General features: G+C 36.9%; 2 protein-coding genes across 3 annotated transcripts; both read right to left on the bottom strand.

Annotated features, from left to right (window-relative positions):
* Positions 1 to 21,263: 21,263 nt before the first annotated feature.
* Positions 21,264 to 41,400, bottom strand: LOC306866645 (beta-1,4 N-acetylgalactosaminyltransferase 2; the record flags this gene model as incomplete). 2 transcript variants are annotated; one of them, XM_079411912.1, is made up of 11 exons in its annotated part: positions 41,095 to 41,400; positions 39,729 to 39,788; positions 39,507 to 39,644; positions 39,307 to 39,413; positions 38,688 to 38,725; positions 37,943 to 38,123; positions 37,030 to 37,116; positions 36,163 to 36,344; positions 35,939 to 36,082; positions 32,010 to 32,235; positions 21,264 to 21,787 (listed from the first exon to the last, which is right to left on the bottom strand). In XM_079411912.1, the coding sequence occupies exons 1-11, from the start codon at positions 41,205 to 41,207 to the stop codon at positions 21,606 to 21,608; spliced, it is 1,458 nt and encodes a 485-aa protein (XP_079268038.1). In that variant the 5' UTR covers positions 41,208 to 41,400. The 2 variants fall into 2 exon arrangements, with proteins under 2 accessions (XP_079268038.1, XP_079268039.1); XM_079411913.1 differs by lacking the exon at positions 21,264 to 21,787 and adding an exon at positions 31,460 to 31,641 and having other exon boundaries at positions 41,095 to 41,362.
* Positions 41,401 to 48,819: 7,419 nt separating this feature from the next.
* Positions 48,820 to 54,500, bottom strand: nansb (N-acetylneuraminic acid synthase b). The gene is made up of 6 exons (XM_079412108.1): positions 54,267 to 54,500; positions 51,414 to 51,629; positions 51,201 to 51,300; positions 50,579 to 50,733; positions 49,524 to 49,790; positions 48,820 to 49,448 (listed from the first exon to the last, which is right to left on the bottom strand). Exons 1-6 carry the CDS (start codon positions 54,396 to 54,398, stop codon positions 49,260 to 49,262), a joined length of 1,059 nt encoding a protein of 352 aa, XP_079268234.1. The 5' UTR covers positions 54,399 to 54,500; the 3' UTR covers positions 48,820 to 49,259.
* Between the last annotated feature and the right edge of the window lie 17,589 nt (positions 54,501 to 72,089).

Raw genomic sequence — 72,089 nt, forward strand, 5'->3', positions numbered from 1 at the left:
CGATGACAAACATTGTGGAGAGAGAAAGCGTTCAACAATAAATCAAAGATGGATGTGTCCTACATTTATCAGGCCTGGAAACCATAGGATGCATTTAGTAGAAGAGGAAAGGATGGATTGAGTAAGTTCTTATCTGAGTGATTTATGAGTTTAAGAATGGAAGGGTGAATCGTTTAGGTTATGTAGGTCAATGTGAGAGCAATACTCGAGAGCTGCGGATCCTCCTCATGACGGACCGTTCTGCTGATCGTCAAGACTTCAGCCTGTCAGTCAAACTGCTGACATCGCATCAGTCACTGTAGAAACAGCAGCAGCAGCACAATGGCAGACTGACTGCTGGGACAAACACACCACAACAGACGTCCTGACAACTCACTCCAACTGTGCTTAACAAAATGAATGGATAACTACAACAATAATAATAATATTATTAATAACAACAACAATAATAATAATAATAAAAATTATAATAAATATTATTATTATTAATCATATGTTCACGTTCTGTTTATTTCTAAAGCACATTTAGTAACAGCTGCCGGCCGACCAAAATGCTGTACAATAATTACAATATACATAAACAAGCAAGAGACAGACCAATAATCACTTAGGGACAAAAAAACAAAAAAAACAGGATACAATTACATGTTAAAAGCCGAGACAAACAAATGAGTTTTGAGTGCAGATTTAAACTCAGATAAAGTGGAAGCTATTTTAATTTGGGTCGGGAGATTATTCCACAGAGTGGGGCCAGCCACTTCAAAGCCTTGTTTTCAAGCGGGTTCTAGGAATCTGAAGGAGGAATTTGTTTCCTGATCTAAATCCTCGCTTAGGAGTGTACGGGTGGAGTAAATCCATCAGATAAGATGGTGCTAGATTCAATTCTATACTGAACAGGCAGCCAATGTAGAGATCTCAGAAGGGGTGACACATGAATCTAGCTGAACGACTTGTAAGCGGGAAATTTGAATCTTCAAAACACCATAATATAGAGAGTTGCAATAATCCAGCTGAGATGTAATAAAGGCATGGATAGCAGGCTTTAGAAAGAAAGGTTTTAATTTGAGAGACAATTACAGAGCTGATTTGTTTATCAAATTTCAAGCCGTTGTCGATTTCCACACCCAGATTTAGCACTTGGGATGAAATAGCAAAATTGAAGAATGAAAGATTAAGTATGTTTTGTGCTCTAGTTTCAGAGGGGCCAAAGACAACAACTTCTGATTTATCTGAATTTAGGAAAAGGACATTTTTTGAGATCCATGATTTGACGTCATCCAGACAAGCTGATAAACTATTAAGAACATGCTTTTTTCCCGTGGTCACAGGCAGATAGATATATTGGTTAATTTGTTGGTTTTATTTTATATTTATTTTCTTTCATCAAAATATCACTGCTATATTATCAAAAAGGTGCATTTTAAACTATTTTACATAATTGCCCAAAGTGCTGTGTTAATTAATATGAAAAAGCTATATATATATAGATAGATTCCATATGTTTCTTTATAAAAAATACATTAAAATGTATAAATAAATGTATGAACGAATGAATAAATGTATAAATACGTTGTCAAACATGTTTCTTGGGAGGAAATACTGTTTTAATTAGTAATGCTGTTTTATGTTTATTAAGGTGCATAAAAGCAGAATAAATTAATTATTGTGTAAACAATGAAAAAGAAAAAAACCCACTTCTAAACATTTTAATACTCATACACATTACAGTAACATTAAAATAAATTAAAATAGCAATAGTAAGCTGGCTATTCAAATATTTTACAATATAAACTCGATAGATTTTTATAGCTGCTTTTTTTGGTGTCACAGCTCATAATTGAGCTGTTGCTGACATCTAGCGGTGGTTATATTTACTGCACCAGCGTGACACTTACGTAGCCGTGATGTCAACTACGTTTCTCCTACGTCATTACGTTCCCATGATGCACTGCGAAAGTTGGTTGAAAATATATATATTTTTAAATGCTATTTTTGCTTATTTACATATTTTTTAAACACATAGCCAGACTGATATGCATACTCATGTCTTCTTCGCTTTTTGATCGGTCAGCTCGTGGTGAGCGTCGTTTGGTCACCGTCTCTGTAAAGCGAGGCGTGTTTGTAGTAATACTGTTAGTAATACACATAGTCTTTATCCTTGCGCAGTGGCAGTATCGTAGCCTATGAGGTTTATCCGAGGCGCGATTATTGCTAATTGAAAACTTTACCCAATACCCCGCTATGACGACTTGAAATATAGTCGGCATTGGCAATTTTTGATGGTCTTTACGGAGACTGGTATACATGTTAAAATAAGATTGAGATGAATTTATAATTTAAGGACTGCATTACAGCAGATTATGTTTTATAAAATATGAAGCTCGCTTGAGAACAGTTTTCTGTTTAGTGAAGGTTTCTCTTTTCATGTATATATCTAATATTGTTTTGTTTGTTTTTCGAATATAATTAAAATAGACAGGTCCTAGGTTTAATTAATAATATTATTTAATTCATATCTGTGTGTTTGCACAAAAAAAAAAAGGTAGACAGTCTATTTTTCAATATCCATCTTTTATTAAATAAAATAAAGAATAAACTGCAAAACCAGCGGCTGTAGTTCAGGACATTAATATGACCACTAGATGATCACCCCGTAAATAGTCCATAAATGATACGCACGCGCACGCGCACGCACACACGCACACGCACGCACGCTATAAAAATGATAACAAAAGATCAAAACAACCACTCCCTCATCAAAGCAATCCGCCAATCTCTCTTACATTAACTCTTTATTTTTCGTTATATTCCTATAACTTAGTTTTCTTACCATTGTGAAACTAATCAAATCTCCTAAAAGCCTGTTACACGTTTCCATACAACTGCATTACTGAATTACGTCAAATAATACATTTTATTGTTTTATTAAAAGTTGGCTAGATCAAAGCAGAGATGGCCCTACCTTTTGTACACTGAATAAATAAATCAATAAATATTCTATTGAATTATTTGGGTGCACTGCACTTCAATCCTCCCTGAATCTTTATACTAAAACCTTTAAACATGAATCACTTCTGTGGCACTGAGCCTGCAATAAATGTATTGTACTACAACACACAGTGGCATTACATAAAATAATTTTGCTAATTAGCTATAATACGATTTTCAGATAATAAATAAATAAACAGAATAAATAAGTATTCTCATATTTTCATTTAAAGTTTGCCATAACTGTTAGGCCTATTTAGATATAAGCTGTATGTACACTAATATAATTGTAATATGTTCTCTAAAATGGTAAGCTACTGAGGGCAGGTGATGTTAACCCAGCCTCTCCTGAGAGAAATCCCAGAGCAAAACTGGGAGGGTGTTTGATTACTCTGTCCATTAGACATTTATGTATATACTTTTAGGTAATAAATAGCATTTGTCTTGATTTTGGTATGCAATTATTACAAAATGATACAGCAAAACAACATGAAAATCACCACAGCGGTACTTGGAGAGATGTAAAAAAGAATCTGGTGGAGTTTGCAGAAAACTATTTGATTTTATATTTTTATGATTTTTTAAATGTGTCTATATAGCAATGTAAATAGCATTTGTCATGAATAGGGTATGCAATTATTAAAAAAAAATATATACAGTAAAACATGAAAATCACTACAGTTTTACTTGGGGAGATGCATAACAAAAATCTGGTGGAGTTTGCAGAAAACTATTTGATTTTATATTTTTATGAATTTTTTAAATATTTAATACAGTGAGGTAACTAAATGGCATTTGTCTTGACTTTGGTATGCAATTATTAAAAAATGATACAGCAAAACAACATGAAAATCACCACAGTGGTACTTGGAGAGATGCAGAACAAGAATCTGGTGGAGTTTGGAGAAAACTATTTGATTTGATCTTTTTATGAATTTTTTTAATATGTCTATATAGCAATGTAAATAGCATTTGTCATGAATTTGGTATGCAATTATTAAAAAATGAAATAGTAAAACACCATGAAAATCATCACAGTGGTACTTGGGGAGATGTAGAATCTGGTGGAGTTTGCAGGTGCGTCTAATGAGGAGATGGCGAGTCAGGATCAGCAATTTTATCCTTTAATTAGCAAATAATCCAAATAATCTCCTTACTATTTTCCCCGGACACATTCATGGTAATTGCGTTTGCTGGGGCTTTGCGGCAAGCTTTAACAGTGTTGCCAATTTGGGGATTTTGTCGCCAAATTTAGCTACTTTCTCATTGTTGCTGTGACTTTTGATTTTTTATTATTCTGCTCTATACTGAATTTGAAGTGAGAGGTAGGGAGGAGTGGCTTCATTGCATCAGATATATGTCCCTTTGCTCACAGCTGATTGGTCCAGTTTGGGTTTGCAATATCTAACCCAGAATAAAACCGGCTCCAGTGCAGGGTAGCCATGTAGCTTGAGTTACCATGGTGACAAAACCCCCAAAACCAACCCACCTTCTTGAGCCCAAAAACTCAGAGTTTGTTCAAACTGAATGTGAACTTGCTTGGGTAAAACCCGAAACCAGCTTCATGCTACAGGCCACAGGTGCAGCAGAGAAGCAAAACTACTGTTCAGGATTTCAAGCACAGGTCAGTTGTAAATAGGCAACTGTATTTTAGTCCTTGTTTACTTAAGCAGCAGCATCCCACTCATCACTCAAAATACTGTAGCCTATACTAAAGGACATCATTATCTATTGTAAAGTTGCAGGAGTAATTTAGCAGACAATTAATCATATCGTTTTATAATAGGTTTAGAGGGAGCTAGGGCAGACAACGCTTATGAAAATTAACGTTGGTTTTCCTATAAATCCAAAGGTTACTCCTGTTAACCACAAATTAATCATGGTTTTACTACACTAACCATAGTTTAACCATGAAATGTGGAGTAAAAATAAATACATCTCATGTTCGCCACCCCTGATTTATAGCATTAAAAGGAACATTTTCAGACAGTAAGATTTTTTGTATATTGTTGAAATTATAAATGAAAGAGTGAAATGTTATATATGAAAGTTTAGATCCTTTATTGCATTTATTTCTGAAAAACAAAGGGCCAATTGATCAATTTTAGTATGAAATGATCTAATTCTTAGAAAACATTACAAAGCCATACAGAAACGGTACACAGACAGTAAATTAACTGAACTTACCTCTGTATTTCTGACCTAACTATAGTTCATACATTTTCCATGAGGCGTTAAAATAAGTATATAAAACTTTGCATGCACACACACACAGACACATAAATATATAACTTTTATAATGATAAAGAGATTGTTGAGGCCTTTTTGTCAACAAAAAAATGTAGGCGGCTACTTGATTTACAGAATAACGCTAACGTTAACCCGCACAGCGACAGATCAGATATCACATTAACCGTGAAATCAGTGCTCTTACCAGCTTATTAAAAATAGAGGTAAATAATCATATTAATTTACCTTATAATCCTGCTTGCTGGGAGTTGCTTGACTGTCTGACTACGAGACGAGTGAAGAATCCAGAAAGAATAAACAAACCGGTTGGTTCAAAATAACCCAACCCAGGTGTTCACTGGTGAAAGAACCCCTTGCAGTCCTTTTGACCCAACATGAACAACCCAACTGTGTGTTTACAGTACATCAAACAACCCAGAATTATGACCCAGCACAATTAACCCAACAATGTGTTTACAGAAATAACCCAGCAATTCTGGTGGATAAAGGGCCCCACAAGTGGTAAAGCCCAGGGGCCCCTAACAGTGTTAATGCGGCCCTGCTCATGGCCACGAGATCAGTTTGTTGAGGTAACGACATCCTTATGTCATGACTTCGAAATGTTATACTCTAAAAAACGCTGGGTTATTTTTTCAACCCAAATGCTGGGTTGAGACCGCTGGGTAAAGACTAGGGTTGTTTTAACCCAATTTTGGGTTGAAAATTGGTCTTGATCGTAACCCAGAGGCGCTGGGTTGGGAACGCGGACGTGAAAGAGCACACACGCCAACATCGGACGACACCAGTACGAGAAGCTGCCATTTTCTCCGCCTGAAAGAAGCGAGAAGCGAGTGAAAGACTTTATGGTAAGTAAAGATTAAAAATGTAAAGTCATAATTTATTTTTGTTTGTGTCCGGGAGTATTTTGAGGTTTCATGGAAGGCGGAAATAGTCCGAAAAGAGCTTATATTGAAAAATACGCGTACGTGGTTTTCGCATCTTTTCGTCTTAACGGCCTCTTTTACTGAACGGAAGAGGTACTTTTAATATAACATCTGTGAGTATCTTATGTCATATTTACAGAGGTGTAAAGTACTTGAGTAGTTTTACTTGATTACTGTACTTAAGTATTATTTTTGGGGAATTGTACTTTACTTGAGTAAAATTAATAATGAATACTTTTACATTTGCTTAATTACATTTTTAAAGAAAAAAAAAAGTACTTTTTGCTCCTTACAATTTTTGGAGATCACTTTATTTTATTTTCCCTTGCTACTAACAAACCAATTGAATTGCGCTGATGCCCAGTTTAATTTAAATGTAATTTATTCTGCCAGTGAGAATTGTTTTACCTTTCCATGAAATTGGCCAGACATGTTCATTGGTCGTTTGGAAGTGACCTGGACCTGAGAGAAATTAAAACAGTCAATCAGTGGAAAAAAATGGAGGATGAAAGAGATTCAGCTGCGAACACAGTCCAAAATCAGCCACAGGATCAAGAGCACCCATGGCCGTACCTTAGCGAATTATTTTCTTGTAGTGGTATTAGTAAGGATTCATACAAGATGAAATGTATACTTTGTCTCCCACTCAACAAGGAAATATCGTCGTTCAAAAGTTCGCCATCAAACTTAAGGAAGCATATTGAGGTAAGTATTACACCCACCAACCCGCCAAATGTGGGTAAAAATCTGCTGTGGCGGGTAACACTGTCAAATCACTAGCCAATTTGGCGGGTTACTTTTTGTAAGTTATGTTCACTCATTAACGTCTTGGGGAAGTTCATGCAAGCCAAATACAGGGTGCACGCATACACGACTATGTGATGAAGACTGGTTAGACTAACTTAGTGCGCGTGCGCATTTAGAGTGCGTTCTTTCACTGGATTCAGTCTATTAATATGCATTAGGAATGATCACAATTCAAGGGGGCAGAAAATGTATATAGTTATATCAATTCATTAGGTTAATCAATATCACACGAAGAGTGCCGCTTAAAAAATCAGCATGGTTACAAATGTGAAGTGACATTCAGCCAAGTATGGTGACCCATACTCGGAATTCGTGCTCTGCATTTAACCCATCCATAGTGCACACACACAGCAGTGAACACACACACCGTGAACACACACCCGGAGCAGTGGGCAGCCATTTTATGCTGCAGCGCCCGGGGAGCAGTTGGGGGTTCGGTGCCTTGCTCAAGGGCACCTCAGTCGTGGTATTGAGGGTGGAGAGAGTGCTGGACATTCACTCCCCCCACCTACAATTCCTGCTGGCCGGGGACTCGAACCCGCAACCTTTGGATTACAAGTCCGACTCTCTAACCATTAGGCCTCTCTAACTATCTAACTATCAAGAGACTTAGGTTTTAGACACCATATTGCCTGTTTTTGCGCAATGAATCACTTATTAATAGTGACTTGATGCCACCTACTGGCGGTTTCAATTTCACATTTACATTTTTGTAAATAATTTCAAATATCAGTATTCAACATTTCATGTTTAAAATATTAAAACATTTATGCATTTCTAACTGCAAGTTAAAGCATTCCATGTCACTCTAAGCTGCATTATCATGTGAAAAAACATCTAAATGCCACTTCAGATGCAACTTCTGCAAAGATTAATTGATACTGATTTCATTTGTGTAGTAGTAGCCTATGTTATTATTATTATTATTAAAATAATTGACTGATTAAATGTAAGAATTTGACTCAAAAGATTATGTGCACTTTTAGAAAAAAAAGTGTCTTTATAAAAAGGTAAAAATGCCCATAAAAGATAAATAAATTTAAAATTATTGGAAAAGATTAATTTCTATCACTGCTTCTGTTACGGAGCCGAAGAGACATGAGGCAAGCGGATCCATTTGTAGAGCTTTAGTAAAAGGCGTCGTCATCAAACAGACATGGGTCAAACAGGTATATAAATGGCAAGACAAAGAGTAGTACTAGGGCAAGCTTTGATCGGTGAACAATATCCAACAGGGGCAAGGCAAGAGAGATAATCCAGGTAACACGGGTAGGTATCAAACACGAGAAAACTAACAAGGCAAGCCTATAACAACTGAGACGGCTCTGTAAAGTAGCTATCGCTACAATATATGCTAAACAATACTCTGCAGAGAGGAAGAGGAAGTCCATGGTTTATGTAGGGTGTGTGATCAGTGCAATCAGCTGTGTGTGTCGTCAGTGCAATGATGGATGATGGGAATTGTAGTATGAGGTGGCGTGCAAGTTAGTGTAGTGCAAGCGTCCCTGTGGTGAGTGAGTGACCTGTGGTGGTGAATTAACGGAAGTTCGTAGGTCATATTCATGACAGCTGTGAACTGACCACACAGAATATGAAAGATATCAAAAACTTTAGGAGCCAGCTGTCCACAACAGTCCTTAAGATACCAGCACAATAACACACTCAGCAAAATATCTAATTATTTTTATCGATAAAATCCCAGAAAATGTTGTTTTTTCTCATCAATATTGCACACCCTTAGTACTGACACAAAAGGATTTGCAACGGTCGCTTTGTCACTTCCAGTGTAGACAGCCTCAAGCTGTTTTTTTTTCCAAGTTTTGACCTTGACTGGCAAGTCGCTTGTGTGTAGTAGGCTTATTTTCGCTAATGCATGATAATTACATGATATAAGGCTTACGTAATAAAATGTTAGGAAAACATTTGTAATTGTTTGTAAACTATTTGCTATGGTAATTGTCTGCAATCTGTGGCAGTTGTTGAGGGTTTCAGTTAAATTATGAAGAGGGTATAAATTATGAGGGTTTCAATTTTGGCGCCTATAGCTGTATTGCTTTGAATCATCATTATTGTCCCGCGCTCTCATTGTGGTTGAATTCACGCACAAGAACAGATATCCATGAACTGATCGACCAAGCGAGACAATGTGTTTCTGCTACAAGATCTGGATTACCAAAAATCACGCTGTATTGTCAAAACTAATGTAACTAAATCATTACAAATGATTATCGAATCAATCCACCCTTGTCATGTCAGCCTTAAAGTCCTGTGTTTTTGTCAATATAAACGGAAAAATTTAAATTAATGTTCAATAGTTACTAAATGCTACTGTATTTCTAAAATCAAGTATTTAACATTATAAAATGTGCAATTGGCTGCAAATGGCTCCATTTTATTAATGCTGTAATCAGAGAGTGCATAAATGTAAATAAGTTACATTTACATTGCATACCAATATAAAGACATGGTTTTCTTATTTGATGTTTTTACAGAGAATGCACCCAAATTATCTCAAAAACTACTCTAAATTGACAGCACAGAAGAGAAAGATCGGGACCTCCAACCATGCTTCCAGCAGTAAGCAACTGAAAGTTGTTTTCCCAGTCAAACATGTGTCTCCAGTCACTGTGAACAAAGCTACATTGAGGTACATCATTCAAGGACTTCATCCTTTCAGCATTGTTGATCTGCCATCATTTAAAGAGCTGATTAGTACACTGCAGTTCTGTTGTTACAAGGCCTACTTTATGCTCCAAGATAGCTAAAGCTGCTCTGATCATGAATCCGAAAGTGACTGCTGCCATGAGTGAAGTTGAATGGATTGCAACCACAGTGGATTGTTGGCCTGCACGTAGGAAGAATTGGTGTAACTGCTCACTGGATAAACCCTGAAAGTCTTGAAAGACATTCCGCTGCACTTGCCTGCAAAAGAAAAGTTTCTACCTGTTTCTACCAAAACATCAAAAGTGTGCCTGCCACATACTTAAACTAGTCTCAAGCACTGATGCCCAAAAAGCTCTCAAATGAGCACTTCAAGAAACTCTACAGATCTGTCTTTGGCAAGTGCCAAGCTTTATGGAATAAAAGCAGCTGATCGGCTCTAGCAGCTGAAGCTGTTGAAGCAGTAAGCAGGCTTGAGCTTTTAAGGCCAAACCAAACGCGGTGGAATTCAACTTTCATGGCGGTTGACAGAATCCTTCAAACTTGCAAAGAAGCAGGAGAAGGCACACTTAGGAATATATGCCCCTTTCTCGAGGTTCCAATGTAAGTGTTTTTCCACTCTATTTATGTAAACAACTTTGATTTGTGGTTGTTGTATACCTTGATCATGCTGATTTCTCCTGTAGGTTTAATCCAGCAGAAATGCTGTTCTTGACAGAGTGGGCCAACACGATGCGTCCAGTTGCAAAAGTACTGAACATCTTGCAAGTGGAAACAAGTACACAGCTGGGGTGGCTGCTGTCTAGTGTCCATCAGTTAAGCTTAAAACTTCAGCGACTCCACCATTAGGTAAATTAATGCAAGCAACAAACTTGAAGGAAAAAATTCTAATCTGGGCATCTTTTGAACCATACCAATATGACCGAACAGACTTTTTTTTTTTTTTTGGTACTTCCATCTAAAAGCCTTATCTAGTGTTAGTGAGGCCAGCATGGCGTGCTCACCCTGTGGTCTGTGTGGGTCCTAACGCCCCGGTATAGTGACGGGGACACTATGCTGCCAAAAAGCACCGTCTTTCGGATGAGACGTTAAACCGAGGTCCTGACTCTCTGTGGTCACTAAAAGTCCCATGGCACTTCTCGTAAAGAGTAGGGGTGTAACCCCGGTGTCCTGGCCAAATTCACTCTACTGGCCCTTGTCTATCATAGCCTCCTATTAATCCCCATCCGCTTGATTGGCTCTATGACTCCTATGACTCTCTCTCCTCTACACCTGTAGCTGGTGTGTGGTGAGCGCACTGTTGTCGTTGTAATTTGGCTGCCGTCACATCATCCAAGTGTATGCTGCACACTGGTGGTGGTTGAGGAGAGACCTCCCCACATGATTGTAAAGCGCTTTGGGCGTACAGCAATACACAAAGCGTTATATAAATGCTTCATTCAGTCATCTGAAAATGGTTCTTGCTGTTACAAGTGCACCTTTTATGAATATTATGAGCCGTTCTTGGGCTGTAATCTCAATATGAATATATTGATGTATAGTATACATGCAGCAGGTTGTTGTTGTCCCTCAGTGTTTCTTGAAACAAAACTCGCATATCTTATGTGGCTTGGAAATGCTGTTAGAATTCATGCTAAAATAAGGGATTTGCATGGTTTTAGACATTTAGATGTAGATGACTGCATGTAAATGTAGTTAATGACAAAACCCATAAAATTCCCAGAACCCTCAACCAAACCTTTCTCTGTGTCTCCCCACTTTGCTTGTAGGCCTGGACTACATCAGACTGCATTTGGAGCCTTTGGACCACAATAAGGAATTGCCCAACAGTTTATCTGATGAAGATATTTTTTTTTTTTTGCTGCTTTGAAGCCGACAACACATGAAGCCAGCAAACAGCTGGATGGATATCTGGCCTGTGTTTCAGACACCAGGGAGTCTCTGCTCACGTTCCCTGCTATTTGCTGCCTCTCTATCAAGACTAATACACCTCTTCCTTCCCCTGTGAGAGGCTCTTCAGCACTGCAGGATTGCTTTTAAGCCCTAAAAGAGCTAGGCTTGACTCTCACAATTTTGAAAATCAGCTTCTGCTTAAGTTAAATCAGAGGTTTTACAACTTTGAGTAGCATGTTGCATAATGGCATTAGGCGTATCTTGTAGTTTGATGGGTAAATACAAAGTTCTAAAGCAGGATAAAACGTTTGTATGTGGTTTATTCACTTTGTGTTGTGAGAGATTAAAGGCTTAAACAAGAATATCTAGTTTTTATTCTTGCTGTTACTTTTACTCTTTTAATACTCAAGTACAATTTTAATGTGGTACTTTTTTACTTTTACTCTAGGATGTTTCTGGACAGATACTTTAACTTTTAATTGAGTAAAATTTTCACTCACTACTTTTACTTTCACTTGAGTAACATTGAGTACTTTTTACACCTCTGCATATTTACGTAAGATTTTACATTATCTGCACTTTTTGAGGTGTTAATAGACGGTTATTAAAATATTTACGTGTTAATTTATCTTATTTTTCACGGTTAAACTGAAGGTAGTTTCCTAAAGGAAACGGTGTTATGTAATAAAGACTAGCATAATTATTTTGAGGCTGATGAAGTGATAATTGTTAAAAGTAATGTTTTGCATGTAATATTTCAGACTTGTTGAGCTTGTATCTTAATGCCAGCGCACACAGAAGCCTGCGTGTGTGAGGCGATTTTCTCAGCCTCTTCAGAAGAGAGGGAAATACTCTTCATAATTTAACTAATTTCATAATTCCATGTTATTTATTTTTTTACTAAGACTAAAAGAATGTTTGTTTTTGTAGATGTTGAAAGCCAGAGACATAAGATAACTTAATTATTTTGAGATTTGTGAGTTATTTTTGGAAAATAAATGTTTCTGTTTTCTCTTGCCTGTTTACTTTACATTTTGATGCAACAGCATGATTACGTGTTCATATTTTATGTAAACATTGATGTCTGTGTTTTTCATTGCAGGACTCAAATCAGCTTTGGAGTTGTCTGATTTGGAGAGTCATCATTCTTGGTCTTCCTTTCTTAAAGGAATCGTTCACACAAAAAATCATTTATTTGTCCTCATGTCATTCCAGACCTATAAGACTTTTATTTAGAACACAAATGAACATATTTTTTATTTCTCATAATTTTGTTAATCCATTGAGAGTCTAGATCAGGGCTGTCCAAACTCGGTCCTGGAGGGCCGGTGTCCTGCAGAGTTTAGCTCCAACTTGCCTCAACACACCTGAACGGAAGTTTCTAGTATGCCTAGTAAGAGCTAGGTTTAATAACCCTAACCCTAACCCTTTAATAAAAAAAAAGAAGACATTTTAAGTTTCTAATTATAACACCGCCACAGTAATTCAAATAACTAACAAATTATACAGCAAGCAAGAAAAGAACATTTATATTATCAAATAATAATCACTGAGTCTAGCGATAAATGAAACACAGTCAATTCATTTCTCCCCCCAATCTTCCTCTTAAATTTCCTAATTTCAGAGCAGTCAGGTGTTCTGTCATGTTCATTTATATGCGACATGTGCATATATTGTTCTTCCTAAAGCTCACTTGAATTTGATCCAGATCACAAAGACACATATAGGGCCTGTTTCCCGATGAGAAAACAATCACCTGAAAACAATGCTGAATGCATTTCAACAGAAATTGAGAGAACTCGTGCTCAAAAACAGGACGAAATGTGTCACGCATTGGTGATATAAACTCTGTGAGCACAAAGGAGATCAAAGAAAAGTCTTTCAATAAGATAAATCCATGAGAACAGGCACAGAAACCAACTTAACAGATGAAAATAGACCAAGACTAAGTAGAACTGAGGGTTTATAAACATGAACCAAACAAAGGGAACTAATGAGATAATTAAGACACCAGGTGAACAGAATAACTAATTAGACTGGGGAGAACTAAGGCTACGTCCACACGAAGACGGGTTTCTCCGTATCCAATCTTTTTTTTTGCCTCAAATTCCGTAAACACGGAGTCGTCTCAGGAAATATCTGCGTCCACACGGAATCACTGAAACCGACTGAAAACGATGTAGTACACATGCCAGACCAATATGTGGCGCTGTAATTCTGCCACAGAGATACACAAAAAAACAGAGAAGAAGACTTGGACCATGTGCGTAAACCTTGCGCGCTGAATACAAACTAACACACAAAGCAGAAGATTTTGCTTTAATAAAACTAATGAGCTCAGTAGGTTCTGCAGCACGAACACAGGCACGTAGTCTGACATTGTTGTTGTTGTTGTTGTCGCTGTTATGTGACGTAGCGGTGTCTGATTAGGGGCGAGACGTGGTCTGATGACATCATCGTATACGGATTCGCCGTCCACACGAAAACATGAAAACGCCGTTTTCAAATTTATCCACCCTGGGACCCGGTTTCAAAAATGATCGGTTTCACGCTTCGAAAACGCCGGTTTCGTGTGGACGGAACGCCTATACTGTAAAAAATTTATGCGTATACAGAGAAACCTGTCTTCGTGTGGACGGGGCCTAAGTCAGCGGGGAAACACAAACACCCCGTTTCACAGACCAGGCTTAAGCTAGTCCCAGACTAAAATGCATGTTTGAGCTGTCTCAGCTGAAAATATCATGCTCTGATATATCTCAAAATATGTCAGTGTCATTTTTCTGTGTCAAGATGCACACCTTAATGTTTTCTTCTAAGGCATTTTTGTAAAAGTTGCTTAAATATCTTAATTTAACTAAGGCCAAGTCCTGGCTTAAGCTAAACCCCGTTTGTGAAACTGGGGCAGAGACAACCACAGATATGTAACAAAATGCAAATGAACTCTTTTTATGCAAACCTCTGAAGCATAGGAAAATATGAAGTGGGCAACCAAGGTTGCCTACAGAAAGGCATTTTACACGTAAGGCATAGGCCTATAAGGTGTGTTGTGTATTTTATCATTTTTACTGTTGCAAACTGGTGTATTATCATTTTATTTTCATTTATTGTCATAATCCTGAACACATTGTTTAATAGCACAAATAGGTTTACCGTCTACTGCACTTTGTTATTTTTCTAGCAATTATCCTGTAGCGGCTAATGAATCAGAAGTCACACATTCACAGACAATAGCTTACTTACGCGGTGCATACTAATGTGGATACATAAGCTGATGACTTTCTGTACAAGACTATAAATGAATATATAGTTTTCTCATAAAAATAAAAATGACGAGGGATCACGTGACCCTTCGACGGCGATGCAGGCTTGAATCTTTCGCTCTGCTCACTTTGCCATATTTTGTATGATCCTGTCAGTAAAATTTGAACCACTCTGCATTGGACCTGTCATGAGTGCTAAGGCAGACAAAGGGGATCGGAAAAGAGAGATTGAGCAATCGCCAATGAAGAAAAAATTCAGAGATTCCGCCATCTCCAGAGAAGACCTCGACGAGGCTATTGCTAGCCGCATCGAACTAGCATTTAAAGAGCAAAAAAACACGTTGAATTCGGTTGTGAATTTGACAGTAAGAGAGGCGATGGACTCTGTGCTGATTCCAGCATTACGCGAACTGCGTGAAGACAAACAAGCGACCAACAAGTCTGTTAAAGAGCTAAGAGAGGAGTTTGAGACCATAACTACCGCAGCGAAGCAGACACGTGACCGCGTAGATTCTGTTCAAGCAGCTGCACGTGAGGATAGGAGGACAGTCACGGGCTTAAGAAATCAGCTGGAGCGACTCACCGAGAAGGTGACGGATATGGAGGACAGGTGCAGGAGGAACAACGTACGACTGGTGGGGCTGCCAGAGGGGGCTGAGGGATCCGACGCGGCTGGTTTCCTCAGAGTTAATATTTGTAAGTGGATTCCTTCCTTGAAGGGCCGTGACATTGAGATCGACCGGGCACATCGCGTATATGACGGAGGGAGGGTCTCCGATCGGCCGCGCACCCTCATCTTCCGTGTACTGAGATGGCATGACAGATCAGATATCCTGAAGGGTGCTCGAAAGGCTTATCCGGTGAAATGCGCACAGAACAATGTCACACTGCTATTTTTTCCCGACTTTAGTCCAGCTACAGTGATCAGGAGAAAGGCATTTGGTCCGGTTTTGAAGAAGATGACAGCGCTTGGTCTCCAGCCCTTCCTCATCTATCCGGCCGTAATCAAACTACGGCACAAGGGGGAACATAAAAGCTTCGATTCCCCTCAAAAAGCGGAGGATTTTATTAGCTCCCTGTCCCAGCAGAAGACGTATGCCGCGGCTCTGCGCGGGGGAACGGCGGCCGCTGTTTCTCCAGCCCGGCGGGAGGAGTTTGATGGTCGGGATGAACATGGTCCCAGCTGCTCAGGAGCTGATGATGGCAGAACAGACATGGACGCTGACTAAATTTGGTTTTTGCTTTTTTCTTCTCTCCACTCTACTACTGAGATATTGTTCCTAACTTCCTATATATTCGGTACAACGATCTCATTGCTGGCAAGATTGACAACCCTTTTTTCTTTTTGGAGGGGACTAATGGAGAGTTGGTTTAATTTAAAATATTTTTTTCTCGCAGTACGAGCTTTTTGGGAGACATGTCCTGCGTTGGAGTGGATCGGTCACGAACCATCACTATTTGTTGTTGCTCAGTCAGACCTATGTTCTCGGTAATGTGCGGTCTGAGTTGTTCCTTTTTTAAGGTTGTCGGTTGTTCATGTTTTTATGTGGTTTTTACTTTTTACAACAGACATTTATACTTTAATTTATTTTACCTTATTTCTAAAGGGATTTTTCATCTAGGAGGTTTGGTATCTAAAATACACGTCAACGTTTACACGCTATATATTCAATGCATACTCTAAATATTTTATCACTAAATGTGAATGGGTTAAATTCTGCTGTTAAACGAACTCGTGTGTTAGAATATTTACATCGTAAATCTATTTCCTGTGCCCTAATTCAAGAGACACATTTAAAGCAATCCGACGTGGCACGTTTCCAGAATAAGTATTACAAATTAGCAGCTTTTTCCTGCGCTCAAAATAAAACTAAGGGGGTGCTTATTCTTGTTAACCGGAAGTTAAATTTAACAATTGAACACCTTGGTAGTGATGAGAAGGGTAGATTTGTTTTTATCCGATGCAAAATATATAATAATAGGTTAGCCTTGGTCTCTATTTATGGTCCGAATGAGGCAGACAGTGCATTCCTTTCACAGATCTCCAAAACTCTGCTTGAGCAGATTGATTGCCCTCTAGTGGTGGGTGGGGATTTTAATGCTGTCATAAATCCCGCTTTAGATAAATCTCAATCTGATACAACAGGCAATCCATCCTCTAAATTACTGAATAAATTTATCACTGAGCTTAATGTAATCGATCTTTGGAGAATTCAGAATACTAAATCTAAGGACTTCATTTTTTTCTCTAATAGACACAAGACTTTCTCTAGGATAGACTACATATTTCTCAGCCCATCTTTAATTTCGTCTGATTCCTCCATCTCTATATTACCAATTTTATTATCTGATCACTCTGCTGTGTTATGCAGTGTTCCTCTTTCCGATGTTAAAGCCAAGTCCCCCAGATGGCGCTTTAATGTATCATTATTAAGTAATCAGACTTTCATTACTTCTTTAAAAGAATATATTAAGGAGTTTCTTGAAATTAATATGCCCTCTGGTGTGGATCCTCAAAAACTGTGGGAGATGACTAAGTGCGCTATACGAGGTTTCTGTATATCTTTCTCTTCTACTCTTGCCAAAGCGAAAACCCGCCAGTTTGCACAATTAGAAAATAAAATCCAACCTAGAAAAACAAAATTTTCCGGAGCAACAGGCTACACAGTTGTCCTCTTTAAAAGAAGAATATGATTTGCTTTCACAATCAAAGGCGGAATTTATTTTACATAGGACTAGGCAAAAATATTATTTTGAATCGGAGAGACCTAGTCATTTATTGGCTCTTAGGTTGAGAGAATGCGAGTCTAAGGCATATATTAGCGCAATAAAATCATCAGATGATCAGGTCACTACAAACCCTGTGGCAATTAATGAAATATTTAAAGGTTTCTACACAAATCTATATAAAGCCAAAACAGATTTTGATGAATCAATCTGTAAGCAGTATTTAGATAAATTGGAACTGCCTCGGATCTCACAGATGGATAAAGAATCTTTGGAGGCCCCATTAAGTTTGGAGGAACTCCATGTCTCTTTAAAAAGCCTTCAGAAGGGCAAATCCCCGGGCCTAGATGGTCTCCCCCCGGAATTATATTTAGAAATTTGGGATTTGGTAGGGACACTTATGCTTAATTCATTTAATTTTGCAATTGAACATGGGGTATTTCATAGAGATCAAAAAACATCACTGATTTCATTACTTCTTAAAAAAGGGAAAGATCCATTAGATTGTTCCAACTACAGACCAATTTTGCTTATCTCATGTGATCTAAAAATTTATGCTAAAGTTTTTGTTTCCCGTATGGAGAAGGTAATTCATAGTCTGATCAAGGAGGACCAAACTGGTTTCATCAAGGGGCGTAATGCATCTGATAATATGCGTCGACTCCTTCATATTCTTGACTTTGCAGACTCCCACCCAACCCCTTGTGCAGTCTTTTCACTTGATGCAGAAAAAGCCTTTGACAGGCTAGAGTGGAATTATATGTGGGCAGTTTTGCAATGTTTCGGCTTCGGTGAACACTTCATTTCTATGATTAAGACATTATACCACTCACCTGCAGCATCAGTCATAACTGGTAATGTTATTTCCCCCCCATTCCCTTTACAGCGGGGAACGAGGCAGGGTTGTCCGCTTTCCCCCTTATTGTTTTGTCTATCTCTTGAACCCTTAGCACAAGCCATCAGGAAGTCTGAAGTATCGATTAAGATTCATGATCATAATCATAGTATTTCGTTATACGCTGATGATATTATTCTATATTTAGACCACTTTGATGTTTCAGTCCCTAATATAATTAAGGAATTTGATAATTTTAGTATCTTATCAGGATATAAAATAAATTGGAGCAAATCTGCTTTAATGCCAATTAACAATATTAAAGTTAATTATTCTATTCCCTCATTCATCCCTATTAAGGACTCTTTCACCTATCTGGGCGTTACCATATATAAAAACATTCATAAGATTGCCAGGGACAATTTTAATAATATTTTAGTTAAGGTCAAGAATGACATTCAAAGATGGAAGAATCTTAACGTTTCCCTCCAAGGAAGAATCTCCACTGTTAAGATGAATTTGCTACCTCGATTGAAATTTTTTTTCTCTATGCTACCGCTTTCTCCCCCTCCAGGTTACTTTAAGGAGATTAACTCCATAATCACAAAATTTATCTGGAATGATAAATGCCCCAGAATTAAACTTACCACATTACAACATCCTAATAGTGCAGGAGGACTGGCTGTACCAAATTTTGTACTGTATTATTGGTCGTTCCAGCTTAAGGCTCTTCATACTTGGGTTGATCCTCAATCTACAGTTTCTTGGAGAGTGATTGAAGCTGACAAGGTTAAACCAAATAGACTCCAAGATATTTTATTTACTGGCACAGGGAAAAAAGGGGATAATTATAAATTTGGTCCGGTTGTGGCCAATTCTATTAAAATCTGGAAAACGGTTGAACGTCGGATTGGAGGACCCTTCAAATTTTGTAATAGTACACCTTTATGGCACAATTTTAATTTTGTATGCGGAAATCGCCCATTTGTCCAACCCTCTTGGTCTTCTTTAGGTGTAAACACCTGCGGTGATATATATGATAACCAGGGCCTATGTTCATTTCAGACGTTAAGAACTAAATTTTGTCTTCCAGTATCTGCATATTTTGTCTTTCTTCAATTACGTTCCGCTCTCAAAGTGTATGGCGTTCCTTGGTCTTCTCCCGTTTCCTCTCATCCTATGCGGGACTGGATTGCACCATCTGCTGGTCGGCCATCTGCTTCTTTAATATATCACAAGATTCTTGATTGCATTATAAAACCTCTTTCTATTAAAACTATTTGGAATAGGGAATTATCTGACCTTAATTTATCTGTCGACTGGGAGAGGGTGTGGTCTAATCTCAGTTTAACATCTAAAAATCTGGCGCATCGTCTTATTCACTTCAAAGTCATTCATAGAGCATACATAACTCCTTACAAAAGATTCAAAATGAAACTACAATCAAATTTCAACTGCCATATATGTAATACTACATCATCAGGTACTTTTCTGCATATGTTTTGGGAATTTCCTATTACTAGCAGTCTATGGACACATGTAAACCTGGTTTTATCATCCTTACTGAAAATTGATTGGTCAGTTAACCCAAGTTTGTGTCTTAATGATGATTCTGGTCTTTGTATAAGTTTGATGCAAAAGAGAATGTTGTTTGCTGGTTTTACAGCTGCGAAGAAGACAATAATACAGAACTGGTTTACACCGCATATGTGTGGGAAAACATATTGGATCCGTAGCCTCTTGCAAATAGTCTCTTGTGAATGTACAACAGCACGAATCAATGGAGCCAAGCCTTCTACCATTGATGCTTGGCAGTGCTTTCTCTTTGAAATATGTGACTGTATGGAGGAGTGACTTCTGTGGGTTTCTTTTTTTCTTTCCTTCCTTTTCTCCCTCCTTTTGACTGGACTTTGAGATGTTGAGTATGTGTCTGTTGTTTTATTTTATTTTATTATTTTATTTTATTTTATTAATATATTGTTTTTTTATGTTGTGTTATGTATGAAAAATAAAAAAAATGTTGATAACAAAAAATAAAAAAAATGACAACAGAGCATTGACTATTTATTGGCACATCAATGTAGTTTATAAAAGTGACAACAGTGATCAAGTAAACTGAAATGCAAAGATGAAGGATTGATGAATGGTGATGCAATGGTGATGTTGCTGGCCACTTGATTTTAAACAACAAAATACAAATCTGACACATATATATTTGTTATGTAAACATTAAGAGAAAATTCCATTTTACAATTTTGCAAACATTCTGGGAACATTACTTTAGAATGTTCTAAAAACAAATAATATCTGAAAATGCTAAATTATGAAAGCAACCAAAATCCCAGCATAACCTGTTTACTAAACTGTAAATCTGTTGAGTTTAATAAAACTTATGTAACAGCAACCTTAATTCAGCTTTAACATTTAGCATTGTCCCTTTCCTTTTTTTCGATGCTCAATTATAAACCCCTCCCCCCCGCACTATGAATTACATAAAAAGAAAAATAAATGAAACACTTTCATTTTCACACAACTTACCCTGAAATCATAACCCATTAAGTGAAGTGGATATTGAAGGAAAAGACCGAATCAAAACCATTCAACATACTTGTGCACTCCTTCAATAGTGTTTAAAAACATCCCAGGATGCATGAAGTTGGTTGAGTCAAAGTTCACAGTGAATAAGACCTGGAATCTAGACAAAGAACAGGCTCAGATTTAAGCTTAGTTAACATGTTTTGGCCACTATATAATTCTCATTCTTCCATTTGTGTTCTTTTATAGTTTTACTGACTTTGTTTCCATCAGGGACTCACAAATGAAAAATGTAATTGTGACTTTTTAGGTATCTTGCAATTCTGAGTTTATATCTTGCATTTCTGGGTGTCTTTCACAATTCTCATTATTATTATTTTTTTTGGGTAGGGTCAGAATTGTGAGATATAACAGATATATAACTTGCAATTGCAAAAAAACGTCATAATTTTTACAAAAAGTAAAAAAAAATTCTGTGGAAAAAAAAAAGAGTGAGAAATAAACTCAGAATTCTGATGAAAAGAAGGTTACATAGATTTAAACTCATAAGTCTGAAAAAATTCAGCATTGTTAAAAGTAGCAATTTTGTTTTCAATGGCTAAAACTTGTTCAAAAACAAGGTTTCATATGAATGAGTAGATCCAAACTTTTGACTTGTAAAGCCCCCCCAAAAAATCCAATTATAAACAAGGTGTGAGGAATGACATATTTCACCTGAAATGCTCCTTAATATTTGATGCATTTCAGATGGTTCTTGAAGAAATGGTGGGCCATTTTCGCCTTTGAATCACTTTTGGGAGGATGCCTGTAGAAACTGTACTTGTTCGTGGAACCGTGTTTTTGGTGACCAATTCTGAGACCTTTGCAGGTGACAACTAAGAAATCTCCAAGCCCATCAACAAAGAACTCTGTGCATAGTTGGAAAAAACACAATGAAGACAAACTGATCTTCATGTTGATGAAACGTTTATTAACACAGTTGGCTTGTCTATGGATTGTTCATCATGGATCATAAATGAGCCACATTCACATTTCCCCATTTGTCAAAAACTATTGTTCTTGAACAATAAATCAAGATCGTTTGTACTTCACCCATGCTTTAATTTACCTTTGACTTAAGCCTCGATACCATTAATCATTTCACCTCAACGGATGAATATGATATGTCAAAACATGTTGATTCACTTTAGGCAGGTCTTTTCGGGATACTTTAATAATAGACATCTAAATCAAATCAGTGACTTAATTTGCTCTGAACGTTTTGAGGACTACTTACCAGTGTGAGCCACTCGCTTGAGGAACGGGTCAAAACCGACCCTCCGCACGGCATCCGTCCGGCCCAGGAAGTAGTTGACGACCCCATCTGCAAAGAAGCAGCCGTTGAAACCTGGCAGGGGCGAGATGGTACGCCTGACGCGTGTGATACAGCCACCTTCCTCGCTGCTCCCTTCCTCGTATTGCAAGTACAAGTATTGCAAGTATTGTAGTTCCAAGCAGCTCTTGACCGCATTACACAACCATATCACTTCGCCAAATGATTTGTTATTTCAAAAGGCCTTACAACAGCAAAATAACCAAAGCCCACAACGACACTGACCAAACAAATAAATATAGTAAGCAACATGATAAAAACGACAGATCATTTTCATGTTTATGCCACAAAATGATGTTTTATTATGTATGGAAAGCACATACTCCATCTCTCCTGCACTCTCCCTCACACACACACACACACATACAATTTGCACTCACATTAACATATACTCTAATGTTGTAAGCACTACTCTGATGATTTTATCAGTAACAGTAAGTTTAACAACTTAAAAAATATGTCTTCTCACAAGTGAGGTAACAACGGTGCTGTTCGTGAAGAAAATTAACTTAAAGTTTCACTAACGTTAGAGACATTAGCCGAAAACTTTTGTGAGACGCACAGACTCACAGGTAATTCACATGCTCTCTCTCTCTCTCTCTCTCTCTCTCTCTCTAATAACTTAGTTATTAACGCGGGTGTGCATTATTTTTCTAATAATTCAACGGCCGTCGTCAATTATTCCTTACATAATTCACAGGTTTACTGGCATTAAAGGGGTCATCGGATGCCCATTTTACACAAGTTGATATGATTCTTTAGGATCTTAATGAAAAGTCTATAACATACTTTGATTAAAATTTCTCAATGGTAGTGTAAAAAACACCTTCTTTACCCTGTCAAAAACAGCTCTGTGTTCATCAAGCCATTATAGTCCATGTTGCTTTAAATACTAATGAGCTCTGCTCGCCCCGCCCCTCTCTTCCATAGGGTGACGAGTAGACTGTAAACTTCAGCCGCGAAACTGGCTAACTAGCACATATTAGGATAGGCGATTTGCAAAGATTCACAAAAAAACCTTATACTCACTTCTTCTGTAGATGAAGCTGGATCACGAATGATTCGCGTGAACAAAGATGCATTAAGGCAGATCGGGGATTGGCGCATTCACTTCAAAACGAAAGTCACGTTAATCCTCTGCATCTTCAGTGGCTCAGATGTCGGGAATTAATGACGTGCATAAATGTAATTAAGTTACATTTACATTGCATACCAATATAAAGACATGGTTTTCTTATTTGTTTATTTTTTGTTTTTACAGAAAATGCACCCAAATTATCTCAAAAACTACTCTAAATTGACAGCACAGAAGAGAAAGATCAGGATCTCCAACCATGCTTCCAGCAGTAAGCAACTGAAAGTTGTTTTCCCAGTCAAACATGTGTCTCCAGTCACTGTGAACAAAGCTACATTGAGGTACATCATTCAAGGACTTCATCCTTTCAGCATTGTTGATCTGCCATCATTTAAAGAGCTGATTAGTACACTGCAGTTCTGTTGTTACAAGGCCTACTTTACGCTCCAAGATAGCTAAAGCTGCTCTGATCATGAATCCGAAAGTGACTGCTGCCATGAGTGAAGTTGAATGGATTGCAACCACAGTGGATTGTTGGCCTGCACGTAGGAAGTCATTCATTGGTGTAACTGCTCACTGGATAAACCCTGAAAGTCTTGAAAGACATTCCGCTGCACTTGCCTGCAAAAGATTAAAGGGCTCTCATACTTTTGAGGTACTGGCCAGTGCTATGAATGATATCCACTCAGAGTATGAAATACGTGACAAGGTTGTTTGCACAACCACAGACAGTGGTTCCAACTTCCTGAAGGCTTTCAGAGTTTTTGGTGCTGAAAACAATGATATCGAGACTGAGGCAAATAAGCGTGAAAGTGATGACACTGATTCTGAAGGCTGTGATGAGGCAAGTGATGGTGAGGAATTCCAAGATGCCTCCCTACTCCTGGACCAAGATGATGGCTTTGCGTTCCAGCTACCAAAACATCAAAAGTGTGCCTGCCACATACTTAAACTAGTCTCAAGCACTGATGCCCAAAAAGCTCTCAAATGAACACTACAAGAAACTCTACAGATCTGTCTTTGGAAAGTGCCAAGCTTTATGGAATAAAAGCAGCTGATCGGCTCTAGCAGCTGAAGCTGTTGAAGCAGTCAGCAGGCTTGAGCTTTTAAGGCCAAACCAAACGCGGTGGAATTCAACTTTCATGGCGGTTGACAGAATCCTTCAAACTTGCAAAGATGCAGGAAAAGACGCACTTAGGAATATGTGCCCCTTTCTCGAGGTTCCAATGTAAGCGTTTTTCTACTCTATTTATGTAAACAACTTTGATTTGTGGTTGTTGTATACCTTGATCATGCTGATTTCTCCTGTAGGTTTAATCCAGCAGAAATGCTGTTCTTGACAGAGTGGGCCAACACGATGTGTCCAGTTGCAAAAGTACTGAACATCTTGCAAGTGGAAACAAGTACACAGCTGGGGTGGCTACTGCCTAGTGTCCATCAGTTAAGCTTAAAACTTCAGCAACTCCACCATTCTCTCAGATACTGTGGCCCACTTGTGGATGCCCTACAATAAGGAATCCAAACACGATTCAAGCATATGTTTGAAGATCCTGAGGTCATAGCAGCTGCTATCCTTCTCCCTAAATTTCGGTCATCTTGGACAAGTGATGAAACCATCATAAAACGAGGTAAATTAATGCAAGCAACAAACTTCAAGGAAAAATTCTAATCTGGGCAACTTTTGAGCCATACCAATATGACCGAACAGACTTTCTTTTTTTTTTTTGCGTACTTCCATCTAAAAGCCTTATCTAGTGTTAGTGAGGCCAGCATGGTCTGTGTGGGTCCTAACACCCCAGTATAGTGAAGGAGACACTATACTGTCAGAAAGCACCATCTTTCGGATGAGACGTTAAAACGAGGTCCTGACTCTCTGTGGTCACTAAAAGTCCCATGGCACTTCTCGTAAAGAGTAGGGGTGTAACCCCGGTGTCCTGGCCAAATTCCCTCTACTGGCCCTTGTCTATCATGGCCTCCTAATAATCCCCATACGCTTGATTGGCTCTATGACTCTCTCTCCTCTCCACCTGTAGCTGGTGTGCGGTGAGTGCACTGGCGCCGTTGTAGTGTGGCTGCCGTCACATCATCCAAGTGGATGCTGGTGGTGGTTGAGGAGAGATCTCCCCACATGATTGTAAAGCGCTTTGGGTGTACAGCAATACACAATAAAGCGCTATATAAATGCTTCATTCATTCACCTGAAAATGGTTCTTGCTTTTACAAGTGCACCTTTTATGAATATTATGAGCCGTTCTTGGGCTGTAATCTCAATATGAATATATTGATGTATAGTATACATGCAGCAGGTTGTTGTTGTCCCTCAGTGTTTCTTGAAACAAAACTCTCATATCTTATGTGGCTTGGCAATGCTGTTAGAATTTATGCTAAAATAAGGGATTTGCATGGTTTTAGACATTTAGATGTAGATGACTGCATGTAAATGTAGTTAATGACAAAACCCATAAAATCTGTTCCCAGAACCCCCTCAACCAAACCTTTCTCTGTGTCTCCTCACTTTGCTTGTAGGCCTGGACTACATCAGACTGCATTTGGAGCCTTTGGACCACAATAAGGAATTGCCCAACAGTTCATCTGATGAAGATATATATTTTTTTTGCTGCTTTGAAGCCGACAACACATGAAGCCAGCAAACAGCTGGATGGATATCTGGCCTGTGTTTCAGACACCAGGGAGTCTCTGCTCACGTTCCCTGCTATTTGCTGCCTCTCTATCAAGACTAATACACCTCTTCCTTCCCCTGTGAGAGGCTCTTCAGCACTGCAGGATTGCTTTTAAGCCCCAAAAGAGCTTTTCTGCACTCTCACAATTTTGAAAATCAGCTTCTGCTTAAGTTAAATCAGAGGTTTTACAACTTTGAGTAGCATGTTGCATAATGGCATTAGGCGTATCTTGTAGTTTGATGGGTAAATACAAAGTTCTAAAGCAGGATAAAACGTTTGTATGTGGTTTATTCACTTTGTGTTGTGAGAGATTAAAGGCTTAAACAAGAATATCTAGTTTTTATTCTTGCTGTTACTTTTACTCTTTTAATACTCAAGTACAATTTTAATGTGGTACTTTTTTACTTTTACTCTAGGATGTTTCTGGACAGATACTTTAACTTTTAATTGAGTAAAATTTTCACTCACTACTTTTACTTTCACTTGAGTAACACTGAGTACTTTTTACACCTCTGCATATTTACGTAAGATTTTACATTATCTGCACTTTTTGAGGTGTTAATAGACGGTTATTAAAATATTTACGTGTTAATTTATCTTATTTTTCACGGTTAAACTGAAGGTAGTTTCCTAAAGGAAACGGTGTTATGTAATAAAAACTAGCATAATTATTTTGAGGCCGATGAAGTGATAATTGTTAAAAGTAATGCTTTGCATGTAATATTTCAGACTTGTTGAGCTTGTATCTTAATGTTATAATTCCATAATTCCATAAAATCATAATTCCATGTTATTTATTTTTTTACTAAGACTAAAAGAATGTTTGTTTTTGTAGATGCTGAAAGCCAGAGACATAAGGTAACTTAATTCTTTTGAGATTTGTGAGTTATTTTTAGAAAATAATTTTTTCTGTTTTCTCTTGCCTGTTTACTTTACATTTTGATGCAACAACAGTATGCTTACGTGTTCATAATTTATGTAAACCACTGATGTCTGTGTTTTTCATTGCAGGACTCAAATCAGCTTTGGAGTTGTCTGATTTGGAGAGTCATCATTTTGGTCTTCCTTTCTTAAAGGAATAGTTCACACAAAAATTCATTTATTTGTCCTCATGTCATTCCAGACCTATAAGACTTTTAACACAAATGAATATATTTTTAATTTCTCATAATTTTGTTAATCCATTGAGAGTCTAGATAATCGGTATTTTCAAGCTTCATAAATATAGAGTTATTGTAGAAGTAATCCATTCCAATATTTATATATGAATAAATCTTACACTATATGATAGCGAACATGTCTGTTCATAAGAAAATATTGGTCTCCCAGACTTGCAATGGAGGACAAAAATTAAGAGAATATTAAATATTTATTTGTGTTCCAAAAATTTGCAGAACAACATGGGGGAGAGTAAATTATGATAATTAAATTTTTTGGGTTTGTCTAATCTAACCCTTTAAAGAGCAGCCCTCCATGTATGTGAAAATTTGTGATGTATGTGAATGTCATGTCTGTTACATGCCCTCACACTAGTGCTGCCATTATAGCATCAAGACACTGATGCTTGCGTACAGAACGACCACAGGCTCAGCACCCTCCTACTTCCACTCACTATTACGAACCTACATCCCCTCCAGAAGTTTGAGATCTGCTAGTGAGCGACACCTTGTGGTACCATCACAGAGAGGCTCAAAATCACTCTCCAGAACATTCTCGTTCACCATTCCTGGCTGGTGGAATAATCTTCCCACCCCTATCCGGAATGCTGGATCCCTGTCCATCTTCAAGCAACAACTGAAAACTCATCTCTTTCGGCAGTACTTGACTTCATCCTAAACTAAACTAAAAAAAAAAAAAAAAAAAAAACTCTTTCCCTCTATCTTTCTCTCCGCTTACTAGCTTGTACTTATTTGAACAATGACTGAGACTTGGTGTTACGAGCACTTCAAGATTAATCGCTTTGTGTATTCCCCAATTGTAAGTCGCTTTGGATAAAAGCGTCTGCCAAATGACTAAATGTAAAATATAGCATTCTAGAGCACTGTGGTAGACAGACATTAAACAGCCACACAAAGTGGTTGAAATTATAAAACAGACTATTTACCTATCCTTACTGATGTGGATGCACCTCTATCTGGAAATGGATAGATTTTAATTAAATGTTTTCTTTTTTTAAATCTTTCTCTTTTTAGGCCACTGATGAAGAACAGACGGTGACTGGGATGAATGCTGGTCAAAGAGGAGAATGACATTTCCCCCAACTGATGCAGCAGTGGTTTTAAAGGAGGACGCTGCCCTGGATGTTGTAAAAGATGATGGGGCTTCTTCTTCAATTATGCTAAAGAGATCATGAAAATTGGCAGTGATTCATGATCTGTATTCATGGACTATGAAACAAATTGTAAGTGTATAATTTGTAAAAACCAAATGTTAAATGCTTGTTCTGTGTTCAGTAGAAATGGAGTTTACACGCTGTCATTCATACACATGCTCACATTCTTTCACACACATGCATCTGTTGAATGTTATAATATCAGTGTTAATGTTGTGGTTTATTTGTGTACTGTCCTGCCAGAATAGTTTGTAAAGAACTTAACTATTAACTAATTGTACAATTATTGTATAATAGTGTTTTTGTATATTTTTATACAATATATAAAATTTACCAAAAAAGTCAAATTTGATAGTTATATTCAAATGTTCAATGCTTCATTTATAAACTCTGTAGCTGTTAATGCCATACTTTGCATTTCTTCTTACATGCATGTTACTTTTTGACTGTCTCTTGTTGTTTTTAATAAATATTTACCTTTTGATAGTCATTCTTTGTGTGATTCAATCGTGAAGTGTATGGGAAACTATTATTTTAAACCACAGGGAGATTTTTAAATGAGATAAATGAAACACAGAGTCAATTAATTTTTCCCCCAATCTTCCTCTTAAATTTCCTAATTTCAGAGCAGTCAGGTGTTCTGTCATGTTCATTTGTATGCGACATGTGCATATATTGTTCTTCCTAAAGCTCACTTGAATTTGATCCAGATCATAAAGATACGTATGGGGTCTGTTTCCCGATGAGAAAACAATCACCTTAAAACAATGCTGAATGCATTTCAACAGAAATTGAGAGAAATCGTGGTCAAAAACAGGACTAAATGTTTCACGCGTTGGTGATTTAAACTCTATGAGCACAAAGGAGATCAAAGAAAAGTCTTTCAATAAGATAAAGCCATGAGAACAGGCACAGAAACCAACTTAACAGATGAAAATAGACCAAGATTAAGGTAGAACTGAGGGTTTATAAACATGAACCAAACAAAGGGAACTAATGAGATAATTAAGACACCAGGTGAACAGAATGACTAATTAGACTGGGGAGAACTAAGTCAGCGGGGTAACACAGACACCCCGTTTCACAGACCAGGCTTAAGCTAGTCCCAGACTAAAATGCATGTTTGAGCTGTCTCAACTGAAAATATCATGCTCTGACATATCTCAAAATATGTCAGTGTCATTTTTCTGTGTCAAGATGCACACCTTAATGTTTTCTTCTAAGGCATTTTTGTAAAAGTTGCTTAAATATCTTAATTTAACTAAGGCCAAGTCCTGGCTTAAGCTAAACCCCGTTTGTGAAACTGAGGCAGAGACAACCACAGACATATAACAAAATGCAAATGAACTCTTTTTATGCAAACCTCTGAAGCATAGGGAAATATGAAGTGGGCAACCAAGGTTGCCTGCAGAAAGGCATTTTACACGTAAGACATAGGCATACAGGGTGTAGTTTGTTGTGTATTTTAGCGTTTTTACTGTTGCAAACTGGTGTATTATCATTTTATTTTCATTTGTCATAATCCTGAACACATTGTTTAATAGCACAAATAGGTTTACCGTCTACTGCACTTTGTTATTTTTCTAGCAATTATCCTGTAGCGGCTAATGAATCAGAAGTCACACATTCACAGACAATAGCTTACTTACGCGGTGCATACTAATGTGGATACATAAGCTGATGACTTTCTGTACAAGACTATAAATGAATATATCATTTTCTCATAAAAATAAAAATGACAACAGAGCATTGACTATTTATTGGCACAACAATGTAGTTTATAAAAGTGACAACAGTGATCAAGTAAACTGAAATGCAAAGATGAAGGATTGATGAATGGTGATGCAATGGTGATGTTGCTGGCCACATGATTTTAAACAACAAAATACAAATCTGACACATATATATATTTGTTATGTAAACATTAAGAGAAAATTCCATTTTACAATTTTGCAAACATTCTGGGAACATTACTTTAGAATGTTCTAAAAACAAATAATATCTGAAAATGCTAAATTATGAAAGCAACCAAAATCCCAGCATAACCTGTTTACTAAACTGTAAATCTGTTGAGTTTAATAAAACTTATGTAACAGCAACCTTAATTCAGCTTTAACATTTAGCATTGTCCCTTTCCTTTGTTTTTTGATGCTCCATTATAACCCCCCCCCCCCCCCCACACTATGAATTACATAAAAAGAAAAATAAATGAAACACTTTCATTTTCACACAACTTACCCTGAAATCATAACCCATTACCCACATGAACATGTCAAATAATCTTTAGTAACCAGATTCGACTCAAATTACTTCATGGGTACAAATAAAATTTCATGTAAAAAAGATTTTGAAGTGGATATTGAAGGAAAAGACCGAATCAAAACCATTCAACATACTTGTGCACTCCTTCAATAGTGTTTAAAAACATCCCAGGATGCATGAAGTTGGTTGAGTCAAAGTTCACAGTGAATAAGACCTGGAATCTAGACAAAGAACAGGCTCAGATTTAAGCTTAGTTAACATGTTTTGGCCACTATATAATTCTCATTCTTCCATTTGTGTTCTTTTATAGTTTTACTGACTTTGGAAGCTTGTTTCCATCAGGGACTCACAAATGAAAAAAACTCAGAATTGCAAGATACCTAAAAAGTCACAATTACATCTTGCATTTCTGGGTGTCTATTTCACAGTTCTCATTATTATTATTTTTTTGGGTAGGGTCAGAATTGTGAGATTTAACAGACATATAACTTGCAATTGCAAAAAAAGTCATAATTTTTACAAAAAGTAAAAATAAAATTCTGTGGAAAAAAATGAGTGAGAAATAGACTCAGAATTCTGATGAAAAGAAGGTTACATAGATTTAAACTCACAAGTCTGAGAAGATAGGACAGAACTGCAAGAAACAAAGTCTAAATTTTGAGATTTAAAATCAGAATTGTGAGAAAAAAATTCAGCATTGTTAAAAGTAGCAATTTTTTTTTTTCAATGGCAAAAACTTGTTCAAAAACAAGGTTTCATATGAATGAGTAGATCCAAACTTTTGACTTGTAAAGCCCCCCCAAAAAATCCAATTATAAACAAGGTGTGAAGAATAACATATTTAACCTGAAATGCTCCTTAGTATTTGATGCATTTGAGATGGTTCTTGAAGAAATGGTGGGCCATTTTCGCCTCTGAATCACTTTTGGGAGGATGCCTGTAGGAACTGTACTTGTTCGTGGAACCGTGTTTTTGATGACCAATTCTGAGACCTTTGCAGGTGACAACTAATAAATCTCCAAGCCCATCAACAAAGAACTCTGTGCATAGTTGGAAAAAACACAATGAAGACAAACTGATCTTCATGTTGATGAAACGTTTATTAACACAGCTGGCTTGTCTATGGATTGTTCATCATGGATCATAAATCAGTCACATTCACATTTCTCCATTTGTCAAAAACTATTGTTCTTGAACAATAAATCAAGATAGTTTGTACTTCACCCATGCTTTAATTTACCTTTGACCTAAGCCTCGATACCATTAATCATTTCACCACAACGGATGAATATGGTATGTCAAAACATGTTGATTCACTTTAGGCAGGTCCTTTCGGGATACTTTAATAATAGACATCTAAATCGAATCAGTGACTTAATTTGCTCTGAACGTTTTGAGGACTACTTACCAGTGTGAGCCACTCGCTTGAGGAACGGGTCAAAACCGACCCTCCGCACGGCATCCGTCCGGCCCAGGAAGTAGTTGACGACCCCATCTGCAAAGAAGCAGCCGTTGAAACCTGGCAGGGGTGAGATGGTACGCCTGACGCGTGTGATACAGCCACCTTCCTCGCTGCTCCCTTCCTCGTATTGCAACTGAAAGAAAAACTGATTTTCTCCTACCTGACCACCAACCTGATGGAGAGTGTAAGAATATACAAATATAAAAAGAAGGTCAAAATCAGCCAAGGTCTTTTACAAACAAAAAAAGATTTGTATATTATAACATATTTATCTTTATTGAACACAATACAGATCTCTATTGATTTGAAGAATATTTTTCAAACCTCAGTGGACTCTAAACTTTTATTACACATGCACATGTGAAACAGTCCTTATACTACTGGGCCGTTGAATGCTTGAATCTGATTGGCTGACGAATGTTCGAAGGTGTGCAATTATTTTCAGGGAAACGCACGGCGAACATAGTTCCAAGCAGCTCTTGACCGCATTACACGACCATATCACTTCGCCAAATGATTTGTTATTTCAAAAGGCCTTACAACAGCAGAATAACCAAAGCCCACAACGACACTGGCCAAACAAATAAATATAGTAAGCAACATGATAAAAACGACAGATCATTTTCATGTTTATGCCACAAAATGATGTTTTATTATGTATGGAAAGCACATACTCTATCTCTCCTGCACTCTCCCTCACACACACACACACACATACAATTTGCACTCACATTAACATATACTCTAATGTTGTAAGCACTACTCTGATGATTTTATCAGTAACAGTAAGTTTAACAACTTAAAAACTATGTCTTCTCACAAGTGAGGTAACAACGGCGCTGTTCGTGAAGAAAATGAACTTAAAGTTTCACTAACGTTAGAGACATTAGCCGAAAACTTTTGTGAGACGCACAGACTCACAGGTAATTCACATGCTCTCTCTCTCTCTCTAATAACTTAGTTATTAACGCGGGTGTGCATTATTTTTCTAATAATTCGACGGCCGTCATCAATTATTCCTTACATAATTCACAGGTTTACTGGCATTAAAGGGGTCATCGGATGCACATTTTACACAAGTTGATATGATTCTTTAGGATCTTAATGAAAAGTCTATAACATACTTTGATTAAAATTTCTCAATGGTAGTGTAAAAAAACACCTTCTTTACCCTGTCAAAAACAGCTCTGTGTTCATCAAGCCATTATAGTCCATGTTGCTTTAAATACAATTTAAATTAAATAATCTTCTGTGGGGTGACGAGCAGACTGTAAACTTCAGTCGCAAAACTGGCTAACTAGCACATATTAGGAGAGGCAATTTGCAAAGATTCACAAAAAAACCTTATACTCACTTCTTCTGTAGATGAAGCTGGATCACGAATGATTCGCGCGAACATAGATGCATTAAGGCAGATCGGGGATTGACGCATTCACTTCAAAATGAAAGTCACGTTAATCCTCTGCATCTTCAGTGGCTCAGATGTCGGGAGTTAATGATGACTGCTATAGTCATTATAATCTATATTAATTCTAATCTGACGGTAAGATCTAGAAGGAAAAACTGTCCTATCACCCACCCTTAAGCCCCCCTCCTTCCTTCCTGGGCTATGTTTCCCAAAAGCATCGTAAGCCTAAATTGATTGTAGCTCCAATGGGCCTACGATGTAATTAAGCTTACGATGCTTTTGGGAAATGCAGCCCTGGGCAGATGGCCCAGGTCACCAAAAGTTGACTTGGGAGTGTCAAGACCTCTAGTTAATATACTTATATCATGCATTTACTGAATCTTCAAAATTCATAATCATAACCCTTTCATGTTTGGTATCGTTCTAAAGGTCTCTGTGTGATTGGTAAATTGGTCTCAATTTCACAGTAGTCACTTATATTTTGAGAATTAATCTTTTGTAGAATTGTGTTCTGCTGAAGAAGGGGTGTGTGTCTGTGGGAATGTTTATCCATCTCCAGCCAGGTGCGACCCTGGAGCACGAGAACCTAAAAACCCAAAAGGCCTTTTATGTTTTTACAACTGATTTAAAGATTTCTTTGTTTTTGTTCTGGTAGTATTTAAGGGAAAGTTGCAAATCAGTCGTAGTGTGGCGTGTGCTTTTACACTCCGTACTATGTATTTTCTAAAAGTTAGGTATGCATCTAACTCTTATATTCATCTTTGAGAATTTGATGTTTTGTATTGATATAACTTGATATCTTTGAATTGGCTATGTAATCGGCATGATAAAATTTTACCAGACTAAAAATAAATAGTTAAATTAGATTTATTCTGATCTCTTCTGAAATATTTTTTTTCTAGTAGATTAAAATCGTAGTCTAGTGTTTCTGCAAATCTGCGTCCAGGATAGATCATACTGAAGTACCAATGAATAAAGCGGGGGCTCGTCATTACGGATCTTCTGATTTCTGTCTGTCACTGGCTTAACAACTTACAGTTTTCGTGATTAGGGAAAAATACACTTTTTGTTATGTGCTAGCAGGGTGCAGCCTACTTAAAGGTATCTAATCACCCGGTATCCTCGGAGTAAATACAGAACTGGCGAGTTTGTGCCGTGCGTTCACAGTTGGAGTGAATTTCTAAGCGACACTGGTTCATTAATGAATTGCATTTCCGGAATAATCAAATATCTAAATTAATAAACAATCAATATTTGTGATGAGTTTTTAATTAGAAATATTGCCTAAATTTAATTATCACTTAAAATTGGAGTCAAATTGAACACGGAGCTAGACTAAAATCAAAACTAAATCCAGATAAATTCAGAGGCGCAAGTAAAGACCGAACATGCATTAAACCTTCGACCAGGCCGCTGGATTCCGCTTTTTGGGCTGGCGGGTGGATCCTAACAACTTGTAAAGTGAATTTTGCATCCGATGACCCTTTTAAGCAATTTACAGTTATAACAACTCACAGTTATAATGTCTCAGATGTTTGTGACTTCAACTGTATATGTTAGTACTAATATTTAGACGTTACAAATATTTCTGGAAATAAAAGCAGTTGAAAGTGAGGGGATATTTCTTTGCAGAGTTTATGTAAGGAATAATTGACGACGGGCCGTTGAATTATTAGAAAAATAATGCACACCCGAGGTGGTGATGCGGCCACGACGCGAAGCGGAGTGGCCGTTACACCTCGGGTGTGCATTATTTTTCTAATAATTCAACGGTCCGGAGTCAATTATTCCGCTTATACTACGGTTGCCACACCTCAAGACATCGATCAGATTATATATTTCAAGGGATTCGTCCGGTTTTTCTACTTAAATCGCTATTGTGAGTAGGATTATTTCTTCCGCATCTCATCCAACGACTCTTTTGCTAGTTCCAAAACGTCATTTTAAAGCTGGCAATGGAGGCTTGAGCCGTTGATAGCAGACTAATGCAGTTAATAATGAAGTTATTAGAAAGAGAACGAGAGAGACAGAGACACAGAGAAAGAGAAACAGAGAGAGAGAGAGAGAGAGAGAGAGAGAGCTTGTATGAATTAGGCTACCTCTGTGTGTCCCTCAACAGTGTTCTGAAGCACCGTCTCTAAACTGTAAGTCTGCTTTAAGATGCAGCGCTGTTATTACCTCGCTAGTGAGAAATGTCATGTGTAGCCTTTAAGTTGCTACACTAGGCTAACTGATAAAATCGTCAGGGCAGCGCTGACAACGATGCGAAGTGATATGGAACTGTAATGCGGTCAAGAAAGCTGCCTGGAACTACGTTCGCCGTGCGTTTCCCTGAAAATAATTGCACACCTCAGAACGTTCGTCAGCCAATCAGATTCAAGCATTCAACGGCCCCGTAGTATTAACATAAATACACTACTTTTCAAAGGTTTGGAATCAGTAAGATATATATATTTGCCATAATCACCACATCTAGTTCAGGAACGGCTTCCATAATGTTCACAAAGCTCTCAATACGCGTCTCATTCAGGAACACAAAGTCATCGTCCACCCACAGGAAGTATTTAGTGGTGACCTGCGAGACTGCAAGATTTCTGCCCGCGAACCATCCCTGAAACAATGAGAACAAGTAACCTTTACACTTCAAGAAAATTACATTAACATTCAGTTTTAAAAATCTGATGTTTGTACCTGTGCTGGGGGCATTATGTAGTGCTCTATATTGTCACCGACCACCTTCTCTGGCTGAAGACTGTCATCAGCAACAATGATCTTTATTTTTGGGTAGCTCTGACGGATACTACTGATGAGGACATTTAGTTCTTTGTATCGCAGAAATGCTTTAATTAGCACAGTCACCTGAGAGTTCACATCTACAGAGAGAGAGAGAGAGAGAGAGAGAGACAATTATGTGGTCATAACAGTCAGTGTGGTGATTGTGTTCACATGATACAGATACTGTGATAATACTATACTAATAAAAATAACGCAATTATGCAATTACGGAATATACTAAAATAAATGCTTGTCAAAATATTAAGAAATACTGTAATAGTATAGAAATGATACTAAAATAACTGTTCAGAAGCATACATTGCCCTCTAAGAAGATTGTGTAAAAATGTTAAGTAAAAATGCTATGGTCAAAATTTGGTGATTGGTTAATAAAAAGTTTTCTTATATGGTAAAAAACTGTAATTTTTATATTCATGTCATGTTTATTACTACGACACTGTTTTTCAATAGTGTACATGAACTTTGACTCATTATATTCTCAATATCACCTGTGTTTTTGTTGTTAGTACATTATAAAGGTAGGTTGGTATATATTAACTTTATATCAGTTAGTAAAATGTACAGTATTTTACTGTAAGATGTAAATGCCATGTAAATGCTGCCATGTTTTTTAAGGTGCTGTTCAGGTAACAACAGCTGCTGTTTTTTTACCACAAATTTCACAGATTATTATTAGTATTAGTATTTTTTAAATGTAATTTTATTTCTACAGTATAAAAATGTATTTATTTTTTAAAGTGCAAGTATGAGTATTTGAACTCACCTTTTCCTGGGTTAAACAGAACAGGAACTGACAAACGTCTGATCTCAATTGGGAATATGACCTCATGGTTCTCAAAAGAGAAGTAAGCTAAAAACATGAACGCATATGTAAAGTCAGTACATTCCAATTAATGTTTTAACTTAAAAAGTAGATGATTTATTTAGTGATCCATTTGAATCATTATATTCCAAGGGCTTGTCCAAATTGGTCACTTGAGAGCGCGTGCTCGCATCTGGAAGTGTGCAAGACTAATCAAGGCTAAGTGTATCCCATCATGTATCATGTTCTGGAAATAAATTGTGAGACTTTTGCCGAGACCTCGCAAAGGGTCACGGAAACCTTTCCAGTGTAACTTAAATATTAATAAATAATTAGGTATTGCATAATTTGGTCGTAAAACAAAGCATTGCACATTTTAGGATGAGTGTGTTTATTTTGTACAACATTTTCAACTGCTTTTATCACTTAATTAGAAGTACCATAATTACTAAATTGTGTCATCTGTTATAGAGACTACTGAACAGACATTTAGAATGCAAAGTATTGAACATCAAATAAAGCTCTGTAAACACTTGCATTTTTACAACACTATAAATGTGTCCCATTGGGTAATTAAAAGTTCTACACACACTTCTGGTCTTCACGCTCACTTGAACTCTTGGGCCAAATACAGGAAAGTGCAATACAAGTGATCAAGTGCAAAGACAACAAATGTGGGTATTTGGACAAGCCCAAGTCATTTTGTCTGTTTTTAATTTTTTCAGTTAGTTAGGTCCAATGTTATTTGGACCCCAACATCCTTCCAAAATATATGTGTTCCGCATAAAAGAAGTCTAAACAGGTTTGGAATGAAATGAGAGTAAACAATGATGACATTTAGGTGAACTATCAATTTAGATCACAGGTTATGTACCGAGGTCCTCAGTCTTGATGTGGTAGATTGTGCTGGTGTAGGTCAGTTTGCTCAGCAGGTCGTTGAGCTGTTGGAGGCTGCTGGATGAGATGCTCAGATTTTTCTCATTCTGGCCATCCACCTGCTCTCCATTCTGGACATCCAGCACTGAGAGCACTCCTTTCTGCACCCTTAGAGACACCTGGAGAGGTTTTTTTTAATATCCTGTGAGCTCATTTAATACACATCCTTTTATATAAACCACCCATATTAAAGGCAGGGTAGGTGATTTGGATCAAAACATTTTTTTGTTATGCTGGTTGAAAGTATTTTCACCTCCTGATAGCAGTCATTAAGTTAAGTGTATGTAATATCATCTATGGAAGGCGTAGGACCATAAAATGCCTCGGTCCGAGGATTATGATAGGTTGTCCTACCTGGCTATTAATGTACGTACACCCTGTTTGCACAGACTTGATGTCATCAGTGCATTCCATTCGAGTTTATTTGGAGGAGGCGTGGCTTTGGAGAGTGATTTGCAGGGAGGGCAGTATCTTATGCTTTCAAAGCTAGCTTGCTATTGCTAGCCTCTCCAAAATTGCCTACCCTACCTTAAACAAGTTTTAATAAAAAGCTCACAAAGGATCACTTAAAAGGAGAAATAGCAGACCCCCATACAGAGACCATCTGAAAGAAACCAATGATTGAGATCAATAACATAAAACCCGCCACCTTTAGTGAGGACACCATATTCAGCAGGACGAACCTTGTAAACCGCTCTCTTTTGGGTTTGCAGTGCTAGACCTTTAATAATGATACATTTCTTTAATTAATATAGATAGACACTATGTTATATTGAAATTGAATTTTATGCTTAACAATAATAGGTGACATCTAAATTAATACTATTTTTATTCCTATACACCACCAGTCAAAAGATTTTTTGAAATGTTTTTGTTACTTTCACTTTTAATAAATACATCCTTGCTGAATAAAACAATTAAATCCCTTATTTTTCTTTTTTTAATCTCACTTACTCTTTAATGGCAGCAAATTAGAATGACTTCTGAAGGATCACGTGACACTGAAGACTGGAGTAATGATGCTGGAAATTCAGCTTTGCATCACAGGAACAAATTACATTGTTTATATTTAAATAATGTAAGTTTGAAAAAATTGTAACGATATTTTAATAATGACCTTGTACTGTATTTTTGACAAAATATTTTGCTTTATAGCTTTGGTGAAAATAAGAGATTGCATTCAAAAACATTACAAAAACTTTTGATAGGTAGTGCATATCTCTCTGTAACCTTCTGAAGATGCATTTGAGAAACCTGAGATCACTAGAAATCAAATAAAGGATTGAGAGAAATCAGACTCACCAGGAATGAGTGTTTTATTCATGGGAGTTACTCTGAATCCTCTCATCGGATACTGGAGTGGAGTGTTGGCTGGGACGAGAATAAGAACGTCGTTTTCTTTCCCTGTTCTGAGAGACATGCCACATTTGTTTTTAAATGGTTCATTCAGGCAGATGTAGGACTGAGTTTATGCCAGTTTATTAGTATCAGTAATCAGTAACCTGATCTGGTGTTGTCTGAATTCTTCTGCCCGGCGTTTCTGCAGGTCATCCAGCTCATTATTTGACACATACTGGTTTGCTGGCTTAGTATTTTGGCAGTTACATGGTGTTGGATTTCCATTGTGAAATGGCCCTATACTGTGACGTGTAACAAACAATAAATCAAAATCAGAAACAAGGAAGCTTCTGGGTTGCTCATCAAAATGAAATGAATCTACTCACTTTGGTTTGAGAAATTCAGGGATCTCTGGATCACGGTTGCAATTTGAGAATCTTGAGAAACTTGTGAGTTAAAAAACAAAAAAACAAAACAACAACAACAACTAATTTACATGGACTGTAACCAAATAAAACTGAAGCAGGAGTGAATCGTATCAAATATCTTCCCACACCAGAATGAAATCATGTTAAGTTAAAGACGTTGAGCGTTAACTGTAACAGTTATTTGATTAAAACTTGGTTAAAACTGCAATATAGTATATTTATATACAAGTAGGGTGAAGTCTTATAGGGTGAAATGACTTATAGTACCATCAAATAAGCTATGCATGATATCTAATGATATTCTTATAAATTAGTATGGGTCTCTTAAGTATATTTATATTTTTTAAATGTGAAAAGTAGAAAAGTTTGAAAATTATGAGAGTTAAGAGTATCAGCAGGTACCTTCTTGAGCCACGGCACAACATTCAGTTAAAATGGGCAAATATAAAAAGAGAACAACACAGGTCATTTCAGCTTAAATCATTTCATTTTTTAACAGTAAATTGACACTATTGTGTTTAGTGTGCCACAGCAACACCATAAATGTATTTCATTAAATAGAAAGTTGAATGAATATTTAATTAAACAATGCAATTAAAAATGAAATGATCATGTTGTATAGGTGTGTGTTTCTGTGCATTGGTGTCTTTTGTGTGTATGTATGTGTGTATGCTTGTATTTTTTTAAAAGACTGTTTTGTATGGATACATATCTAGGCCTACAAACCTATTTTCACCCTCAATTTCTGTCTAAAAGTGTGTGTGTGTATGCAGCCCATTTTAGCTGAAAATTGTGGCCCATTTTAGCTTAACCAGCCATTTCTACCTAAAATGACCTTTTTCACAAAAATCAAAGTTTCTTTTATAAATTAAACTTTTTTATTTGAAAAAACATGTCAAAACATTGTTCATAAACCTTTGCTTTGTTGGTAAGCTTACTTATAATTGCTTTAGTACACTGCTTCTATATGTACACCGAGCAGTGTTGATTTAACACCAGGAAATTTACTGTATATTATTATTTTTTATTTTATTGTTGTTCATTCCTCATTCACTGTCGGTTTAGCTTGCCCCCTATAAAGCTATAAATGAAAATGAAATGTATTAAATAGTATGAAACCCATTGAAATTAATAGACAGTGGCTCTCTATTATTCTGATAATGACTAGGGAAAAAAGATAGGCTACACTTAAGAGTCCATACACAAAATATTTCTGCATCAAAACCTTGATTCATCAGAAGTCAGAAATATGTTTTTATTTGACTGAATCAATCGAAATACATTTGGTCAAAAAACATTTTTCAGCGATGTACGAGGCACTTACCTTAATATCTGTAGTGAACGTTTACTCCAAAAATTCCCCTCAGTATAAAGTAACATGAAAAGGAAGCCCATGAAAAGAATGGCGATGGAGAAAGTTCTGAAAGATCCGTACATTATTAAATCTGTCGCGATTAAAAACAATATAATATATTTATTTAGCCTATAAGTCTATAGCCTATCTACATCAAAATGAAGCTCAGTATTTGAAACTCAAATTACGCTAATAAGCGTCAAAAGAAGGTCATGCTTAAAGATATACTGTATAGGATGCTACCTGTTGAAGAGCAGCAGCTGAATTGACAGACTCTTGGAGGAGGGACCAAAACAGCATGCGCATTGTAAAAAAATAAAAAAATTTGCAATTTAAAAAAGCAATTTGCTTGTGCATTCAGTTAAACAGCATTAAAGAGGCAAATCTTATCATTCAACCGAACCATACATTTAAAACACATGTTTTTCTCTGTCCAGGTCTCCGAATAAGCAGCTTTATAGCTTAGGGCTTTATAGTTTAGGAAAGACCAACATTGCATTCAAATTCGAAATGACTCATATCTTCAAATGAATGGTCAAAGCTTCGTATATTACAAGTAGACTATACTTTCTAGGTCCCCTAAACATCATGTTTTGACATCCTTCAGGAGAGGTCAAGCCTTTTTTAGGGGGGGGTCAGAGCAGGGCCTCTGCTGACCAAATAGGTGCCCTAAGCAGAATTGTATTGTTTTACTACGATACAACCATGGTTCATTTTTTTGTGTGATGTCCACATGTTTTTAAATTAAATATTGTATTAAATATTAATTATTTAAATAAATTAAATTCAGTATTTGAAAAGAAGATTTTTGAATTGGCCTAAATGTTTGGTCAATAGCAAAGAAGAATGTGATCTTCCTGTAAGTGTCACAGCAGCAATTACCAGGCCTTTGGCGCCCCTTACAGGATGTACGCATGATGCACACACACACACACACACACACACACACACACACACACACATACATATATATATATATATATATATATATATATATATATATATATATATATATATATACATACAGTTGAAGTCAAAACTTTACATACACCTTTCAGAATCTGCAAAATTTTAATTATTTTACCAAAATAAGAGGGATCATGCAAAATGCATGCTATTGTTTATTTAGTACTGACCTGAATAAGATATTTCACATAAAAGATGTTTACATATAGTCCACAAGAGAAAATAATAATTGAATTTATAAAAATGACCCCGTTCAATAGTTTACATACACTTGATTCTTAATACTACGTTGTTATCTGAAAGTTTTTTTGCTTTGTTTAGTGATAGTTGTTCATGAGTCCCTTGTTTGTCCTGAACAGTTAAACTGCATGCTGTTCTTCAGAAAAATCCTTCAGGTCCCACAAATTCTTTGGTTTTCCAGCATTTTTGTGTATTTGAACCCTTTCCAACAATTACTGTATGATTTTGAGAATCGTCTTTTCACTCTGAGGACAAATGAGGGACTCATATACTATTACAGAAGGTTCAAACGATTACGAAGGTTCATACTAGTCCAGCACATGAATCAGGCAGAAGAACATGGCTGGGAGACTATTATATTTCATATCTCAGATGATTCAATTAGTTGAATTGACACCAAACATATAGACTAAAAGTAAATTCTGATACTTCCTCATGTAAGTCTGGTTACTGTGGAAACAGCAGCGCAGGCCTCTGTTTACCTCGGCTAATATTGGAAACAACTGTGATCAACAGATGGAACACAGCAGTGATTGGATATGTTACTAGTCTCATAAGGGCTGTTGAAGATACATTATGGAGCCAACTTAACCACTTATATCTTTTACCTTATTCTAATTAATAAGATTTATCTACCATGCCACTGTTAATTTGTATGAACTTGTATTAATTTGTATCCTATTTAAAATTCTGCTCATTTAAAATAATGTGAAGGTTTAAAATAATCCCCTTGGAGGTCCCTCTCCAGCATCCCAAAGGCTCAACATCATTTGTCTGTCATTTAGCACTGCCCTTCAGAGGCTGCAGAAGATAACAAAAATAGCCCAATGACCATATCCCAAACATCAAAATATATTACCATAGCTAAAATACATATTTTACAGTCGCTGTTGCAAATTGAAAACCATGTATCAGCTGTGGACTTTCATTCTGACGGCACCCATTCACTGCAGAGGATCCATTGATGTAAATGCATCTGGGCTGCGTTTCCCAAAGGCATCGTAAGCTTAAGTACATAATAGACCCATTGAAACCAATGGAGCTATGATCAACTTAGGCTTGCTATGCTTTTGGGAAATGCAGCCCTGATTGTTTGTACATTTTACTTCTACAAAAACAGTGGAAAAAATGTTATGGGCTACTTCCTTTTTTTTTCTGGAGACACAATTATGTGGAAATGGAACTTGTAAATTCAACTGCATATCATTCCTATCAATCGGGAAGTGTATTAGACATTTTTTTTAAACATTTGAAACAATTATTTTAGACCACAGGGAGATTTTAAATGAGATAAATGAAACACAGTGATTATCATTTAATTATTCCCCCAATCTTCCTCTCAAATTTCCTAATTTCAGAGCAGTCAGGTGTTCTGTCATGTTCATTTGTATGTGACATGTGCATATAATGTTCTTCCTAAAGCTCACTTGAATCTGATCCAGATCAAAGACACATATGGGGTCTGTTTCCCCAATGAGAAAACAATCACCTTAAAAAATCTTGTGCTCAAAAACAGGACTAAGACACTAAATGCAAATGAACTGTTTTTATGCAAACCTCTGAGGCAAATACTCATAGGAAAATATGAAGTGGGCAACAGGGTTGCCAACAGAAAGTCGTTTTACACATAACACATAGGCCTACAGGGTGTAGTATTTTGTGTATTGTAGCATTTTTACTGTAGTTTTGGAATCAGAAGTAACACATTCGCATAAAATAGCTTACTTCCATGGTTCAAAATAAGGTGGATACATAAGCTAATGACTTTCTGTTCAAGCAGGGGCGTAGATTACGCGGGGGACGTGTTCCCCCCACTTTTTATAAAAAATAAATTCGTCCCCCGCACTTTTTCATTGGACAGTTGTGTTCTCGACATGTTGAGGTTTTAATGGAGCAATGTATATAAATGCAGAATAATTTAAAATTCAAAGAGACAAGATAATTTATACATGACGTTTACGTTTCCATGGCAATCAGTCACTCAGTTATAAGTCTAATATTTATAATATATTATATGTACTATCCCTGTAATACTTACTCTCAAAAATTAAGTTGGACATCTCTTCACAATGCACATTCTGTAATTCTAACTTGGAAACAATAACACAGTTTGAATGTGATCATGCAAAGGATTTATGGAAAGAAATGTCTTGAACTTTTTAGTTTTTAAATAATGTACATTTTTGATTTGGGAATCAGGATCAAAGGAGCTGGATGAGATGTTAAAACTGTTAACTCTTTGTGGCCTATTTCATCTTCACAAATGTAAAGTAACTGATTGTATGCCCAATTTTAGGATTTTTTTGTATTGATTTGAAATGATTTTATGAATCTCTCTGGTGTTCACTTAATAAGAAAGCTGCTAAAACTACGTATTGATGAAAAAAATAATGACTTTGTTGTAAGGGTTACCTCCTGAGTATTCGTTTAAGTTGATATTTTATGTGTAATTTTTCATTTTAGTTATTTATTTTAATTGATCTATTTATTTTAAAGATGTTTATGGTAACCTTTATTCATTTTTCTCTTTATATTTATTTTCTGTTATTATTATTAATTAGGTATTTACTGTTTTGTATTTTGGTTTTGTATTTTATTGCTTTGACTGCAAAGTGTTACAATTATTTGCTATTAAAGCATATATGTTCACAAAAACACTGTTAAATAATTTAACAGTGTTTTTTGTGAACATATATGCTTTAATATATTCCAAAACCTAACAATATATATTCCCACTTTAATTTAAATTAAACAGAAAAGCAAGCATATATATATATATTAGTTGTATGATATGTAAATTATAAAGCACTAATATAAGTAAAATATAAGGTAATCTATTATAATATGGCTATTATATTTATTGTATTGGCATAATAGTTATCTGCCTAAATTATAAAACACTTTTATGACAAGGTAATGTTTATTTTATTATATATGTTTGTTATATTTTATTATCATCTCACACATCATGGATATGCATTTTCTATAATGTATTTCTATAATAAAAATACATCTGATATGACATATTATATAACTAGAATCAAACAAACAATACAATTCTTGTTTTCAAGGATTAAAGATTAAACGTAAAAAAAGAAAAATGATTGCACAACCACCCATTAGGTGGCGATATGCACTGAGTGTGCAAATGGCCTTTGAACAGAAGAACATACTCTGGGTTGAATGAACTTACTCCTGGACTCGTTTTTGGAACCAACATACCTCGGTTAAGCAAGGTTTGGGTCGATCAACTGAGGGTTCAGGGTTTAGCAGATGGTAAGTTAACCCTGCTTTCTGGAACACCCCCCAGGTGTGCATCATTTGGCGTGGCAGCCAATACAAATAACAACCGTTTCCTTACCTGACGTAGGCCAGTAGGAGGTGTTGCGTGGAAACCACTCCCCTGATCTCAAAAAGAGGCGCTCTAGCAACTGATGCTAGAGGCTGTGGCCTTTAGCCTCCTTGTTAGGAACCCGAGTTCGAGACCCACTCAGAACAAGAATGAGTTGTGGTGGTGCGGACCCAGGGGGTTATACTGGTGCCGTGACCCGCACAGGAGTGAGGTTTAGGGGGGAGAGTAAGAGCCAGTTAGGCCAGTAAGAGCTGTTAGCCAGTAAGCTGTAAACCTTACTTAGAGTGCCCATACAACTCGTTCTTGTTCCGAGTCAGTCTCGAACCTGGGTCTCTGGCGCAGGCAGGCGCTCTAACAAGGAGTCTAAAGGCCACGGCCTCTACTCACTAAAAAATGTTGGGTTAAAAATAACCCTACAGTTGAGTTAATTATTTATATTAATTCAGATCAGTATTTTTTTTTATATAAAATTACTTAATAAAACTACTTTGTTTTCAAATACAGATTTTGTTTATTTAAATATGCAAATAATACATTTTTAACAAATATATCTTGAAATGTAAAACATTTACTAAGTACTGTAAATTCATGTTTACAAAATAAATGTACAAGAATGTGTAAAAATATTAAATTCAAAACACGTGCACATACAACTAACGTATTTTCAAGATGTACAGTGAATTCAAAACCAACAAATGTGTCTCAGTTCATTTTCATTCATATCAAATCATACACAAATGTGCAAATAGAGTACACAAATAAAACAAACATAACACAAACATATATCAATAAAAATTAATCATAAGTTTTACAGTTTTTTTTCAACTGCATACACACAAAATCTTTACTTGTCACACAATTTCTGAAAGCTGACACTCAAACAGCAGAAGCACACACCAAATCTGCGAAACCATACACTAATTCTCAGCCTTTGACTCAGTTTTCAATTTAATAAAAATTGTTGCAACACAAATCCACTGCTTGTAGTAAGGTCTTCTGTTCCATTATCTCCTCATTGAAAGTTCTTGGAATTAGTACAGCAATGCTGGTGTAAAACTTTCTTCATCCACTCCTTCCTCTGTGATAAGATGAAGCAGAAGAAACATTTAACTTGTAAACTAGTTAGAGCTGCTCAATTATAGCAGAAATATCATGAACACAATTATTTTAGTCAATACTGAATTCATGATTATTTAGCATGATTATTGCTAGGCGATATGAACAGAGTTATGAAGTCTTTCATGAAATTAGTCATTTTAAATATCAGGGAAGTTTCACAATTATCAATACTTAATCAAAAACTAGTTCTAGGTTAACTCATGTGAGTAAATTTTACCACACTTACATATTTGACTGATTTGGTTGTTAAGTTTGACTGGTAAGAAGGAACAGAAGTACACCGCTGTGCTGGACGGAATGCGGCAGAAACAATTTTATTGTTGATATCAACAATTTAATTGTCACTAGTGATGATGTTAATTTCTGATATCAAGAATTAAATTGTTGATATCACAAATTACCCTCCCAATTGTTGATATCAGAAATACCTTTTCAGATATCAGAAATGAACATTGTCACTAGTGACAATTAAATAGTTGATATCAAGTATAGACATTTTTACTAGTAAGAATTGTATTTCTGATATGTGAAACTGGAATTTCAACTAGTAAGAAATTAATTCTTGATATCAACAATTGATTTATAATGGCAGCCTATGGTGACATTTAACTAGTGAAAATACAATTACAGATATCAACAATTTAATTCTTGATATCAAGAATTAGCATTTTAACTAGTGGAAATGTAATTGCTGATATCAAGAACTAACATTTTAACTAGTAAAAATTGAATTGTTGATATCAAGAATTCATATCCTGAGAATGAATAAAAGTCAGAACGGCTTGCCATAGATTAGCTATCTCTGTGTCATACGTGACCGCTAGTCAAGCATGAAAAACACAAGTTTTATTTAAATTCTGAATATTATCGTATACAGCATGCAAAGCGAGCCGTGTATGAGATTTCAGGATTTCCCCCATTTGACTTGGTCTTGTTTGAGCTGCCTGGAGGCCGAGTAACCTGACAGACCTGTTTCACTGAACAGGGAATCAAAATGACAAATAACAGTGACTGGCTGCTATCTTGTGGTCATACTTGCTTCTGAAACATGGAATAGGTCTATCGTGCAAAAAGCATTTATAGGAGACTGGTTTCTGATAAACCTCAATAAATTGTTAGCTTAATGCTTCAGAATATTATGGGAGACAATTTAACATTACAAAATGTGTTGATAAGTTTAAATACGTAAAGAAATGGTTTTAGAGACTGACTTGCTTTCGCAGCTTGACCTGTATTGAGCAGATTTAACCTGCCGCTTCAATTTCTAACCGGTAGGAACAAAACTTTTGTTTCAGGATACTACAAATGTGAGAGGCTGCTCACTGCAGAGCCAATGGGTGGAGCTTGACGTCCAGTTAGTATATTATGTAATATATAGTATATGTTTAGTGTACATTCTGTCTACCTATCAGTGTTAGAAGCAGCAGCCGTTGTGTGATCAGCTTTGACATGCAACCAGTTGGGAAAAAAAAGATTTTGACCTTATTTATTATTGTAGATTATATTCAATGGAATACACTAAAATATTTGGTTTTTGAGAGGTAGTATGCATGTTTGGTCTGTGTTCTCCTTGCATTTGCATAGTTTTGCTCAGCAGGTCTCACCACACGTTGTGCTTGTGCCAAGTGAATTATTTTACCAAGCAGTTGCTTCAGTTGACAAAGAGATTCGAAAAGTTACTTTATTCATTGTTTGTTTTCTCTAGATGTAGTATATGCGCATGCATATAGGTTATTATGCAGTTTTGCCAAAGTTCTACCAACATGAACTTTGCAACATAAGTTAATAATAAGCAATATAAGTTTTGGAGTTCCGGCCACAGGTGTTCTGGTGGCAGCATTAAAAGACGATTAACAGTGATAGTGCTCTCCTCTCATGTTTATATAAAAGGAATATATAAAGAAAACACGATACTAGAGTCCATAAATGGTGCTATTTCCATATAATGCACGCAAATCCATGGAGTGATACAAGTATAGACAGCAACTGTCCGGTTAATTAGAAGAACTCTGGTGTTTGGTGTCACACATACGTTTATTTTGTGTAAAACATAAAACAAATTAACATAAGTGTCTTAGAGATGTCTTCCATTGCACCAATATACAACAAACCCACATTTGCATAGCCTACCCATTAAATGATCCCGTTTCTTTAAGACACTGAGAGAGAGATTTTACTTGACAAAGTCTTCATTCTCCACAATCACAATGGTAATATAGTCGTAATGTACAAGACCTCATCTTTACATATTTCTGATGTCAAACAATAGCCTAAGAATATAATAAAATTCACTCTATCATTGAAACACTGAAGAGTAATTTAATAATGGCTGACTTTATATAGCCAAAGACTATAGAATACCCTAAATCTTAAAGAGACTTTGATATACCCTGTATATATACTGTTACTGTTATTAATAATAGTATAATAAGAACCCTTAATTTCCCCTTTAGTTACATCAGCCTTTTATCATGGCATCAGTGATGGTGGCATCTTTTTCCAGGTCCACCGTGATTTTCTTGCCAACCAGTTTGAAGATGTTCTCTGGTCTCACACCATGCGGTTCGGCCACTTTTACTGTCAGCATGTCGGGAGTTAATGTCTCACCCTTCTGCAATGGTTTCCGGGCCACTACTGACTTACCCAACTGTAAGGACATAAACAGAGATTTAATTATTTGATCACTATTGCTATATCTGTCCAAATGAGAGTTGTATCTGACCTTGCTGTGACAGGAAGCCTCACAGGGCAGCATCTGTTTGATTGGCGAGCCCATTGCCATCTCAACCGTCCTGATGGCTCTCACCAGCTCCGCCAACTCGGCCGGCTCCAGTGATGCTGCATGGTCACTTCCTTTCCAGCTCTTATCCAGGGACACATGACGCTCCAGGACCTTCGCCCCGAGTGACACTGCAGCCACAGACACATGGATGCCTGTCTCATGTCCAGAGTATCCTATGGGAATGTCTGGAAACTCCTTCTGGAACTCCTGATTTAGGTAAAGGGAAATAGAAAGATTCCAAATGAATTATTAAGTACCTATAATTCTTGCTATCAAGACCATGATTTTTTTAGCCATAGTTTTTAATGACAATATCACCTAAATTTAGATATTTAGAATTTAAATATCTCATCATATTTATTAATTTTAGTCAATATTACTTTGAAAATGAAATCTAACTTTAGTTTATCAAAATACGTTTTTATTTTATAAGATTGATAAGAATTAATAGAAAAACATAATAATGAACAATAATATCTATGAACCAGTGTTATTTTAGCATCACTGACATACTTTTGATTTTATTTTTTTATGGTTGTAATTAATGTTAATGACCCTGAATTGAACAATGCAACAATGAACAATTAATTTTTGCAACATTTAACCAATTATTCAAACATTTATTAATTTAGCATGTCAAAATTTAGCTTAAAAATCAACTGAATACTGTCCTTATTGTAAAAACCTGATTTCTTAAAATACTTAAAAATAATTTTTTGTATAATTATTATATAACAATAACAATGTATTATATAACAGTAACAAAGAACCAGTGTTTTTTAGTATCATTGATATACTATTACACTTAATGTTTTGAATTATATTAGTAGATATTATTTTCTTTTCTTTTTATATTTACATAGTTTTAGTTATATAAATATATATTGAAAAATAAATTTAAAATGTAATTAATCGTCTTCATGCACATTTTTCTTGTCATCAGTGGTGAAATGAAAAAACACTTCGGTATCTAAAATTACAGTGGCTTGTCTTACAGGGATCAGGCTGAGGTTGACGTGCTCTAGTGGCAGTGGATAAGCGCTGGTGCACTGCAGGAAAGTGAAATTGGGATTGTGCTTCTTGACGGTTTGGTAAACACAGCGCATGGTCTCCATCGACTGCATTCCGCTAGATATCACCATGGGACGACCTACAAAAACCAAGCCAGAATGTGAGCTTCAAGACATGCCTGCTTCTGAGAGCAAGTAAAGTTGGTGTTTTAGTAATTAATACATTGATTTTGAAATCAATTTTGAAAATCCAGACCAGGATTTCTAGGTTTCATTCTCTCTTCTCTCTAGCCAATCAGCACGATCACTACCTAGTTTTTTTTTATGGTACTCCAGAATAACTGACTTCATATACACATGGGATGCTACTCAGATTCACTTCTCGGCTCTGCTTGTAATTTTTCCCATTCTCACACTTGGGATAACACCTGAAATTCAGTGTAAACAGAGGAACAGGTTTGATTTTCGATGGACTCCTGTGACCGTGAGCAGGGGTGATAATTAATTCTTGTGAGGAGAGCGAGTTTTCAGCAATCACTCTTGGCTGATTTTGTGTAACAACAATTGAAAATAGACTTTTCTTTTCAAATAGAAAAACTTTCTTTACCTTTTTTGGCGGTTTTCTCCAGGTAAGGGATGTTGTTGGTGTCCGCTGAGGCAACTTTGAAAAATGGCACATTGATTTCATGAAGAAATTCTACAGCCATCTGACCGAGGTAGGGAGAGGAAAAGTTAAGAGATGCATTTCAAACTACTTGGTCTTTGAGAGATATTTGAATATTTTCTTGCTATATATTATAAATGTTCTGCATTTGTTCACCTCATCCATCCCTGATGCTGTAAAGAAGATGCCAATGTCATTGGCGTACTGCTGCAGTTCTCTGTACTGCTGGTGACTGAACTCTAGATGGTGTTTATGAGCTCCGTAGGTCGCTCCCCAGGCGTGAGGAGATGTGTAGGGACGCTCCATTGCTTGTTTAGTGAATCTGTGTTCGATCTCGCTCTTTTGAAACTTGGCACAATCAGCTCCACAGTCCTGCGTGGAGAAAAAAAGAGGTGGATTTGGTGTACAATAGTCATGATTTCTTAATGAAAAACAAATTTCATCATTGCGGTGGCCATACTTCTATCTTTTTTCCCAGACATGTTCTTGTTGGGATTTCTAAATTGCCTAAAATATACAGATTTTGGCTTTGTTTTCCTATTGATATGCAGACAGTTATCTTATATGTACACATTTGCATCGCTTTGACTGTTCTCTGACTTTCTCAATGTCACGATTGGTCAGTTATGTACAGTGCCATGCACGCTATTGGTCAACTTACTTTGCAGTCATTCAGTATGTATAAAAACGATAGTAAAACAGAAACATTTTAGGCAATGTAGAAATCCAGGTCAGGACATGTATCGGAAAAAGAGAACGTATGGTCACACAATACACTTAAAGAAAATAAAAAAAATAAAGCTTCTTTATTGACATTGATGTGTTCCAAGAAGAATCTTTAATATCTATGGAATCTTTCTTTTTTAACATATGGTTCCTCAGAGTAAAAAAAAAAAAAAAAAAAGTTTCTTTAGATTTTTAAATGTCTTTTGTCTTTAAAAAAAAAACATGGTTCTTGTAAGATTTTTTCACTGAAAGTTTCTTTGGGAAACCAAAAATGGCTGAAGGGCTAAGATGGCTCTTCTGTGGGATTACTATAAAATCCCTCTTTAGGTAGCTTAATTTTTTGTGAGCGTATATAAGAAGCAGTAGAGCTTCCTTATTAAAATCTAAATCTGGTGTGGTACGACTGTTACAGCTCAAATCATTGTATAGGAAAATATACACAAATATTTTCTGTATAGGAAAAAACTATATTGAAATATATTTATATTACAATGGAGCATAAACATTTTTAAAAATACAGCAGAGAGAAAAAAAACATACCCCCCCCCACCCCCCAACTATTTTGTCACATAAATTTCCATTTAATTACATTATTTAATGCAAGCTGTGGTTTTGATGTTCTGCTAAAATTGATATCTACATATCTCACTCCACCCCCCTCCCCCCTGGTTTGAATCACTACAAGAACTATCAACACAGTATCAGACTTCACATCTGTAAAATATCAGAGACTGAATCAAACAAATTTAAGATGCATCAGAACATTGAAACCTGAGGAGCTGGAATTCAGAGAGGCCCCAAGGAAACAGGACAACGTCATAAATTAGATTCTGGCACCACTAGTCTGAAGCAAGCAAACTAACCAACTTTTTCACAGAACAGCTTACAACCTTGAGGCAAAAGAACACTTATTGATAATTCCAATTCAGGAAGGAGACCTTGATTATTTGGGGCAAATAATCAAGACTGATGGTCAAAGAGATGGCCATCACGTGTTCCACGATTGAATTCACAAGCTTCCTTAGACTTCCTTCTCCACCCCATAGAAGACAGATCAAACTAAAATCCAATCAATTCTTGGCCAAATGTATCATAGTCTTGTTATAGAAACCATGTTCAAAAGTATACTTTGCAAGGGCCTGTAAAGTTCGGACATCTGACTGAACAGATAACATGTTGATGTATTGATGGGGTGGAGAAACAAAGCAATACCCCGAGCAAGGACAGTATCTAATTGGTCAAGATGTCCAGATGGGACGGTCTGAAAGCTGAGTTTAAAAACTCAGGACACCATCAAACTCTCTCTTCTTCTTAAAAATGCTCTCTTACAACCTGTTGGTCCTCTCCCTTCTCCTCTTCTTCTCTTTTGCCACCGTGTTTTGACGCTGCTCTTTGAGCGTGCTCTGGCCCATGTGCCAGCTGCTACCACAATGAGAAGAAAACCAACCTAGTCTTGTTACATCCTTTTATTCTTATTCGTTTACTTTAGTTTCTTTTCTTTCCGTGGAGTTTCTTGTTCTAATGTAAGTTTGCTGCAAAGTTCAGCTCCGACTGCACTCGCTTCAAACTTAAACCAGACCAACTCCACATCCTCAGCCAACGCCCAAGACTTCACTTCAAAGACTACTGAACTCTCAACCAACCAGACACTTCGGGGAACCCCCCTGTCTGCAACGATGACGACGACACAAAGGAAACCCCTTAACACAGGCAAAGCAAGCAAGTAACACCTCCAGGTTCTAACTGAATCGGTATATTTAATATAAATTTTAGCATCATTGAGAAATTTAAAGCTAGGGTTAAATAAGTGATTGATGGTTGCTCAGGTCTATGCAATTGAACATATTGCTGTAAACTTGGGATATCACATTTCCATTCTCTTAAACTCCTCCTTTCCTCACTTTCTCTCTTTCTGCAATTTGTGAATGTGTGAATGCTTGTGTTCATGTGTTAGATTAGTTTATGTCTTAGCTTTATATTTATATTATATTTATATTGAAAAGAGAAGTATCTTGTGTTTTGTGTTTACAAGTTAATGTCTTAATCTGCTGATCTTGTTACTGTGCTATTTAATAGTGTTTTCACTATATTTTGGACTTTAATATCCAGTGCAGAGTTTGTTATACGATCAGCTGTAAAACAGTGATTCTTTTCAAATTCCCTATAAAATCATAAATGATTCCCTTTGAGCTAAATTAAACGATTTGCTTTAAATTACATATTAATATTACGTTTTTATTTTTATTTTTATTACGTTACACATCTGATAAAGCAATATTTTACCTTGGCCATTCGGATCATTGTTTTGGCGATTTCTATGTCTCCTTGATGATTTTGTCCAATCTCAGCGATGATAAAACAGGGGTTGGAGCCCCCGATTTTTCTTCCAGGACAAAGTTCAAACTCTGCAGGCATTTTATAGACTAATTGCTTAACTGATTTATGATTTAGAGGCTGGAGATGTGATCACTAGCACGCTGCCATCAAGCAAAGGGGCCGAAAAGGAGGGCTCACTATGATTTAAAGAGATGCAAGTGCTCCACCCTAACTGCTACCAACCCCCACCCACTCATTACATCACATATCTCAAATGTAAATGTATATACACATTCTTTAAGAGCGTGCTGTTGAACCAGATTAACAAGATGAGCAACAACACGTAAAGGCCTTTTAGCAAATATTTAGCAGCACACTACTATGTAGCAGTTCCACTCCTGCCAATATACAGGAAATTTTGCTCACAGACGACTTCCTAAGAAAAATGTACCACAAAGAGCCCATTTTACTGCTGCCTTCAGGTCACCACACTCAACAAATTCAAAATGTTATTTATTTATTTTAAATTTGTGTTTTGCTCTGTTTAATAATTCTGAATACAGATCCGTGCATATTTATATAACTTTAAAGGAACACTCCACGTTTTTTGAAAATAGGGTCATTTTACAACTCCCCTAGAGTTAAACAGTTGAGTTTTACCGTTTTTGAATCCAATCAGCCGATCTGCGGGTCTGCGGGTCATTGAATCTGATTAGACCATTAGCATTTGGTCATCAGAAATAGGCCATTAAACATCTCTCAAACTAATAATCTAATCAATAGGCTAAATTTAATTATTCTCACAAAGGAGTGTCCAGTTTGAGAAGTGTTTTTGTTCCCTCAGTCATTTCTGTGGTGATGAAGAGCAGCGGTGCAGAGGTGAGTTCGGGTGTCGGTTACCCGTCCGCTGGACACTCTCACCGGGCGGCTCTGATTCTGGCCCGCGGTGGCAGTAAAGGAATCCCGCTGAAAACATCAAGAATCTGGCTGGTGTTCCTCTGATCGCCTGGGTCCTGAGAGCTGCCTTGGATTCAGAAGTCATTGACAGGCAAGTACATTTTATACTTTTTTTTTCTTTCTTTCTTGTTTTAATATGATGGCTTTAATAAGATTGTTGTTCATTATGATTATGTTTGTGTATGGAAAATAAATATACTTTTAAATTAAGAAACATAAAAAAAGAAAATTAAGAAAAATGAAATAATTGATGTTGTGTTGGCAGCGTGTGGGTTTCCACAGATCACGATAAAATTGAGCGCATTGCAAAAGTCTGGGGCGCAAAAGTTCATCGGTGCAGTCCTGAAGTTTCCAAAGATTCATCCAGCTCACTGGAGACCATCCAGGAATTCATCCGACTGAGACCGAGAATATATGTAAAATGGAATTGATATCATAGGCCTAGATGAGGTTTTGTAGAAACTGCAAGAATGACTTGTGGAAAGTCTTGATAGAATATGAAATATTAAGGTTCTGCAATATATAAATATATTGTGGAAACTTAAATTCCTGTAGAGCTGCTTTGCAACGATTTGTATCGTAAAAAGCGCTATACAAATAAACTTGAATTGAATTGAATGAACATTAATAGTTGTGTATGCTGTCATTTTCCAGTGTTTTTGAATTAACACTTTCTTAGATAATACATTTTACATCAACGTTAAAAAAAAAAGAATAAAAAAAAAAAAAAAAAAATCACCCAGCATTTTTTTTTTTTTAGAGTGTTGGGCTGACATGATGGCCGTTTTTAATGAATTATACATTTTTTAATCATAGCAGAAGATAAAAGCTGTCCACCACAAGCAAACAGTATTACACAGTTGAGAGACAAGGATGTGCAAATCAGTCTAGTGAAGCTCAAACATCTTTTAGGCAAATTTGACTTTCATTGTCGATCAAACTTTCAGTCAACATTAAAAAGTTGACGTGTTTGTACAATTTTATGGGCTCAGCTCGCTCCCATATTTACGATACAATATTTGGTTACTTGCTAAATCTACTTTTATAAACGGAACAAACTTGTTCTGTGTCTGCTCGAGAACTAGAAAAAACACTAATATAGGGTTGATATTTGTTTATAAATAGTGTGGGTTTGGAAGTATTTACATGAAAGAGAGCGTTCATGTCACGCAAGTTCAAACGGCATTTGGTCTCTGAGTGCCAATATCACTTTGCTTATCCGTATGATATTCTGTGTAAAAATACTAGGAAATTAACTGAAGCAGAGAAGAGAGTGAACTTTGAAACTGCCTTACCTTTAAACTAGTAACATTAAACATGAATTTTGAAGTAAAACATACTTTAGTAACCGTTGCTTTATTTTTAAATAACTCAGCTTTATTTATAACAGTGTATTTCATTAAAAAATAAAATAAAATACTGTCTCGTAACACTGGCTTCACCCGTCACCACTCAAATGTTTTAGATTGCATTTTCAAAGTTCCTCGCTAAATTGTCTCAACACAGAATTTGGGTTTAAAAATAAACCCAGTGTTTTTTGAAATTTACTAGCAATTTCTGCGTGACCTTTTTTTTTTATTCCCAGTGTAAAACAGCACAATAACTAGAAATAAATTCACAGTTGTGATATGTCTTTTGCACTAGGAAAATTGGCCTTTCATGGGAACTGGCCCAAAAATTATTGTAGTAGGTTTTAAAAGAAAATACTATTGAGTCTCTCAATAGCATTATGTCAATAGAGTCTTTCTCATTTCTCTATCGCTCCGTTTTTTTCAAGTTCATCAAACAACAGTGGTAAGCGAATCATTCTTCAATCACGGTGAGTAATGGCTTCTTCTCCTGCTATTGTTGTTTGCACTGTTTGCCACATGTACAGTTTATCTCTCTCTGTCGGCGACGAGGGATTCACATGTGATAAAGTATGATATGTCATCCAAAATGGCAACAGTGACTTTGAGATGGACTCTGATACAAGAGAATAAAGTTTTTAAGACAAGTCATGATGAATGATTTAAAGCTTTCCTTCAGTTCTGTAGGTTTTGTAAATATAATCTGAGAATATTTTTTTATAATAAATGTATTTTTTCTTTCTTAAGAATGACTTATTTGATAATTATTGTGTGATTATTAGGGTGTACATATTTACTTTACTTTTTACTTTACTTTTGTCATTTAGCAGACGCTTTTGTCCAAAGCGACTTACAAATAAGAAAAAGTAACTAAAACTAAAAAGTTACAACTCTATAAATACTATCTACCCACATATTTAAGAAAATAAAGAAATTAAATCAAATTAACACATGCATATAACAACAACATTTCAATAATAAACATATCAATGAAAAAATTTAATAAAAAGCTACTACTATCCCCTGCCGGTGTCCCTGCCCGGTGGAGTCGCACGGTAGAGTCGATGGTCTTTACACTCTTTGGTCTTCACACTAAGAGGGCTTCACACGACGACTGCCGCGACCGCTGCCGCGGTATAATAACCTTTATTATACCAATCTAACAAATGATCGTTTCAATTCAGCTGGACCCACTTTCCTGTTTATCAACTACAAATGGCCAAACAAGTGCACACACTGACAAGATACACGATACAGTATTTAGACTATTTAGACATATTTAGACTATTGTTATGGGGTTTCAGAAGCATAACACCCTGTAAATAAACCTTTAGATGTTCTCTACATTTGTTTAACTGCAGAGGTTAAAAATCTTTTGACTGAAAATATTTCCTCGGCCAAACTCCATTCTACAGCCATACCTGTGACACACCCAGTTTAAGAGCAGTTTTTTTTCTTCTTCTTGTAATTAGGATTATAGTGAGTGCATGCTTTACATACACAAATTAACTACTCAAAAGAACATTTGCATTTTTTACCCTGAACATTATAATAATAATAGATATTGATAATTTGGAAAGTGCGCTCCGATCGTTAGCAACCGACTTGCTTAACTTCACTAGTGGCTGCAACAGAGTGAACGGCAGGACTTGTTTAGCAAAGAACGTGCATATGCGTATTTGTGGTCATATACACGGTCAGCCATAGTCGCTCGTACCTCGATTATGGTAGATGATGCACCAGGCAGGAAGGAGGTATGCTTAAAGTGTTAGTTCACCCAAAAATGAAAATTAGCCTGCGTTTTACTCACGCTCAAAGCAATCCTAGGTGTATATGACTTTCCTCTTTCAGATTAATCCAATCAGTGTTATATGAAAAATTGTCCTGGCCCCTCCAAGCCTTACAATGGGGTAAGCGGGTGCTTTTTGTCAACAGTTCGGAAGACGAGAAATAAAGTGCACGCATCCATAATAAAAGGTGCCTCACATGGCTCGGTGGGGTAATTAAAGGCCTCCTGTAGCGAGTCCATGTGGTTTTGCAAGATAAATATCCATATTTCAAACATGATGAACACTTTTTTCTCACTTCCGATGACTGTCGTACACGGAAGCCGTCCGGGTGGATGAAGTAGGCATCGCGCACGCGCCTCTGAGATATGGAGGAGCAAAGGAAACAGTTTTCTTACTTTAGCAAAGGATAACCAGTCTCCTCTTGGCTTATATCGAAATCTTCCGACATTTTTCTTTACAAATCCTCGTTTTTTGCTTCTGATTCGTGACCGGCATTGTTTTGTTCTCTCTCCGCATTCGTCACTAATCACACAACGCCAACGTCCTGCGTCATCTGCCGGAATGGCTTCCACGTACAACAGTCAGCGGAAATGAGAAAAAAGTGTTTATTAAGTTTGAAATTTGGATATTTATCTAACAAAAATGCATGGATTCACTACAGGAGGACTTTATTCACCCCCCAGAGCCGTGTGAGGCATGTTTTATTACGGATGCGCGCACTTTATTTCACGTCTTCTGAACTGTTGACAAAAAGCACCCGCTTACCCCATTGTAAGGCTTGGAGGGGCCAGGACAATTTTTTATATAACTCCATTTGGATTCATCTGAAAGAAGAAAGTCATATACACCTAGGATGCTTTGAGGGTGAGTAAAACACAGGCGCCCAAAGATAGCCTACTATCCGCATGGCGCAGCTGACACAGAACAGTATACTTTTTTTACCTTGAGTGGATACCCTCCAAAATGGTGCTTGGAGACGAATTGTTGAATAAAGTAATTTTTGTTTTCTTTGCTTACAAAAAGTATTTTTTGTATGCAAAGAGCTAGTAGCTGTTAGCTTCGTAAAATTATGGTTGAACCACTGATGTCACATGGATTATTTTACCGATGTCCTTGCTATGTTTCTCTTCGTTGATCATGGTAATTACATTGCTGTCTATGGGAGAGTCAGAGAGCTCTCAGAATTCATCAAAAAATATCTTAATTTGTGTTCCAAAGATGAATGAAGGTCTTACGGGTTTGGAAAGACATGAGGGTGAGTAATTAATTAAAGAATTTTAATTTTTGGGTGAACTATCCCTATATCCCAAAAAATACAAGACAAATTAAATTTATTTGGGTGAATCTGGGTAAACAATATTAAAAAATAACCCAATAAAATGACCCAACAAGCTGAACCCAGCATTTGGGTTAAAAAAAAGAATAAAAATAAAAAATCACCCAGCATTGTTGGGCTGACATGATGGCCGTTTTTAATGAATTAATAATTTTTGAATCATAGCAGAAGATAAAAGCTAGTCCACCACAAGCAAACAGTATTTTACAGTTGAGAGACAAGGATGTGCAAATCAGTCTAGTGAAGCTCAAACATCTTTTAGGCAAATTTGACTTTCATTGTGGATCAAACTTTCAGTCAACATTAAAAAGTTGACGTGTTTGTACAATTTTATGGGCTCAGCTCGCTCCCTTATTTACGATACAATATTTGGTTACTTGCTAACGCTACTTTTGTAAACAACAAACTTGTTCTGTGTCTGCTCGAGAACTAGAAAAAACACTAATATAGGGTTGATATTTGTTTATAAATAGTGTGGGTTTGGAAGTATTTACATGAAAGAGAGCGTTCATGTCACGCAAGTTCAAACGGCATTTGGTCTCTGAGTGCCAATATCACTTTGCTTATCCGTATGATATTCTGTGTAAAAAATACTAGGAAATTAACTGAAGCAGAGAAGACAGTGAACTTTGAAACTGCCTTACCTTTAAACTAGTAACATTAAACATGAATTTTGAAGTAAAACATACTTTAGTAACCGTTGCTTTATTTTCAACTCAGCTTTATTTATAACAGTGTATTTCATTAACAAATAAAATAAAATACTGTCTCGTAACACTGGCTTCACCCGTCACCACTCAAATGTTTTAGATTGCATTTTCAAAGTTCCTCGCTAAATTGTCTCAACACAGAATTTGGGTTTAAAAATAAACCCAGTGTTTTTGAAATTTACTAGCAATTTCTGAGTGACCTTTTTTTTTATTCCCAGTGTAAAACAGCACAATAACTAGAAATAAAGTCACAGTTGTGATATGTCTTTTGCACTAGGAAAATTGGCCTTTCATGGGAACTGACCCAAAAATTATTGTAGCAGGTTTTAAAAGAAAATACTATTGAGTCTCTCTCAATAGCATTATGTCAATAGAGTCTTTCTCATTTCTCTATCGCTCCGTTTTTCACAAGTTCATCAAACAACAGTGGTAAGCGAATCATTCTTCAATCACGGTGAGTAATGGCTTCTTCTCCTGCTATTGTTGTTTGCACTGTTTGCCACATGTACAGTTTATCTCTCTCTGTCGGCGACGAGGGATTCACATGTGATAAATGCAAGGAAATAGTTAGGCTGACAGAGAAGATTTCAGAAGTAGAGAGACACATCCAAACTTTAGTTGAGAACAGTAAGAATCTGAGGGATGTAGATACTTCTTTGGATGTGACTAACTCAGGGAGTCATGTACATTGTTCGGTTCCGGTAGAGCCCGTGCAGCAGGGCAACTGAGTGACTGTGAGGCAGCTTAGTCGCGGGTCAAAACACCACTCTTCCGTTCCGATCAAAACATCAAACAGGTTCTCCCCACTCAGTGACGCACCTACTGAGAAACCTGATGAAAGTGCTCTGGGGTGGTGCCGCTCTTCTCTCTAGAAATATGGCACATAGTCTTAGAGTTCGTACTTGACTAACTGGGGCCCAGGACAGGAAGCAGAAAGACTGGCTAAACCGACCGTCTGCTAGCCTCCTCAAGTCACAGAAATCAGTTAATTCTCAGCACATAGAGACTCTTTCACCTAGATATCACACTATAGAGACTGTGTCTGTTCCCCGAACTAGAAAATACAGAAAACATCCAAACCAAAGTAAGAGTAACAGTTTAATTGATGTTCAACAAATAAAAAACAGATACAATATAGATAAAGAAATGATAAAGCTTGGCTTACTGAATATTAGATCCCTTTCTACAAAAGTATGCATGTGTCAATTTTATTTAATTTCTTTATTTTCTTAAATATGTGGGTAGATAGTATTTATAGAGTTGTAACTTTTTAGTTTTAGTTACTTTTTCTTATTTGTAAGTCGCTTTGGACAAAAGCGTCTGCTAAATGACAAAAGTAAAAAAGTAAAGAGTGTAAAGACCATCGACTCTACCGTGCGACTCCACCGGGCAGGGACACCGGCAAGGGATAGTAGTAGCTTTTTATTTAATTTTTTTCATTGATATGTTTATTATTGAAATGTTGTTGTTATATGCATGTGTCAATTTTATTTAATTTGTTTATTTTCTTAAATATGTGGGTAGATAGTATTTATAGAGTTGTAACTTTTTAGTTTTAGTTACTTTTTCTTATTTGTAAGTCGCTTTGGACAAAAGCGTCTGCTAAATGACAAAAAGTAAAGTAAAGTAAAAGTAAAAGCACTTTTTGTAAATGATATTATCACTGACCATAAACTAAATGTGCTTTGTTTGACAGAAACTTGGCCTAAAACCAGATGACTACATCACTTTAAATGAGTCTACCCCCCAAAATTACAGTTACAAACATGAACCGCGTCCAAAAGGTAAAGGGGGAGGCATTGCTACAATTTATAGCAATATTTTCAGTATTTCTCAGAGGTCGGGTTTCAAGGACAATTCGTTCGAAGTAATTGTGCTTCATATAACATTATCCAAAGAAACAAGTGTTAATGATAAATCCCCTGTGATGTTTGTACTGGCTACTGTATACAGGCCACCGGGGGACCATACAGACTTTATTAAAGAATTTGCTGATTTTCTATCGGAGGTAGTGCTGGCTGCACATAAAGTCCTAATTGCTGGTGATTTTAATATTCATGTTGATAATGAAAGATATTCGTTGGGATCAGCATTTATAGACATTCTAAACTCCATTGGTGTTAAACAACACATTTCAGGACCTACTCATTGTCGAAATTATACTCTAGATTTAATATTGCCATATGGAATTGATATCAGTGGTGTTGAAATATTGCAGCAGAGTAATGATATCTTAGATGATTATCTAGTTTTGTATACATTCCATATAGCTAAAGCTGTAAAGCCAACTCCTTGTAACAAATATGGTAGAACCATCACTTCTACCACAAAAGACTACTTTATAAATAATATTACTGACTTATCTCAGTTCCTCAGCATATTCAATAGCTCAGAGCAACTTGATGATGTAACAGAAAGTATTGACTCTCACTTTTATAGCACTTTAGATACGGTTGCTCCTTTACGCTTAAGGAAGATTAAGAAAAAGAGTCCATCACCGTGGTATAATGAGCACACTCGGGCCCTAAAGAGAGCAGCCAGGAAAATGGAGCGCAGCTGGAGAAAAACAAAATTAGAGATATTTCGTATTGCTTGGTGGGAAAGTACCCTATCCTACAGAAAAGCATTAAAAACTGCTAGATCTGCTTACTTTACGTCTCTTTTAGAAGAAACAAACACAGCCCCAAGTATTTATTTAATACAGTGGCTAAATTAACAAAAAATATAACATCAGCAGGTGCAGACATTACCTAGCAGCACAGTAGTAATGATTTTATGAACTACTTTACTTCCAAGATCGAAACAATTAGATATAAAATTGTAACCATGCAGCTGTCAGCCACAGTATCGCATCAGATCGCACTATAGATCCGCTGAGGAACAATTCCACTCATTCTCTTCTGTTGGAAATGAAGAATTGTATACACTTGTTAAATCATCTAAACCAACAACCTGTATTTTAGACCCTGTTCCATCTAAGCTCCTAAAAGAGGTGCTTCTAGAAGTAACATATCCGCTTCTGAATATTATTCTGAATATTAAAAACCTTCAAACTGGCTGTTATTAAGCCACTGACGTGATACCCGCGATAGCAAGCGTCACTCACCGGATGTTGCGTGCTTCTATAGCTGGCAGCCACAAACAGCAACTTTAACTACACCAGTCACAATGTTATACCATTAAGTAAATGGTGTGTAAAGGAACTCTCGTTATCCCCAACTCAATTAATTGAACCAACACATCAGACCTGCTACTTGACTGAAGTGAGAACGGGTATAGTATAGCGTACTTGCTAAAATACACATACCATGTAGTTTTCAAATAAGCCTAAATAACTTGATTAGCTGGATCAGGTGTGTCTAATTAGGGTTGAATCTAAACTGTGCAGGGCTGTGGCCCTCCTGGAACTGCGATTGACAAACAGCGATCACATGTCCCTTGTTCCTCGATATACTGAGGTGCGTGGTAAAGGATGGGGTGACGAAAAAAAGCAACTTTGTGTGTGAGCACAAAAACATCTGCAAAGACAGCAGCATCAGCATGAGTCCACACTTTGTTCTAATGTTAGAGTGAAACACACTTCCTGTGCTTTTCCTAACAGTTTGCAAAAGTAAAGGCCAAATATTTCTAGGCCACTGTAATCACGATGCATTCAAAATCAGTGAAGTACGTGTCAACTTCACTCTCTCTGAACGATGGAACTAACAAGATTTGTTTACTTATATCAAATTCAGAGAAACTTACTGGTGCAGTTCGCATTGCTGCAGCGAGAGGAGAGGATGCATTCACAGAACCCGGAATAACATTCTTCTTTGCCTTCAGAGAGGGACGCTGAACTTGGGCAGTCTTTAACTCAAGCTCCAGCTCTTTCACTCGAATGTTAGGCCGCGTCTCAAGCTCAAGAGCTCGGACCTTTAACAGCTTACTTTGATATTGTTGGTGACAGAGTTCCAGCTCTAATTCCTTTAAGTGGACCACTAACAATTTCTCATCCGGTGAAGACGGGGTACAGGGATCTATGCCCACGACCATGTCAGATTTGAGTTCCGCCTCAACAGCTCCCAAACCTTCAGATAGTTCTAGGTTAGAAGCAACACTCAAAACCATACCAGCTTCCGGTAAGATCTTTTGTTTTATAATCTCATTGCAGAACACCTGCTTAATCTCTTTTTTTAAGCACATTATGAGGAACGACGAAAGGAAAGGATGTGTGACACACACACACACACACACACACACACACACACACACACACACACACACCCGGAGCAGTGAGCAGCCATTGCTGCAGTGCCCGGGGAGCAGCTGGGGGTTGGGTGCCTTGCTCAAGGGTCTCACCTCAGTCGTGGTATTGAGGTTATTCACTCAATTGAGGTTATTCACTTGAGGTTATTCAATCGGCCAGCCAGTCAAATGCCGGGAGTGAAAGGCTTAATTCCTGCTCAGGAATGTTAGCTGTCTTGAAATTACCTGTGTGTGTCCTGGTCTACTATGCACTACAAGACTATTACATGCAAAAGTTTTTGGTCCAATAATTAACACCTCTGTTTTTTTCAGAATTTAGCAGTAAGAAATTGGTAGTCATCCAGTTTTTGATATCAACTATACATTCCGTTAGCTTTGCAAATTGGTATGTTTCATTGGGTCACAAAGAAATATAAAGCTGAGTATCATCAGCATAACAGTGAAAGCTAACACCATGTTTCCTAATGATATCTCCCTAAGGGTAACATGTAAACAGTGTTGAGAAGGTTACTTTGGAAATGTAATAGGTTACAGATTACAAGTTACCCTATTTAAAATGTAATAAGCAGTGTAACTTTTCAATTACTTTTTTAAAGTAATGTAAATTATTACATTTGATTACTTTTCTAAATTTTTAATATTTTCAACCGTTAATCATTTTCAAACATTTAAACCAGGCAAGGTTAACCTTAGAGTACTCAACACTAATAACTGTCACACTTTCAAAATCCTTCGTCACTTGAATTAAGATTATAATAAGTAAGGGATAATTTTACATCTTTATTTTGTGACAACAACTGGGTGAATGTACATTATCCTGCTTATTACACAGCTGCTTGCCACAAAAGTAAATAATTAGACATGAAACAAACACTTATCTAAGTTGAAATATTTGAACGCAAAACGTCCATGAAGAAAGCAGTTGCTAGTAAGTGGCAAGTTCAAACTAGACGGACATTAAGGGATGCGGTGCAGTCATACCACTTTTATTACACAACATTTCACCACATAAATAATAAGTAATTGTACTTACAGTACTAGTTTGTTAGCTATCTTATAATCCATTACTGTGTACAAAACAAAATGGTATGAAACGCGAGAGCGAGTCCACGATACCAGGTTGACAGAATTAAGGAATTGTATACATAATATCAAATTGAGTTTTAATATTTAACTAGCTAACCAAACGCAAAGCTTCCACCAAGAAAAACTGTTCCTAGCGAGCGTATAACACCGACTTAAGTTACCCGGATGAGTATGTGTTATTAGCTTTTACCAGTTGTTATAGAGTAATAACATACCTTGGAATGTCACGACTGACCAATCAGAATCAAGCATTCCACAAAGCCGTGTAATAATTTAATTTAAAGCACAGCCACCACAAAATCAGACTTAACACCTCTTATTTACTTTGAGATCATTCTGAGGTTAAATACAGATTTAAAATCATATTAAGAAATAGTTTAATAGCTTTGATACTGGTTTTGAAATCAAATGTTTGCATTATGTCAGGAAACACTGGCATTTAACAATGCCTCGGAAAAAACAATTAATCTTAAAAAATAAAGCATATGCATAAACCCAAATAGGAGATGAAACCGATATCGAATAAGCATGTGTCCTATTCTGTGTCTGAAACTCCTGAAACACTGGTGTCTCATTTTAGAGGAGTCAATGCAATTTATGAAAGAAGTCAATTAAATCTGTATGTGGGTGTGTGTGAAAAAATTCCGATGTAACCCCCTTTGTAATCATTAACATTTTCAAAAGTAACTGTATAATTACACATTTTTTCTCAGTAACTGTAACTAATTACAATTACATTTATTTTGAAAATAAATTACGTAATTCCGTTACATGTAACTAGTTACTCCCCAACACTGCATGTAAAGCATGAAAAGTAAGGGACCTAGTACTGAGCCTTGAGGTACTCCATACTGCACTTGTTATTGGTATGATACCTCTTCATTTACTGCCATGAATTAATGGTGTTCAGATAAGTACGATTTGAACCATGCCAGTGCACTTCCTCTAATGCCAACATAGTTTTCTAGTCTATTTAAAAGAATGTTGTGGTTGATAGTGTCAAACGTGGCTCTAAGATCCAGTAGCACTAATATAGAGATACAACCACGATCAGATGATAAGAGCAGGTCGTTTGTAACTCTAATGAGAGCAGTCTCAGTACTATGATATGGTCTAAAGCCTGACTGGAAATCCTCACATATAGCATTTTTCTCTAAGAAGGAAAATAGTTGTTAATATCTTTGACAGAAAAGAGAGATTCGAGATCTGTCTGTAATTAATTATTTAATTTTTTTGTGGTAAAGTTGTGTTTTTTTAACAAGTGACTTAATAACAGCCAGTTTGAAGGTTTTTTTGGACATATCCTAATGACAATGATGAGTTAATAATATTCAGAAGAGGATCTATTACTTCTGGAAGCAGAGATGGAACAGGGTCTAACATACAGGTTGTTGGTTTAGATGCTTTAACAAGTTTAAACAATTCTTCATTTCCAATAGAAGAGAATGAGTGGAATTGTTACTCAGGGGATCTACAGGTCCTTCTCAAACAATTAGCATATTGTGATAAAGTTCATTATTTTCTGTAATGTACTGATAAACATTAGACTTTCATATATTTTAGATTCATTACAACACAACTGAAGTAGTTCAAGCCTTTTATTGTTTTAATATTGATGATTTTGGCATACAGCTAATGAAAACACAAAATTCCTATCTCAAAAAATTAGCATATATCATCCGACCAATAAAAGAAAAGTGTTTTTAATACAAAAAAGTCAACCTTCAAATAATTATGTTCAGTTATGCACTCAATACTTGGTCGGGAATCCTTTTGCAGAAATGACTGCTTCAATGCGGCGTGGCATGGAGGCAATCAGCCTGTGGCACTGCTGAGGTGTTATGGAGGCCCAGGATGCTTCGATAGCGGCCTTAAGCTCATCCAGAGTGTTGGGTCTTGCGTCTCTCAACTTTCTCTTCACAATATCCCACAGATTCTCTTTGGGGTTCAGGTCAGGAGAGTTGGCAGGCCAATTGAGCACAGTAATACCATGGTCAGTAAACCATTTACCAGTGGTTTTGGCACTGTGAGCAGGTGCCAGGTCGTGCTGAAAAATTAAATCTTCATCTCCATAAAGCTTTTCAGCAGATGGAAGCATGAAGTGCTCCAAAATCTCCTGATAGCTAGCTGCATTGACCCTGCCCTTGATAAAACACAGTGGACCAACACCAGCATCACTGACTGTGGGTACTTGACATTGGACTTCAGGCATTTTGGCATTTCCCTCTCCCCAGTCTTCCTCCAGACTCTGGCACCTTGATTTCCGAATGACATGCAAAATTTGCTTTCATCCGAAAAAAGTACTTTGGACCACTGAGCAACAGTCCAGTGCTGCTTCTCTGTAGCCCAGGTCAGGCGCTTCGGCCGCTGTTTCTGGTTCAAAAGTGGCTTGACCTGGGGAATGCGGCACCTGTAGCCCATTTCCTGCACACACCTGTACACGGTGGCTCTGGATGTTTCTACTCCAGACTCAGTCCACTGCTTCCGCAGGTCCCCCAAGGTCTGGAATCGGTCCTTCTCCACAATCTTCCTCAGGGTCCGGTCACCTCTTCTCGTTGTGCTGCGTTTTCTGCCACACTTTTTCCTTCCCACAGACTTCCCACTGAGGTGCCTTGATACAGCACTCTGGGAACAGCCTATTCGTTCAGAAATTTATTTCTGTGTCTTACCCTCTTGCTTGAGGGTGTCAATGATGGCCTTCTGGACAGCAGTCAGGTCGGCAGTCTTACCCATGGTTGCGGTTTTGAGTAATGAACCAGGCTGGGAGTTTTGAAAAGCCTCAGGAATCTTTTGCAGGTGTTTAGAGTTAATTAGTTGATTTAGATGATTAGGTTAATAGCTCGTTTAGAGAACCTTTTCATGATATGCTAATTTTTTGAGATAGGAATTTTGGGTTTTCATGAGCTGTATGCCAAAATCATCAATATTAAAACAATAAAAGGCTTGAACTACTTCAGTTGTGTTGTAATGAATCTAAAATATATGAAAGTCTAATGTTTATCAGTACATTACAGAAAATAATGAACTTTATCACAATATGCTAATTTACTATCTGATGCGATACTGTGGCTGACAGCTGCATGGTTACAGTAATTTTATCTCTAATAGTTTCGATCTTGGAAGTAAAGTAGTTCATATAAGTCATTACTCCTGTGCTGCTGCGTAATGTCTGCACCTGCTGATGATATATGTTTTGTTACAGTTTTTCTCGATTGCTTAATACATTTCTTGAAATTATGCCTCTTTTTTTGCGAAACTCTAAACACAAATCCAACAAACTCAATTCCCCAAACTTCCTATATTTAGGTCAAAATGAAGCTCTCCACTCAAAACAACTCATTCTTGCTGAAAAATCAAACTTTGCTCTGAGACATGACACACAAACCCTCAAAAACACACACTCTACAACACAGTCTTACACACTGATAAGATGAATTTAAAACAGTACTTCAAAAAGCGGTAATAAGTTATGTTGCTTGTGCTTTGATCAAGCTGGAACACACGCTCTCTTAGACCATCAAGGAAACCAAGGAGTAGCATAGTGTTACAGTTTTTTTCTGATTGCTTAAGCACATTTTTTGTAACTATTGGCTATTTTTGCAAAACTCTACACACAAATAAGAAAACTTTTCACCCAATTATCAAAACATTGTAGTTCTCTTGCAAAAGCGAACACAGCTAGATTAACTCTTCACACCTTCGTAAAAATGGTGTTTTCGTATCAAACAGTAAACACAAGCCATCATCTACTAAGCACACAATGTGCCAACTACACACTGATGGTATGAATACAAAACACATCTGGCTTTTGCTTTCTCTGTGTACAGATGTCAATTTGAGGTCATACTTTTGTCATAGTGTCATGTAAACATACAAGGATCCAAACTTCAAGTATTTAGTGTTTATTCACACTCATCAAAACCAAGACAAAGTCAGAACACAAAATAGTAATTTCACAAAAAAAAAAAAAAAAGACAATCAGCCTACATCATGTCGTCTTGCTGGGTCCGGGCACAAAATTTCGTCCACATCGCATGCGATATCCTCCAGTCCAAGGCACCGGGGAAAATATCTCCTTGAATGCCATATCCAGGTCTGACATGATGCCTGGTCAATATCTCCACATGCCTCCTCCATTGCCTGTAAAAGGGCTACCTGTTGATGAGGATGACGGTCGTACACTTTCCAGCGCCAGGCAGAGAAGAACTCCTCGATGGGATTTAAGAATGGAGAGTATGGAGGGAGGTTGAGTGCCATGAAAGATGGGTGGTCTGTAAACCAGTTGCGGACCAAAGCAGCCCTATGGAAACTAACATTGTCCCATATGATGACATATCGGGTATGCTCTGGTCTCTGAACAGTGAGCATGTCATGTAAGGTGTCCAGGAATGCAATAATGTGTGCAGTGTTGTATGGGCCTATGGTTGCATGATGGTGAACAACACCATTTTGGCTTATAGCTGCACACATGGTTATGTTACCACCACGTTGTCCTGGGACATTGATGATGGCACGGTGTCCAATAATGTTCCTGCCACGTCTCCTGGTTTTACTGAGGTTAAAATCGGCCTCATCTACAAAAATAGCTCATGTCCCATGGCATCTGCTTCTAGTTCCATCACTCTCTGGACAAGACAAAACAAATGCAACACATCAGGCCCATGCACAGCACTACAGTATGCACTTCCAAATTCAGAACCAATGACACTATAGCTTACCTGCACATAGTCATATCGCAGTTGCTTTACACGTTCTGTGTTTCTCTCGAAAGGAACTCTGTAAATTTGCTTCATTCTTATTCTGTGGCGCGCAAGTACACGACTTAGTGCAGAAATGCTTACACTGTGTATATTTTGAAAGATGGTGTCATTATCAATTATGCGCTGCTGTATTTCGCACAGTCTTATTGCATTATTGGCAATCACCATGTTCACTATATGGGTCTCTTGCTCTGGAGTGAACATTCTTCCTCTGCCCCCAACATCTGGACGTCTAGCAATTCTGTAAAGTAACAATTTCAGTATTTTTGCATGTATGGTACTGTTGTGTTTCTCATTAGAGTATGGCAGTGCTACAAAGTACTTACCGATTCTCATTTCGAAATGTCTTACTGTAATGATGCTTGCCACAGTGTAGCGGCTCAAATTAGGCTGAAACCGTTGGCCAGCTTCCTTCAGGGTCATCCCATGGTTGATGACATGGTCCACTATTGTAGCTCTGATGTCATCAGTTATTCTATTTCTTACTCTTCTTACCCTTCCTCTTTCCCCTCCTCTTCCTCTTCTTGCTCCTCCTTCTCCTCTTCCTCTAACGTCCTCTAACCCTCTCGCTTCTTCACCTCCACGTCCTCTCCCTCGGCCTCCTCGGCCTCCTCTGATTCTCACTCTTCTCACTCTTACTGCTCCTTCCATTGTACTCCACACAGACAGCTTACCTGTGGCTTACGTATAGTGCTTAGGCTGATTGCAAAGTGAAGTAATTATCTAAAACAGTTTTCACATGTGAAAGTGTGCCAGACAGTTGGCAAAATAGTGTTAATGATAGCCATACATGTGTATAGTTTTGCTAGGAGTGTGTTGATCATTTGGAAATTGAGTGTAAGGCAGTGAGTTGCGTTTACAGTTCCGCAAAAAGAGTGTTGTGCAGTGGATTGTACCTACAGTTTTGCAAAGTGTGTGTTACAAAATTGCAAACTGGGTGCAAAGCAGTGTTTGTGCTAGTTTTGCAAACTCAGTGAGTGGTTTTGCTATAAGTATTACAGTTTTTGCCCGTTGCTTGAACACATTTTGCAAAACTTCGCTCATTGTGCCAAAACTCTAAACACAAGTAAACATGACACAACACTGGGAAATATACCATTCACATCTGTGCCAAATTGAAACTCTACTCTCAAAACCTAAACTCTGCTATCAAAACCTAACATTCCTTTGTCAAAATGTAACTCTGTTGACAAAATGACACATACTTGCATCATATGCAAACACTTTCAGATCAGGGGGAACACACTAGTCTACTTTATATAAAACACTGCAGTCTTTGATTTTCATTGTTTATTCAGAAGGCATATTTTCAGGAGACACATTTTCAAACAACCAAAAAAGCAAATAGGCCTACTCAATATTGTACATTGCAGCACTGTACATTGCAGTACCATGAATTCAGATAAAGCTTAAAAAAAAAAAAAGTAATAGAAAAAAAACACTATACTGTAAACACAAAAAATCATGACAATTGTGCATACGTGGGCTCATGGATCCCTCCGTCTGTTGGGGTCTGGCCACAGGACCTCATCGACATCGCAAGCAATGTCTTCTCCT

The sequence above is a fragment of the Barbus barbus genome, assembly GCF_936440315.1.
Source record: "Barbus barbus genome assembly, chromosome: 48".
NCBI lineage: Eukaryota > Metazoa > Chordata > Actinopteri > Cypriniformes > Cyprinidae > Barbus > Barbus barbus.

Coding starts and splice junctions, on each gene's coding strand:
- nansb (XM_079412108.1), bottom strand. CDS start 54,398: ATGCCTGCAGAGTTTGAACTTTGTCCTGGAAGAAAAATCGGGGGCTCC. Junction 50,734..51,200: donor GGAGAAAACCGCCAAAAAAG/GTAAAGAAAGTT, acceptor TGGTTTTTGTAG/GTCGTCCCATGGTGATATCT. Junction 49,791..50,578: donor TCAACCTCAGCCTGATCCCT/GTAAGACAAGCC, acceptor TACCTAAATCAG/GAGTTCCAGAAGGAGTTTCC.